At 44.0% G+C, this 72,089-nt stretch overlaps 1 protein-coding gene across 1 annotated transcript; it reads right to left on the reverse strand.

The window, feature by feature from the left end:
* Positions 1 to 3,970: 3,970 nt before the first annotated feature.
* LOC143041653 (uncharacterized) lies at positions 3,971 to 54,278 on the reverse strand. The gene is made up of 4 exons (XM_076213680.1): positions 53,654 to 54,278; positions 6,166 to 6,329; positions 5,410 to 5,741; positions 3,971 to 4,735 (listed from the first exon to the last, which is right to left on the reverse strand). The coding sequence occupies exons 1-4, from the start codon at positions 54,207 to 54,209 to the stop codon at positions 4,174 to 4,176; spliced, it is 1,614 nt and encodes a 537-aa protein (XP_076069795.1). The 5' UTR covers positions 54,210 to 54,278; the 3' UTR covers positions 3,971 to 4,173.
* Between the last annotated feature and the right edge of the window lie 17,811 nt (positions 54,279 to 72,089).

The following is a 72,089-nucleotide window of genomic DNA, read 5'->3' on the forward strand; positions in this document are numbered from 1 at the left end:
AGGGTGTGAAGGATAGAGTAGAGCTAGGTGTGGAGGAGGAATGGGGAGGGTTCAAGGAGGGAGTCACAAAGTGTGCAAGGATGGTGTGTGGAACAAGAAAGACAGGAGGAAATAGAAGGAAGGGTAGTGAATGGTGGGATGAGGAAACAAAGAAGGTTGTAGAAGAGAAGCGAGCTTTCAGATTGGTTACAAAATAGGACGAGGGAGTCATACGAGAGGTACAAAGAAAAGAAAAAGTAAAGCAAAAGGTAAAGGAGGCAAAGAGGAGAGCAGATGTGAAGTGGGGTAAAAGTATGACAACATTTTGAAAGTAATAAAAAGATGTTTTGGAAAGAAATTAAGAGAGGAAGAGGAGGCGAATCAAATAGAGAAGAAAAGGTAAAAGGTGCAGATGGAGAGATGATAATGGAAGAGAAGGCAGTAAGGGGAAGATGGGCAGAATATTTTAGGGAGTTGCTACATGTGAAGGAGGATAGGGAGGGAAAGATAGTTGCAGTGGGAAATGCTAAGAAAATGACCGTGATGAGTGAGGAAAATGGAGGAGATATAAGGATGAAGTGAAGGCAGTTGTTAAGATGATGAAAGCAGGTAAGGCACCTGGTCTGGATGGATGCCATGCAGAATGTCTAAAAAAAAATGAGGTATAGTGATGGTGGACTGGCTGGCGAGGTTATTTAATGTTTGCTGAAGAGAGGGTAGAGTGCCAGAGGACTGGAGGAGTGCATGTATAGTTCCACTAAACAAGGGAAAAGGGGACAAGTGTGAATGTAGTAGTTTTAGAGGGATTAGCTTAAGTGTAGTTGGGAAGGCTTATGGAAGGATTTTGATCGAGAGGATTAGGAGAGGAACAGAGGGAGTAATTGGTGAGAAACAGTGTGGATTTAGGACGGGTAGAGGTTGTGTAGATCAGATCTTTGTGGTAAGACATATGCGAGAAAGCTATAGGAAAGGATGTTTTTTGGGCTTTTATGGATCTGGAAAAGGCTTACGATAGGGTAGACAGGAAGGCACTGTGGGAGGTTATGCAGATATAGGGGATAGGAGGAAAGCTTCTAGGAGCTGTCAAGAGTTTTTATGAGAGTAGTAGAGCTTGTGTCAGGATTAGAAATGGAAAGAGTGAGTGGTTCGAGGTAAAGGTGGGACTTTGTCAAGGATGCGTTATGTCGCCCTGGCTGTTCAACTTGTACATGGATGGGGTAGTGCGAGAGGTAAATGCAAGGGTAGTGGGTCAGGGATTGGAGATGGTTAAAGAAAATGGAGAAAAGTGGGAGGTGAGCAAGCTGTTGTTTGCTGATGACACTGCGCTTGTGGCAGGATCGGAGGAGGGATTGAGGAAGTTGGTGACAGTTTGGGAGAGTATGTGATAGAAGAAACCTAAAGGTAAATGTGGGTAAAAGTAAGGTGATGAGATGTACAGGGGGTGAAAGTGGCAGTAGACTGGAAGTGAGCATTAAGGGAGAGCAACAGGAGGAAGTGGATAGTTTTAGATACTTGGGTGCAAATGTGGCAGGAAAAGGTGGAGTGAAGGTGGAGGTAGAATGTAGATTGAGAGAAGTAAGTAAATGCCTTGGTGGATTAAAGAGTATAATGAGGAATAGACATTTGGGAATGGATGCTAAGAGGAGACTGTATGAAGGAGTGATTGTGCCAACAGCACTGTATGGGGCAGAAACATGGAACATAAGAGAGGAAGAGAGGAGTTTGAATGTGTGAGATGAGGTATCTGAGAAGTATGATGGGGTTACTAGGCTAGATAGAGTGAGAAATGAGGTGAGGAGAAGAACGGGGGTAGAAAGGGAGTTGGGAGATAGGGTTGATGAAAGAGTATTAGGATGGTTTGGACACATGGAAAGAATGAGTGAAGAAAGACTAGTAAAAGAGGTATGGAAGGCAGATGTGGAGGAAGTGAATATGAGGGGATGTCCTAGGATGAGATGGATGGATGGGGTGAAGGGGGCTTTGGGGAAGAGGGGAATGTCTGTTGAGGAAGGATGGGAGAGGACAGAAGACAGGGGTGAATGGAGAATGGTTGTATATGGATGATGATATGATGCATGAGGTGGAATTGGCGGGGGGATGGGGGGTGAGGTAGTATGTGTGAGCAAAAGTTGATGCAGCCTGAAGGGATTTCTCCCCGTCTTCTCCTTTCATGTATGGGGGGACGGAGAGGGGGGGTTGCTGATTTAATGAAGCAGCCTTGCTGTGGATGTGCTGTGTCTGGCGACACTGCTTCTGATTCAGGGCAGTGGACAAGGTGCAGGGATGACCAGTTATCCAGGAGGTGCTAAGATAAGAGGGAGGGTGGAGGGGTGTGGAGTGTATTCAGGTATGGAATGGGTGGGAATGATTTTATGCCTTTTCCTTTTTGGCTACCTCCCTTGTAAGGAGGAAAATGTCTTGGTATATGTATGTACTCTTTGATTGATTAAAATTCTATAATTAGGACTACAGCTAAGCATTTTTTGTCTATAATTAAGGTAATGGTTAAGTGTTGTTTCTTGCTACTGGCATGACTTTTATTGTACAATGTGTGTATGTTCAGGTTGATAATCATGCATTTTTTTTTCTTTTGCTAATGATTTCATTTAAAATTCAGATAATCCAAAAATTAGTTAGAGAATTGAACTCCTTGCCCTAAAAAACAGACTTATCGTTTGACTTTCAATGATGTTTGGGGCTTGAAATATGACAATCTAAAATTGGCTGCCATTTTGGACGCCATCTTGAATCTCAAAACCCTTGAAAGGGGTTCTTGGGGGCTTTTAGTATGTTATTAGGAAAGGTCTTCCGAGTCCTTCCTGAAAATTTCAGCTTGTTACTAATTTGTTCCAGGTGAAATGCTAATACTCCTGGACTATTAACCAAGGGTTTCGGTGTTTACAGATTTGTAGGGCAACAACACTTCCATTTGTGCATCATTTTCAATTTCAATGAGAAAAAGAGGAGAATGAGTATAAGAAGCTGAGAGAGGAGTGGAGGGAGTAAAGGATAGATTAGAACTAGGAGTGGAGGAGGAATGGGGATGGTTCAAGGAGAGAGTCATAAGGTGTGCAAAGAGGGTGTGTGGAGCAAGGAGGGCGGGAGGAAATAGAAGGAAGGATGAAATAAAGGTGTAGAAGAGAAGAAGCTGGCATTCATAGATTGGCTACAAATTAGGATGAGGGAATCAGAGGTACAAAGTAAAGAAGGGAAGTTAAGCATAAGATAAAGGAAGCAAAGAGGAGATAAGATGTGAAATGGGCTGAGAGTATGACAAAATTTTGAAAGTAATAAAAAGATGTTTTGGAAGGAAATTAAAAGAGAAAGAGGAGGTGAATCAAGTAGAGAAGAAAAGGTAAAAGATACAGATGGAGAGATGATAATGGAAGAGAAGGCAGTGAGAGGAAGGTGGGCAGAGTATTTTAGGGAGTTGCTAGATGTAAAAGAGGATAGGAAGGGAAAGGTAGTTGCAGTGGGAAGCACTAAGAAAATGAGTGATGAGTGAGGAAAATGGAGGAGAAATTGGGAAGGATGAAGTGAAAGCAGCTGTTAAGATGCTGTGTTACAGGTTTATGGAATAGGGGAGAATTTTTGATGGTCAAAATTTTTTAACTAGCTGTAGAGCTGTTTAGATATGGGTTTGAGGTTTGAGGTGGGACTGTGTCAAAGTTGTATAATATCACCATGGTTGTGGACCATGATGGGATGGAGTAGTTTGGGAGGCAAACATGACCGATGGATTTAGGTATGGGGAGATTAGCCAGTTGTTTACGCATGTCAGTAGCTGTTTACAACTAAGGTGGTGCAGTTTGGTTATTGGCAGCATACATGATCACCAAATGCTCAATTGCACCAAAACTACTTAAGAAGCAGTTACATAGTACTTTCCACAATGTTCATTACAAAATGTTTTATTAAATCATGTATGGAACAATAAAAGGCTAACAAATTTAATTAAAATAGGTTGCAGATATTGATGAAAACTTGTACATTTAAGCTGGTAATTTAATTTACAATTCTACAAAATCAAAGGTTTGTTAGTATTAAATGTTTGTTTTATTTTTTTCAATCTTTGTATATCAAATTATTCAAGGGAATTTGACTTTCATAGGTCAAGCAAAATCTTAGCAACTTCACCTTAGACCCTTGGAATTATCTGATTACACAATTATTACCTCTGCTTATTAGAACTATCTACATTTTTGTGCTCTCAACTTCCTTTCTATGCAAAGAGCATGAACTGGAATTTGAGTTTACTTTGGTCAACAAGGATTTATTACAAGTGGTAATTGGTGATGTAGTTTTCAGTAGTACTGATGAGGGTTGAGGAAAAGTGAACTCTTGACAACTATTTATACCCAAGGACACACTGGTAGGAGAGTGAATTTCCAAAAACGATTCACAGTTATCAACCTGGCTTGATGCAGACTGTATTTGGATTTCTACACAGAAAAATTGACTAGATTCATGGTGTGGCACCTTGCTGGTTGAGGAATTACCATGTGAAGACTTTTGGATACACTTTTTCTCAGGAGAGGGCAGTGCTTCATTTCTTATGGAGGTAACAGATAAGCAGTCAATAGACAATGGAGAACTGTTGTCTGCTAATATATCTTGGATGGTTTCCTCAGATGTTTGTGGTGAAGGCAGAGTGGGCGATGGCATACGGAGATATCGTGCAACTTGTCCAGTTGTCTCCAAAAGGACAATCCTGTAGCGAGTCACTCTCCAGTTTCTCCATGATTGGACATAATATCTGAGGGGAAGAAGTCTTTAGATTAACTTTTAATGAAACTTTTTCCATGGTACACCAATACAATACACAATCATGTTTCTTCCCATGATGATCTAAGGGAGGGCTCTGGGGCCACTGCCAACTATGATGTATTCAGTTTGGCCCAAGCAGTTTGGTACGAGACAAAAATTATCTTTCATCCACAAGGAGCTAAGATGGTTGGGACAACAAATGGGTTTTTTGATAGATGTGGGGGTGTGGGCTGGGTATATACTGACTCAGCCACCCCCAATATGGGGTGGAAATATTTTTATACATTGTTATTCAAGGCCTATCAACCTTTATACTGAACCAGTTTCATTTGTGGGTGTGATCACTGCAGAGCTAAATTAATCTGGATGAACATGTTACACAAGACAGTTGCAAGTTAGCAAACATGTTCTCAAAGAAAAATATATAAATAAACAAAATTGAACAACCATATCTAGAACAACTCTTCATGTAAGATTTCTACATTACACCAATAAACCAGAAACCTGTCTATTCATGATTATTAACTTTATTTTATTTTTACCTTTTAAATATTATATATTACCATATATACAAGAAATCTGGTCCATTTTATAGATATTAAATAATTTTACATTTCATCTGGTGACAAAGTAATTTTTACCAATGCAAATTCACATCCTTACCTAACTGACAATGATGCCCATAGTAAATAAATGCCTAGCAAGAGGCCTGCAATAACTATGAGCCCATATGCCTCCCACTTCCACATGTAGTCACTTTCTCCAGCAGGCCTGATGCTCCATACAAAATGATGAACATGTTTATCCACAGTTGTAACTGTACTTTTATTTGTCTTAATAAAGATTTTTTGTTCTCTTTCAGATGCCTTGTCTAAAAATTCAGTAGCTCCAGTAATACAAAGGTATGTAGAAATGCAAATCATTGGGGCTAAGATAAGCATGCAGCAAGTGTCACTGAAGAAGGGACGCCTGATATGCCTTTCTTCAGATAGGAACTGAAAATGCAAACTAACATTACCAACTTCGAAATACTTTGCTCTAAAAAAAATTCACCTTGCAAAACTAACATTTTCTTCCATTTTAAGCGAGTTACCAATTCTTGAATCTAGTACACATCTAGAAAACTTTTTACTCCCAACATAACATACTTGTACTAGGTTTTATTAGTCCCAAGGACAAATTTTATTGATCCAAGGGAAGGTCTCCCAACTCCTTGAGCTTTAAGAATGCCTTTTAATTTGGAACAAGTTAGTTGCTTGTCAGCTACAAGAAAGCTTAAAGAATGCTGTACCGAAAGAGTTGTAGCATTTATTTCACCAAGACTAAACTACATTTTTCCAATAAAGACATTTGGGTATCATGATATTTATCACTTGCCATTATGTAAAATCCAGCACCAAAAGGTTATCCTTTTCTTACCTCACAGAAGGATTTGGGAATCCTTTGCACTGGCAATGGATAATGACACAAATCACAGCAGTCTGTGCTTGTGGATGACAACCATCTCTCCAAACAAGATTTGTGGACAAATGACATGGAACCAGAACACTGGCAAGGAGATGTCAGTTCTTCATGGATGTCATCTATTCAAAGAAAGTCTTGCAAAAGTGTGAATGTAGTACATGGGTAGCAAAATAGCTCTTGTGGTGGGGAGGGGGGGAGGGGACAGCCACAAATGATGGTGGGGGAAGGGTGAGGAAGGGGCCACATAATAGCACAAGAGTTGATGCTGTAAAGGAAAACTATGCTCTACTCTCACCCCCTCCCATGATAGAAAAAAAAAAAAAAAAAATGCATCCATTGGCGTGTGGTGAACTGCTGTAGATGTAGATACTTATCGCAATGGCACACTTCCACATTCACAAGTGTGAGTGGTCTCAGACCTACCCAGAGATCGGCAAATAATGAGCTCTGAGCTCACTGCTGTAGGGTGGTGTCTGGCTGTCTCGACAGAGACTGCAGCAGATCCGAGGTGAATACAAGTCGAATTACATGCATTAGTTTGCAATAGAGCCCCTCAAAATTTAATTACATGAACATCTATGTATTAGTCCTTAAAGTCGATCCAGTGCCCCGGACTTTACCGTGCAATGACCCGGGTACGACAATTTCGTTATAAACTAGAAGTGCACACCTACGCAATAGAGCTATAGAAAATTAAACCGTTTTGTAAATTATAAATCAACGTAATACAAATTTTTCTTGACAGAAATCAATGGCAGAAAAGGTTGCTAAAAGCTATACACTAACGAACAGAGCCGCGACGACTGCTCGAGACACCATCTTTGTTTTGATAGGTGAGGTCGAAGATATTAAAGTACGGTAAATTCGTCGGTAAAATTTAAGTTGTGCACACTTACGCGATATAACAATAGAAAATTAATTATCAATTTTGTAAATTATAATAGATCAACGTCATGCAATTTTATTGGTGGAAATACATAAAAAAGTTGCTAAAATGTATTTTCTAACGAAGCCGTGGCGGTTGAATGATACGCCATGTTTGTTTTGATAGGTGCCGAGGTCGAAGAAATGAAATCATGATAAATTAGTCTATTCTAACCTAACCTAATCCAACCACCTAACCTAACTAACCTTACCAATGTTTAGTAATTCGTCGTCACGGATGCAGACGGCCTAATTATTATTGTACCTCGGGCAATTAACCGACGACGGAAGAACCCCGTGTTCTCTCATCAAGTCCAAGGAAGCCCTATTGTCTTTGTAACAGCGCTTATTAACATCACCCGGAGTTGGAGAACACCCGGTCCACAACGTGAAAGCCGTCGTCTGATGGTTATTGTTATTGGACTGCCATGGCCTCCGTACCGTACCATAGCGGCTTCGTTCGTTACTAAATTTATACTTCCACCAGGAAAATCGCACATTACGTTCATGTGTTATAATTTACAAAATCAATATCTAATTTTCTAATGCTATATCGCGTAGGTTTACACAACTAGATTAATACAAATTCATCTAATCCAGTGGTTCTCAAACTTTTCCATCTAACGGAACCCTTTCACGTTAGCTGGTACTCTGAGAAACCCCCCCAACGACCCCCCTCACCAAATGTAGATGGACCCACTCCATATGGATATAAATTTCCCCCCCCCCCAAAAAAAAAAAAAAAACGGTCGGACACACATTAACACACACACACACACACACACACAATTAACACACACACACACACAATTAACACACACACAACACACACACACACACAATTAACACACACACATTAACACACACACACACACACACACACACGACTCCGTGGTGAGGTTGATAGAGTACTGGACTGCCAGTATGGTGGTATCGACAGTACCTGGTTCGAATCCTGCCAAGGGCCGAAATTATTTCGGTATCGCTGCGCTTCGGTTCGTTACTCTGACTCGTGGGCGGGGAGTTGTGTGTGTGTGTGTGTGTGTGTGTGTGTGTGTGTGTGTGTGTGTGTGTGTGTGTGTAATGTCATAACATTACCCATAGATCGGTCATACGAGCTCTGAGCTCTCTTCCGGGAGGGAAATAGCTGTCGATCACGAATCCAACACGTGATCCAAAGACCAAGGTGAATCACACATACATTAACAAACGCACGCACGCGCGCGCACACACACACACACACACACAAACGCATACACACATTAACAAACGCGCGCGCACGCGCACACACATTAACAAACACGCGCGCGCACACATTAACAAACTGAAACACACATTAACGTTAACACACATTAACAAACTGAAACAAACATTAACGCACACACACACATTAACAAACGAAAACGCGCGAGCGCGCGCGCGCACACACACAATTAGCACACAATAACACATTAACAAACGCGCGCGCGCACCCACCCACACATTAACAAACGCGCGCACACCCAAACACACTAACAAATGCGCAAACCCACACACACACATTAACAATCGCGCGCGCGCGCGCACACAATTCACAAACGGACACAAATACATTTACAAACGGACACACATTAACAAACGCACACCCACATTAACAAACGCGCGCGCGCACACCCACACACATTAAATGCACACGCACACACAAACATTAACAATCGCGCGCGCACACACACAACCAATAACAAATGCACCCACACCCACATTACCAAACGCGCGCGCGCGCACACACGCACACACACATTAACAAACGCGCGCACACACGCGCGCGCACACACACATTAACAAACGCGCAAACCCCCCCTCACATTAACAATAGCGCGCGCGCGCACACACACACACTAACACAATTAACAAACAACTAACAAACGGACACGCATATATTTACAAACGGACACACATTAACAAACGCACAAACACCCACATTAACAAACGCGCGCGCGCACACCCACACACCCATTAAAGGCACACGCACACACACATTAACAATCGCGCGCACACACAACCAATAACAAATGCACCCACACCCACATTAACAAACGCGCGCGCGCGCACACGCGCGCACATTAACAAACGCGCGCACACACACGCTCGCGCACACACACATTAACAAACGCGCAAACCCCCACACACATTAACAATCGCGCGCGCGCGCACACACACACCCATTAAACGCACACGCACACAAACATTAACAATCGCGCGCGCGCGCGCGCGCGCACACCAATAACAAATACACCCACATTAACAAACGCGCGCGCGCACACACACGCGCACACACATTAAACGCGCTCACACACACAATTAACAAACGCACACACATTAACAAACGCGCAAACACAGTAACAAACGCGCGCACACACACAACAAACGCGCGCACATTAACAAACGCGCACACACATTAACAAACGCGCACACACACATTAACAAACGCGCACACACACATTAACAAACGCGCACACACACATCAACAAACGCGCACACACACATTAACAAACGCGCACACACACATTAACAAACGCGCACACACACATTAACAAACGCGCACACACACATTAACAAACGCGCACACACACATTAACAAACGCGCACACACAACAAACGCGCACACACACATCAACAAACGCGCACACACATTAACAAACGCGCACACACATTAACAAACACACACACACACATTATCAAACGCACACACAAGTATCAAACGCGCACACACACACATCAAACGCGCACACACGCACACATTATCAAACGAACACACATACACATTATCAAACGCACACACATACACATTAACAAACGCACACACACACACATTAACAAACGCACACACACATTAACAAACGCACACACACAATTAACAAACGCACACACACATTAACAAACGCACACACACACATTAACAAACGCACACACACACATTAACAAACGCACACACACACACATTAACAAACGCACACACACACACACATTAACAAACGCACACACACACACACATTAACAAACGCACACACACACAAAAACAAACGCACACACACACACACACACATTATCAAACGCACACACACACACATTATCAAACGCACACACACACATTATCAAACGCACACACATTATCAAACGCACACACACACACATTAACAAACGCACACACACACACATTAACAAACGCACACACACACACATTAACAAACGCACACACACACACATTAACAAACGCACACACACACACATTAACAAACGCACACACACACACATTAACAAACGCACACATTAACAAACGCACACTAACAAACGCACACACATTAACAAACGCACACACACATTAACAAACGCACACACACATTAACAAACGCACACACACATTAACAAACGCACACACACATTAACAAACGCACACACACATTAACAAACGCACACACACATTAACAAACGCACACACATTAACAAACGCACACACACACACATTAACAAACGCACACACACATTAACAAACGCACGCACACACATTAACAAACACGCGCGCACACATTAACAAACGCAAGCACACACATTAACAAACGCACACACACACATTAACAAACGCACACACATTAACAAACGCACGCACACACATTAACAAACGCACGCACACATTAACAAACGCACGCACACACATTAACAAACGCACGCACACACATTAACAAACGCACGCACACATTAACAAACGCACACACATTAACAAACGCACACATTAACAAACACGCACATTAACAAACGCACGCGCACACATTAACAAACGCACACGCACACATTAACAAACGCACGCACACACATTAACAAACGCACGCACACACATTAACAAACGCACGCACACACATTAACAAACGCACACATTAACAAACGCACACACATTAACAAACGCACACATTAACAAACGCACACACATTAACAAACGCACACACATTAACAACACACATTAACAAACGCACACACATTAACAAACGCACGCACACACATTAACAAACGCACGCACACACATTAACAAACGCACGCACACACATTAACAAACGCACACACACATTAACAAACGCACACACATTAACAAACGCACACACACATTAACAAACACACAGACACACATTAACAAACGCACACACATTATCAAACGCACGCACACACACATTAACAAACGCACGCACACACACATTAACAATCGCACGCACACATACATTAACACACGCACACACACATACATTAACAAACGCGCACACACATTAACAAAGGCACACACACACACATTAACAAACGCACACACACACACATTAACGCGCACACATTAACAAACGCACACACATTAACGCACGCACATTAACAAACGCGCGCACACATTAACAAACGCACACATTAACAAACGCGCACACATTAACAAACGCGCACACATTAACAAACGCGCACACACATTAACAAACGCACACACACACATTAACAAACGCACACATTAAACGCACACACACACATTAACAAACGCACAAACATTAACAAACGCACACACACACACATTAACAAACGGACACACATACATTAACAAACGGACACACATACATTAACAAACGGACACACATACATTAACAAACGCACACAATTATCAAACGCACGCACACACACATTATCATACGCACGCACACACACATTATCAAACGCACGCACACACATTAACAAACGCACACACATTAAACGCACACACATTAAACGCACACACACACATTAACAAACGCAAACACACACATTAACAAACGCACACACACATTAACAAACGCACACACATTAACACGCACACACATTAACGCACACACATTAACGCGCACACATCACACACACACACATTAAACGCACACACATTAACGCACACACATTAAACGCACACACATTAAACGCACACACATTAAACGCACACACACACACACTCATTAACAAACGCACACACACACATTAACAAAAACACACATTAACAAAAACACATTATCAAACGCACACACACAATTAACAAACGCACGCACACATTAACAAACGCACGCACACATTAACAAACGCACGCACACATTAACAAACGCACGCACACATTAACAAACGCACGCACACATTAACAAACGCACGCACACACATCAAACGCACACACACGCACACATTAACAAACGCACGCACACACATTAACAAACGCACGCACACACATTAACAAACGCACGCACACACATTAACAAACGCACGCACACATTAACAAACGCACGCACACATTAACAAACGTACGCACACATTAACAAACGTACGCACACATTAACAAACGTACGCACACATTAACAAACGTACGCACACACACATTAACAAACGCACACACATTATCAAACGCACACACACACATTATCAAACGCACACACATTATCAAACGCACACACACACATTATCAAACGCACACACACACATTAACAAACGCACGCACACATTAACAAACGCACACACACATTAACAAACGCACACACACATTAACAAACGCACACACACATTAACAAACGCACACACACAATTAACAAACACACACACACAATTAACAAACAGACACATTAACAAACGCACACACACACATTAACAAACGCACACACACACATTAACAAACGCACACACACACATTAACAAACGCACACACACACACACATTAACAAACGCACACACACACACACACATTATCAAACGCACACACACACACACACACATTATCAAACGCACACACACACACATTATCAAACGCACACACACATTATCAAACGCACACACACACATTATCAAACGCACACACATACACATTATCAAACGCACACACATACACATTATCAAACGCACACACATACACACATTATCAAACGCACACACACACACACACATTAACAAACGCACGCACACACATTAACAAACGCACGCACACGCACATTAACAAACGCACACATTAACAAACGCACACATTAACAAACGCACACACATTAACAAACGCACACACATTAACAAACGCACACACATTAACAAACGCACACACACATTAACAAACGCACACACACATTAACAAACGCACACACACATTAACAAACGCACACACACATTAACAAACGCGCACACACATTAACAAACGCGCACACACATTAACAAACGCACACACACATTAACAAACGCACACACACATTAACAAACGCACACACACATTAACAAACGCACGCACACACATTAACAAACACGCGCGCACACATTAACAAACGCAAGCACACACATTAACAAACGCACACACACACATTAACAAACGCACACACATTAACAAACGCACGCACACACACATTAACAAACGCACGCACACATTAACAAACGCACGCACACATTAATAAACGCACGCACACACATTAACAAACTCACACACATTAACAAACGCACACATTAACAAACACGCACATTAACAAACGCACGCACATTAACAAACGCACGCGCACACATTAACAAACGCACGCACACACATTAACAAACGCACGCACACACATTAACAAACGCACACACATTAACAAACGCACACACATTAACAAACGCACACACATTAACAAACGCACACATTAACAAACGCACACACATTAACAAACGCACGCACACACATTAACAAACGCACGCACACACATTAACAAACGCACGCACACACATTAACAAACGCACACACACATTAACAAACGCACACACACATTAACAAACGCACACACATTAACAAACGCACACACACATTAACAAACACACATTAACAAACGCACACACATTATCAAACGCACGCACACACACATTATCAAACGCACACACACACACACACACACATTAACAAACGCACACACACACCCACACATTATCAAACGCACACTCACAACATTAACTCGCACACACATTAACAAACGCACACACACACACATTAACGCGCACACATTAACAAACGCACACACATTAACGCACACACATTAACAAACGCACGCACACACATTAACAAACGCACGCACACACATTAACAAACGCACACACACATTAACAAACGCACACACACATTAACAAACGCACACACTATTTAACGCACGCACACACATTAACAAACGCACGCACACACATTAACAAACGCACGCACACACATTAACAAACGCACGCACACACATTAACAAACGCACGCACACACATTAACAAACGCACACACAATTATCATACGCACGCACACACACATTATCATACGCACGCACACACATTATCAAACGCACGCACACACATTATCAAACGCACGCACACACATTAACAAACGCACACACATTAAACGCACACACACACATTAACAAACGCACACACATTAACAAACGCACACACATTAACAAACGCACACACACATTAACACGCACACACATTAACGCACACACACATTAACGCACACACACACACATTAAACGCACACACACACACATTAAACGCACACACACACACACTCATTAACAAACGCACACACACACACATTAACAAAAACACACATTAACAAAAACACACATTATCAAACGCACACACACAATTAACAAACGCACGCACACATTAACAAACGCATGCACACATTAACAAACGCACGCACATTAACAAACGCACGCACATTAACAAACGCACGCACGCACATTAACAAACGCACGCACACACATTAACAAACGCACGCACGCACACACATTAACAAACGCACGCACGCACACACATTAACAAACGCACGCACACACATTAACAAACGCACGCACACACATTAACAAACGCACGCACACACATTAACAAACGCACGCACACATTAACAAACGCACGCACACATTAACAAACGCACGCACACATTAACAAACGCACGCACACACATTAACAAACGCACGCACACATTAACAAACGCACGCACACACATTAACAAACGCACACACACATTAACAAACGCACACACATTAACAAACGCACACACACATTAACAAACGCACACACACATTAACAAACGCACACACACATTAACAAACGCACACACACATTAACAAACGCACGCACACATTAACAAACGCAAACACATTAACAAACGCAAACACATTAACAACGCACACACACATTAACAACGCGCACACACATTAACAAAAGCACACATTAACAAAAGCACACATTAACAAAAGCACACATTAACAAACGCACACACACATTAACAAACGCACACACACATTAACAAACGCGCACACATTAACAAACGCGCACAAACATTAACAAACGCACACATATTAACAAACGCACACATATTAACAAACGCACACATTAACAAACGCACACATTAACAACACACATTAACAACACACATTAACAACGCACATTAACAAACGCACACACATTAACAAACGCACACACATTAACAAACGCGCACACATTAAACGCACACACACATTAAACGCGCACACACACACACACATTAACAAACGCACACACATTAACAAATGTACACACACACACATTAACAAACGCACACACACATTAACAAATGTACACACACACACATTAACAAACGCACACACACATTAACACACAGACACACATTAACACACAGACACACATTAACGCACACACATTAACAAAAACACACATTAACAAAAACACACATTAACAAAAACACACATTAACAAAAACACACATTAACAAAAACACACATTAACAAAAACACACATTAACAAAAACACACATTAACAAAAACACACATCAAAAACACACATCAAAAACACACATTAACAAACGCAAGCACACACATTAACAAACGCAAGCACACACATTAACAAACGCAAGCACACACATTAACAAACGCACGCACACACACATTAACAAACGCACGCACACACACATTAACAAACGCACGCACACACACTAACAAACGCACGCGCACACATTAACAAACGCACGCGCACACATTAACAAACGCACACACACATTAACAAACGCACACACATTAACAAACGCGCACACACACATTAACAAACGCACGCACACACATTAACAAACGCACGCACACACATTAACAAACGCACGCACACACACATTAACAAACGCACGCACACACATTAACAAACGCACACACACATTAACAAACGCACGCACACACATTAACAAACGCACGCACACACACATTAACAAACGCACGCACACACACATTAACAAACGCACGCACACACATTAACAAACGCACACACACACATTAACAAACGCACACACACATTAACAAACGCACACACACATTAACAAACGCACACACACATTAACAAACGCACACATTAACAAACGCACACACATTAACAAACGCACGCACACACATTAACAAACGCACGCACACATTAACAAACGCACGCACACACATTAACAAACGCACGCACACACATTAACAAACGCACACACACATTAACAAACGCACGCACACACATTAACAAACGCACACACACATTAACAAACGCACACACATTAACAAACGCACACACATTAACAAACGCACGCACACACATTAACAAACGCACGCACACACATTAACAAACGCACGCACACACATTAACAAACGCACACACATTAACAAACGCACACACACATTAACAAACGCACACACACATTAACAAACGCACACACACATTAACAAACGCACACACACACATTAACAAACGCACACACATTAACAAACGCACACACATTAACAAACGCACACACACATTAACAAACGCACACACACATTAACAAACGCACACACACATTAACAAACGCACACACATTAACAAACGCACACACACATTAACAAACGCACACACACATTAACAAACGCACACACACATTAACAAACGCACACACACATTAACAAACGCACACACACATTAACAAACGCACACACACATTAACAAACGCACACACACATTAACAAACGCACACACACACATTAACAAACGCACACACACACATTAACAAACGCACGCACACACACATTAACAAACGCACGCACACACATTAACAAACGCACGCACACACATTAACAAACGCACGCACACACATTAACAAACGCACGCACACACATTAACAAACGCACGCACACACATTAACAAACGCACGCACACACATTAACAAACGCACACACACATTAACAAACGCACGCACACACATTAACAAACGCACGCACACATTAACAAACGCACGCACACACATTAACAAACGCACACACACATTAACAAACGCACACATTAACAAATGCACGCACGCACACACATTAACAAACGCACGCACACACATTAACAAACGCACGCACACACATTAACAAACGCACGCACACACATTAACAAACGCACGCACACACATTAACAAACGCACGCACACACATTAACAAACGCACGCACACACATTAACAAACGCACGCACACACATTAACAAACGCACGCACACATTAACAAACGCACGCACACACATTAACAAACGCACGCACACACATTAACAAACGCACGCACACACATTAACAAACGCACGCACACACATTAACAAACGCACACACACATTAACAAACGCACGCACACACATTAACAAACGCACGCACACACATTAACAAACGCACGCACACACATTAACAAACGCACGCACACACATTAACAAACGCACGCACACACACATTAACAAACGCACGCACACACACATTAACAAACGCACGCACACACACATTAACAAACGCACGCACACACACATTAACAAACGCACGCACACACATTAACAAACGCACGCACACACATTAACAAACGCACACACACATTAACAAACGCACGCACACACATTAACAAACGCACGCACACACACATTAACAAACGCACGCACACACATTAACAAACGCACGCACACACATTAACAAACGCACGCACACACATTAACAAACGCACGCACACACATTAACAAACGCACGCACACACATTAACAAACGCACGCACACACATTAACAAACGCACGCACACACATTAACAAACGCACACACACATTAACAAACGCACACACATTAACAAACGCACACACATTAACAAACGCACACACACATTAACAAACGCACACACACATTAACAAATGCACGCACACACACATTAACAAACGCACACACATTAACAAACGCACACAATTAACAAACGCACACATTAACAAACGCACACATTAACAAACGCACACACACATTAAACGCACACACATTAACAAACGCACGCACACACATTAACAAACGCACACACACATTAACAAACGCACGCACACATTAACAAACGCACGCACACTCATTAGCAAACGCACACATTAACAAACGCACACATTAACAAACGCGCGCACACACATTAACAAACGCACGCACACACACATACACAAACACACACACACACATTAACAAACGCACGCACACACATTAACAAACGCACGCACACATTAACAAACGCACGCACACATTAACAAACGCACGCACACATTAACAAACGCACGCACACATTAACAAACGCACGCACACATTAACAAACGCACGCACACACATTAACAAACGCACGCACACATTAACAAACGCACGCACACATTAACAAACGCACGCACACACATTAACAAACGCACGCACACATTAACAAACGCACACACATTAACAAACGCACGCACACATTAACAAACGCACGCACACACATTAACAAACGCACGCACACACATTAACAAACGCACGCACACACATTAACAAACGCACGCACACACATTAACAAACGCACGCACACACACATTAACAAACGCACGCACACACATTAACAAACGCACGCACACACACATTAACAAACGCACGCACACACATTAACAAACGCACGCACACACATTAACAAACGCACACACATTAACAAACGCACACATTAACAAACGCACGCACACACATTAACAAACGCACGCACACATTAACAAACGCACGCACACACATTAACAAACGCACGCACACACATTAACAAACGCACGCACACACATTAACAAACGCACACACACACACATTATCAAACGCACACACACATTAACAAACGCACGCACACACATTAACAAACGCACGCACACACATTAACAAACGCGCACACACATTAACAAACGCACGCACACACATTAACAAACGCACGCACACACATTAACAAACGCACGCACACATTAACAAACGCACACACACATTAACAAACGCACACACACATTAACAAACGCACACACATTAACAAACGCACACACACACATTAACAAACGCACGCACACACATTAACAAACGCACGCACACACATTAACAAACGCACGCACACACATTAACAAACGCACGCACACACATTAACAAACGCACACTCATTAGCAAACGCACACATTAACAAACGCACACATTAACAAACGCGCGCACACATTCACAAACGCACACATTCACAAACGCACACACATTCACAAACGCGCACACACGTTCACAAACGCACACACACGTTCACAAACGCACACACACGTTCACAAACGCACACACACATTAACAAACGCACACACACATTAACAAACGCACACACACTAACAAACGCACACACATTAACAAACGCACACACATTAACAAACGCACACACATTAACAAACGCACACATTAACAAACGCACACATTAACAAACACATTAACAAAAGCACACATTAACAAACGCACACATTAACAAACGCACACACATTAACAAACGCACACACATTAACAAACGCACACACATTAACAAACGCACACATTAACAAACGCACACATTAACAAACACATTAACAAACACATTAAACGCACACACACACATTAAACGCACACACACATTAACAAACGCACACACACATTAACAAATGTACACACACAAACACATTAACAAACGCACACACATTAACAAACGCACACACATTAACAAACGCACACACATTAACAAACGCACACACACATTAAACGCACACACATTAACAAACGCACGCACACACATTAACAAACGCACACACACATTAACAAACGCACACACATTAACAAACGCATACACACATTAACAAACGCACGCACACACATTAACAAACGCACACTCATTAGCAAACGCACACATTAACAAACGCACACACATTAACAAACGCGCACACACATTAACAAACGCGCACACACATTAACAAACGCACACACATTAACAAACGCACACACACATTAACAAACGCACACACACATTAACAAACGCACACACACAATTATCAAACGCACACACACAATTATCAAACGCACACACACATAAACGCACGCACACACATTAACAAACGCGCACACACATTAACAAACGCACACACATTAACAAACGCGCACACATTAACAAACGCGCACACACATTAACAAACGCACACACACATTAACAAACGCACACACATTAACAAACGCACACACATTAACAAACGCGCACACATTAACAAACGCGCACACACATTAACAAACGCACACATTAACAAACGCACACACATTAACAAACGCACACATTAACAAACGCACACATTAACAAACGCACACATTAACAAACGCACACATTAAAAACGCGCGCACACATTAAACGCACACACATTAAACGCACACACACATTAAACGCACACACACATTAAACGCGCACACACATTAAACGCACACACACACACATTAACAAACGCACACACATTAACAAATGTACACATTAACAAATGTACACACACACACATTAACAAACGCACACACATTAACAAACGCACACACATTAACAAACGCACACATTAACAAACGCACACATTAACAAACGCACACATTAAACGCACACATTAACAAACGCACACATTAAAAACGCGCGCACACATTAAACGCACACACATTAAACGCACACACATTAAACGCACACACACATTAAACGCACACACACATTAAACGCACACACACACACATTAACAAACGCACACACATTAACAAATGTACACATTAACAAATGTACACACACACATTAACAAACGCACACACATTAACAAACGCACACAGACACATTAACGCACACACACACACATTAACACACACACGCACACACATTAACAAACGCACGCACACATTAACAAACGCACGCACACGCATTAACAAACGCACGCACACGCATTAACAAACGCACGCGCACACATTAACAAACGCACGCGCACACATTAACAAACGCACGCGCACACATTAACAAACGCACGCGCACACATTAACAAACGCACGCGCACACATTAACAAACGCACGCACACACATTAACAAACGCACGCACACACATTAACAAACGCACGCACACACATTAACAAACGCACGCACACACATTAACAAACGCACGCACACACACATTAACAAACGCACACACATTAACAAACGCACACACATTAACAAACGCACACACATTAACAAACGCACACACATTAACAAACGCACACACATTAACAAACGCACGCACACACACATTAACAAACGCACACACACACATTAACAAACGCACACACACATTAACAAACGCACACACACATTAACAAACGCACACACACACTAACAAACGCGCACACACACACACACACCAACAAACGCACACACACACACCAACAAACGCACACACATTAACAAACGCACACGCGCACACACACATTAACAAACGCACACGCGCACACACACATTAACAAACGCACACGCACACACACGTTAACGTACACACACATTAACGCACACACATTAACGCGCACACACACACACATTAACAAACGCACACGCACACACACGTTAACGTACACACACATTAACGCACACATTAACGCGCACACACACACACATTAACAAACGCGCGCGCACACACACATTAACAAACGCACGAACACGCACATTAACAAACGCACGCACACACATTAACAAACGCACGAACACGCACATTAACAAACGCACGCACACACATTAACAAACGCACGCACACACACATTAACAAACGCACGCACATTAACAAACGCGCACACACACTAACAAACGCGCACACACACATTAACAAACGCGCACACACACATTAACAAACGCACGCACACACATTAACAAACGCACGCACACACATTAACAAACGCACGCACACACATTAACAAACGCACGCACACACACATTAACAAACGCACGCACACACATTAACAAACGCACGCACACACATTAACAAACGCACGCACACACATTAACAAACGCACGCACACATTAACAAACGCACGCACACACATTAACAAACGCACGCACACACACATTAACAAACGCACGCACACACATTAACAAACGCACGCACACACATTAACAAACGCACGCACACACATTAACAAACGCACGCACACACACATTAACAAACGCACGCACACACATTAACAAACGCACGCACACACATTAACAAACGCACGCACACACATTAACAAACGCACGCACACATTAACAAACACGCGCACACATTAACAAACGCACGCGCACACATTAACAAACGCACGCGCACACATTAACAAACGCACGCGCACACATTAACAAACGCACGCGCACACATTAACAAACGCACGCGCACACATTAACAAACGCACGCGCACACATTAACAAACGCACGCGCACACATTAACAAACGCACGCGCACACATTAACAAACGCACGCACATAATTAACAAACGCACACATTAACAAACGCACACATTAACAAACGCACACACACATTAACAAACGCACACACATTAACAAACGCACACACAATTCAACGCACACACACACATTAACAAACGCACACACACACACACATTAACAAACGCACACACACATTAACAAACGCACACACACATTAACAAACGCACACACACATTAACAAACGCACACACACAATTATCAAACGCACACACACAATTATCAAACGCACACACATAAACGCACGCACACACATTAACAAACGCACGCACGGACACACACATACATTAACGTGCACACACACACACACACATTAAAAAACGCACACACAATTAACAAAAGCACACACACACACATTAACAAACGCACACACACACATTAACAAACGCACACACACACATTAACAAACGAACGCACACAAATTAACAAACGCACACACACACACATTAACAAACGCACACACACACACATTAACAAACGCACACACACACATTAACAAACGCACACACACACATTAACAAACGCACACACATTAACAAACGCACACACACATTAACAAACGCACACACACATTAACAAACGCACACAGACACATTAACAAACGCACAAAGACACATTAACGCACACACACACACACATTAACACACAGACACACACACAGACACACATTAACAAACACACACACACACATTAACAAACGCACACACACACATTAACAAACGCACACACACACACGCACACACACACACCAACAAACGCACACACACATTAACAAAAGCACACACACACACATTAACAAACGCACACGCGCAAACACATTAACAAACGCACACGTACATACACATTAACAAACGCACACGCACACACACGCATTAACAAACGCACACACAATAACAAACGCACACACACAATTAACAAACGCACGCACACACATTAACAAACGTACGCACACATTAACAAACGTACGCACACACACATTATCAAACGCACACACACGCACACATTATTAAACGCACACACACACCCACACATTATCAAACGCACTCACATTATCAAACGCACACACACATTAACAAACGCACGCACACACATTAACAAACGCACGCACACATTAACAAACGCACGCACACACACACACATTAACAAACGCGCACACACATTAACAAACGCACGCACACACACACATTAACAAACATACACACACACACATTAACAAACGCACACACACACACATTAACAAACGCACACACACACACACACATTAACAAACGCACACACACACACACATTAACAAACGCACACACACATTAACAAACGCACACACACATTAACAAACGCACACACACATATTAACAAACGCACACACACATATTAACAAACGCACATACACACATTAACAAACGCGCACACACACACCAACAAACGCACACACACATTAACAAAAGCACACACACACACATTAACAAACGCACACGCGCATACACATTAACAAACGCACACGCACACACACATTAACAAACGCACACACACAATTAACAAACGCGCGCGCACACACACACACACACATTAACAAACGCGCACACAATTAACAAACGCACACATTAACAAACGCACATACACACACATTAACAAACGCACACACACACACACATTAACAAACGCACACACACACACATTAACAAAAGCACACACACACACATTAACAAAAGCACACACACACAGATTAACAAACGCGCACACACACATTAACGCACACACATTAACAAATGCACACACATTAACAAAAGCACACACGCACATTATCAAACGCACACACACACATTAACAAACGCACGTACACACACATTAACAAAGGCACGCACACACATTAACAAACGCACGCACACACATTAACAAACGCACGCACACACATTAACAAACGCACGCACACACATTAACAAACGCACGCACACACACTAACAAAAACACGCACACACACATTAACAAACGCACGCACACACATTAACAAACGCGCACACACATTAACATACGCGCACACACATTAACAAACGCGCACACACATTAACAAACGCGCACACATTAACAAACGCGCACACACATTAACAAACGCACACACACACATTAACAAACGCACACACACACATTATCAAACGCACACACACACACACATTAACAAACGCACGCACACACATTAACAAACGCACGCACACACATTAACAAACGCACGCACACACATTAACAAACGCACGCACACACATTAACAAACGCACGCACACACATTAACAAACGCACGCACACACATTAACAAACGCACGCACACACATTAACAAACGCACGCACACACATTAACAAACGCACGCACACACATTAACAAACGCACGCACACACATTAACAAACGCACGCACACACATTAACAAACGCACGCACACACATTAACAAACGCACGCACACACATTAACAAACGCACGCACACACATTAACAAACGCACGCACACACATTAACAAACGCACGCACACACATTAACAAACGCACGCACACACATTAACAAACGCACGCACACACATTAACAAACGCACGCACACACATTAACAAACGCACGCACACACATTAACAAACGCACGCACACACATTAACAAACGCACGCACACACATTAACAAACGCACGCACACACATTAACAAACGCACGCACACACATTAACAAACGCACGCACACACATTAACAAACGCACGCACACACATTAACAAACGCACGCACACACATTAACAAACGCACGCACACACATTAACAAACGCACGCACACACATTAACAAACGCACGCACACACATTAACAAACGCACGCGCACACATTAACAAACGCACGCGCACACATTAACAAACGCACGCACATAATTAACAAACGCACACATTAACAAACGCACACACACATTAACAAACGCACACACATTAACAAACGCACACACAATTCAACGCACACACACACATTAACAAACGCACACACACACACACATTAACAAACGCACACACACACACACACACATTAACAAACGCACACACACATTAACAAACGCACACACACAATTAACAAACGCACACACAATTAACAAACGCACACACACACATTAACAAACGCATGCTCAAATTATCAAACGTACGCATACACATTAACAAACGCACGCACGGACACACACATACATTAACGTGCACACACACACACACACATTAACAAACGCACACACAATTAACAAAAGCACACACACACACATTAACAAACGCACACACACATTAACAAACGAACGCACACAAATTAACAAACGCACACACACACACATTAACAAACGCACACACACACACATTAACAAACGCACACACACACATTAACAAACGCACACACACATTAACAAACGCGCACACACATTAACAAACGCACACACATTAACAAACGCACACACACATTAACAAACGCACACACACATTAACAAACGCACACAGACACACACACACACACACACATTAACACACAGACACACATTAACGCACACACACACATTAACAAACGCACACACACACACATTAACAAACGCACACACACACATTAACAAACGCACATACACACATTAACAAACGCGCACACACACACCAACAAACGCACACACACACACCAACAAACGCACACACACATTAACAAAAGCACACACACACACATTAACAAACGCACACGCGCATACACATTAACAAACGCACACGCACACACACGCATTAACAAACGCACACACATTAACAAACGCACACACACAATTAACAAACGCGCGCGCGCGCACACACATTAACAAACGCGCACACACAATTAACAAACGCACACACATTAACAAACGCACATACACACACATTAACAAACGCACACACACACACACACACATTAACAAACGCACACACACACATTAACAAACGCACACACACATTAACAAACGCACACACATTAACAAACGCACACACACACACACACATTAACAAACGCGCACACACATTAACAAACGCACGCACACACACACACACATTAACAAACGCACACACACACATTAACAAACGCACACACACACACATTAACAAACGCACACACACACACACATTAACAAACGCACACACACACACATTAACAAACGCACACACACACACATTAACAAACGCACACACATATTAACAAACGCACACACACATATTAACAAACGCACATACACACATTAACAAACGCGCACACACACACCAACAAACGCACACACACATTAACAAAAGCACACACACACACATTAACAAACGCACACGCGCATACACATTAACAAACGCACACGCACACACACGCATTAACAAACGCACACACATTAACAAACGCACACACACAATTAACAAACGCGCGCGCACACACACACACACACATTAACAAACGCGCACACAATTAACAAACGCACACATTAACAAACGCACATACACACACATTAACAAACTCACACACACACACATTAACAAACGCACACACACACACATTAACAAACGCACACACACACATTAACAAACGCACACACACACACATTAACAAAAGCACACACACACAGATTAACAAACGCGCACACACACATTAACGCACACACATTAACAAATGCACACACATTAACAAAAGCACACACGCACATTATCAAACGCACACACACACATTAACAAAGGCACGCACACACATTAACAAACGCACGCACACACATTAACAAACGCACGCACACATTAACAAACGCACGCACACACACTAACAAAAACACGCACACACACATTAACAAACGCACGCACACACATTAACAAACGCGCACACACATTAACATACGCGCACACACATTAACAAACGCGCACACACATTAACAAACGCGCACACACATTAACAAACGCGCACCCACATTAACAAACGCGCACACACACATTAACAAACGCACACACACACATTAACAAACACATTATCAAACGCACGCACACATTAACAAACGCACGCACACACATTAACAAACGCACGCACACACATTAACAAACGCACGCACACACATTAACAAACGCACGCACACACATTAACAAACGCACGCACACACATTAACAAACGCACGCACACACATTAACAAACGCACGCACACACATTAACAAACGCACGCACACACATTAACAAACGCACGCACACACATTAACAAACGCACGCACACACATTAACAAACGCACGCACACACATTAACAAACGCACGCACACACATTAACAAACGCACGCACACACATTAACAAACGCACGCACACACATTAACAAACGCACGCACACACATTAACAAACGCACGCACACACATTAACAAACGCACGCACACACATTAACAAACGCACGCACACACATTAACAAACGCACGCACACACATTAACAAACGCACGCACACACATTAACAAACGCACGCACACACATTAACAAACGCACGCACACACATTAACAAACGCACGCACACACATTAACAAACGCACGCGGACACACATTAACAAACGCACGCGGACACACATTAACAAACGCACGCGGACACACATTAACAAACGCACGCGGACACACATTAACAAACGCACGCGGACACACATTAACAAACGCACGCGGACACACATTAACAAACGCGCGCGGACACACATTAACAAACGCGCGCGGACACACATTAACAAACGCGCGCGGACACGCATTAACAAACGCGCGGACACGCATTAACAAACGCGCGGACACACATTAACAAACGCGCGGACACACATTAACAAACGCGCGGACACACATTAACAAACGCGCGGACACTCAGTAACAAGCGCGCGGACACGCATTAACAAACGCGCGGACACGCATTCACACAAGCGCGGACACACATTAACAACAGAGCTGACAAACATTAACAACCGCGCTTACACATTAACAAACGCGCGGACACACATTAACAAACGCGCGGACACACATTAACAAACGCGCGGACACACATTAACAAACGCGCGGACACACATTAACAAACGCGCGGACACACATTAACAAACGCGCGGACACACATTAACAAACGCGCGGACACACATTAACAAACGCGCGGACACACATTAACAAACGCGCGGACACACATTAACAAACGCGCGGACACACATTAACAAACGCGCGGACACACATTAACAAACGCGCGGACACACATTAACAAACGCGCGGACACACATTAACAAACGCGCGGACACACATTAACAAACGCGCGGACACACATTAACAAACGCGCGGACACACATTAACAAACGCGCGGACACACATTAACAAACGCGCGGACACACATTAACAAACGCGCGGACACACATTAACAAACGCGCGGACACACATTAACAAACGCGCGGACACACATTAACAAACGCGCGGACACACATTAACAAACGCGCGGACACACATTAACAAACGCGCGGACACACATTAACAAACGCGCGGACACACATTAACAAACGCACACAATTAAACGCGCGCGCGCACACACATTAACGCACGCACACACACAAACGCACACACATTAACAAACTCACATACACATTAACAAACGCACACAAACGCGCGCACACACACATTAACAATTGCGCGCACACAATAAACGCACACATTAACAAACGCACACACACATTAACAAACGCACACACACATTAACAAACGCACACACACATTAACAAACGCACACACACATTAACAAACGCACACACACATTAACAAACGCACACACACATTAACAAACGCACACACACATTAACAAACGCACACACCCACATTAACGCACACACACACACATTAACAAACACATTATCAAACGCACGCACACACATTAACAAACGCACGCACACACATTAACAAACGCACGCACACACATTAACAAACGCGCGGACACATTAACAAACGCGCGGACACATTAACAAACGCGCGGACACATTAACAAACGCGCGGACACATTAACAAACGCGCGGACACACATTAACAAACGCACACAATTAAACGCGCGCGCGCACACACATTAACGCACGCACACACACAAACAAACGCACACGCACACACATTAACAAACTCACACATTAACAAACGCACACATAAACGCGCGCGCGCACACGCGCGCACACATTAACAAACGCGCGCACACAATAAACGCACACACATTAACACACGCGCTCGCACGCGTGCACACATGCTCGCGCGCGCACACGCACTTTAACACGCGCGCACACTAACACGCGCGCGCACACTTTAACACGGGCACAAACACACTTTAACACGGGCACAAACACACTTTAACACGGGCACAAACACACTTTAACACGGGCACAAACACACTTTAACACGGGCACAAACACACTTTAACACGGGCACAAACACACTTTAACACGGGCACAAACACACTTTAACACGGGCACAAACACACTTTAACACGGGCACAAACACTTTAACACGGGCACAAACACACTAACACGCGCGCACACACACTAACACACGCACGCACACACACACACTAACACGCGCGCACACACTAATACGCGCACACATTAACACACGCGCACACATTAACACGCACACACGCGCGCGCACACACGCACTTTAACGCGTGCACACATTTCAATACGCGCACACACTTCAACACGCGCATACACACTTCAACACGCGCACACACACTTCAACACGCGCACACACACTTCAACACGCGCACACACACTTCAACACGCGCACACACACTTCAACACGCGCACACACACTTCAACACGCGCACACACACTTCAACACGCGCACACACACTTCAACACGCGCACACACACTTCAACACGCGCACACACACTTCAACACGCGCACACACACTTCAACACGCGCACACACACTTCAACACGCGCACACACACTTCAACACGCGCACACACACTTCAACACGCGCGCGCACACTAACACGCGCGCGCACACTAACGCGCGCGCACACACTAACGCGCGCGCACACACTAACACGCGCGCACACACTAACGCGCGCACACACTAACACGCGCGCACACACATACACACAGTTGGAACAAGTTAGTTGAGAAAGTGGTGTGTGCAAAAACAATACATGAATTTAAAAATAGTTTAGATAAAATGAGATATGAAGACGGGACACCACGAGCATAGCTCCCTTTCCGTAAAATACAAGGTAAATGCGCGCACACACACACACACACACATTAACACGCGTACACACCCATGCATTAACAATCGCACACACATTAACAGACACACACAAACAAAATAGGTGAAACATACAACCTACGAAGGTTAATGAAAATGGCATTTGAATACTTGGATGAAGAAATGATAAAAATATTAATCACATTGATTAGACCATAACTGGAATATGCAGCGACACTGTGGACACCCAGTACTATAAAGAATATAAGGAAACTAGAGAGAATACAGAGCAACAACAGAGTTGGCACCAGCTCTTTCCAAACATACGAACTAAGAGCAAAGAGAAAGAGGTGATCTACTGACTACACAAAATCATGAAAGGAATGGAAACCCTTGACAAAAGATTTACTAAAAATGACGATGGAAAAACAAGAGGTCATGAAAAGAAACTCAAAAAGGACAACTATAGAAGAGATAGGAAAAAGAATAGCTTCCCTCACAGAGTGCTGGATATATGGAATAACTTAGATGAAAAAACAGTGTGTGCAAATACTATTCACGATTTAAAGAATAAACTTGATGCTTAAAGATACAAAGACGGGTTACCACGAGCATAGCTCCCTTCCCGTATAATACAATTAGGTAAAAACACACACACACACACATTAACACACGCACACACATTAATACACGGACATTAACACACGCACACATTAATACACGGACATTAACACACGCACACACACATTAACACACACACACACGTACACACATTAACACATGCACACAGATTAACACACGCACACACATTAACACATGCACACACATTAACACATGCACACACATTAACACATGCACACAGACACGCGCGCACACACATACACGCGCACGCACACATACAATCTGTGTTCAGACAAGGAATATTATGCACCACAAACTTAATATGCTTTTACTCAAGACTAATAGACATAGTGCAAGAAAGAAATGGATGGGCTGATTGTGCCTTCCTAGACTTGCAAAAAGCTTTTGACAAAGTACCACACAGAAAATTACTAAAAAAAAAATACTAAAATGGATGGAGGACTTCCTGACTGGTAGAAAGATGAGAGTAGTGCTCGGAGAAAAATATTCAGATTGGAAAGAGGTGATCAGTGGAATACCGCAAGAATCTGTATTGGCACCAATAATGTTTGTTATTTATGTAGTAGTAGTATCGTATGGCTTTCTTACACCTCCAACTTTGTATTTGCTAGCCAGTCTATGAATGCTTGATTTGCTTCATAGATAGTCTGGTAACCCCCTGGCACTGCTGTGATTGGGCAGTGCAGTACGAGATGGTCTGTATCTTGGGGCGAATTATGACAAGATGGGCACATTGGGGAGTCTTTGTAGCCCCAGCGATGCAGGTTAACGGCTGTTTTGCCTTGTTGTGATATCAGCCTGTTGGCTTGTGTCCATTCTCTTCTGGTTAGGTTGGAAAATCCAGGTAGTATTTCGGTTGGGTCTGTTACTAAGTTTCCCCCAGTGGGTAGTTTCCTTGTCCATTCTTCTTGCCAGGCTTCTTTTAGGTTGAAATTTTCGTTTTTTGTTTTAAAGAAAGGTTTTCTTGATTTTAGCCTCGTTATTAGTGGGGCCTTCTCCATTATTTGTTTGAGGGGTATATCTGCTGGAAGGTTGTCTATGCGTTGGTGGTGTTTTTGTATGGCATCCTCACATCGTATATTTGGTGGTGCTATGCCACTCATCGTTGTTATTTATGTGAATGATATGGATGAGGATGTGAAATGTTACATGAGCTTCTTTGCAGATGACGCCAAACTGTAGAGGAAAGTAGAAACTGATAAGGACTGAAACACTGCAGGAAGACCTGAATAAGGTATGGAACTGGAGTCAGAAATGGGAAGTGGACTTTAATACTAAGAAGTATAGCATAATGGAGTTTAGAAAAAGCAAAAACAGAATATCAGGAAAATATACAATCGGAACCAAGGAGGTAAAGAAGGAAGGATCCGAAAAAGATTTGGGGGTAATTATCACAAACGACTTGTCCTATGACAAACAGACTAACAAAATTGTCGGGGAGGCATACAACTTGCTAAGATCAATAAAAGTGACATTTGCATACTTGGACGAAGACAAAAAAAAAAAAAAAAAAAAAAAAAAAAAATATTGGTTACATTGATAAGGCCTAGACTAGAATATGCGGCGACATTGTGGTCACCAAGTACCAACAAGAATATAAAGAAAATAGAAAATCCAAAGAGCAACAAAAATGGCACCTGCACTTGCAAACCTATCATATGAGGAGAGATTGGCTAAACTGGAGTTACCGACGCTGAAGCAAAGAGAGAGAAGTGACCTACTGACCATCTACAGAGTCATGAAAGGCACAGATACACTCGATAAAAGGGACTTACTAAACTGGAAAAAAAAAAAACGGCTACAGAAGAGAACTGAAGAAAAGCAGTTTTCCACAGTAGTGGACACTTGGAACAAACTGGACAATGAAATAGTATGCGCAAAATCCATTTACGAGTTTAAATGCATACTAGACACAGCGTGATACAAAGGCGGGGCACCACGAGCATAGCTCCCCTTCCCGCAATATACAACTAGGTAAATACACACGCACGCACACGCACACACACTAACACGCGCGCACACACACTAACACAAACACACGCATTAACAGACACCCACACACACATATATAAACAAAATAGTAGGTGAAACATACAACCTACTATGGTCAATGAAAGTGGCATTTGAATACTTGGATGAAGAAATGACAAAAAAAAAACAAGTCACATTGATTAGACCATAACTGGAATATGCAGCGACACTGGAAACTAGAAAGAATACAGAGTGCAACAACAAAGTTGGCACCAGCTCTTTCCAAATTAACATACGAACTAAGATGATCGAAAATAGAACTACCAACATTAGAGCAAAGAAGAGAAAGAGGTGACTATATACAAAATCATGAAAGGAATGGAAACCCTTGACAGAAAAGATTGACTAAAAATGACAAATGGAAAAACAAGAGGTCATGAAAAGAAAATCAAAGGACAACTATAGAAGAGATAGGAAAAAGAATAGCTTCCCTCACAGAGTGTGGATATATGGAATAACTTGGATGAAAAAAACAGTGTGCAAATACTATTCACGATTTAAAGAATAAACTTGATGCTGAAAGATACAAAGACGGGTTACCACGAGCATAGCTCCCTTCCCGCATAATACAATTAGGTAAATACACACACACACACATTAACACACGCACACACATCAACACACCCAAGCACACACATCAACACACCCAAGCACACACTAACACACCCAAGCACACACTAACACACCCAAGCACACACTAACACACGCGCACTCTCTCATTAACACGCGCACTCTCATTAATACACGCGCACACTCACATTAATACCCGCACACACATTAACACGCGCACACACATTAACACGCGCACACACATTAACACGCGCACACACATTAACACGCGCACACACAAACACGCGCGCGCACACACAAACACGCGCGCGCACACACAAACACGCGCGCGCACAAACCCATTAACACACGCACACACCCATTAACACACGCACACACCCATTAACACACGCACACACCCATTAACACACGCACACACCCATTAACACACGCACACACCCATTAACACACGCTCACACACCCATTAACACACGCACACACCCATTAACACACGCACACACCCATTAACACACGCACACACCCATTAACACACGCACACACCCATTAACACACGCACACACCCATTAACACACGCACACACCCATTAACACACGCACACACCCATTAACACACGCACACACCCATTAACACACGCACACACCCATTAACACACGCACACACCCATTAACACACGCACACACCCATTAACACACGCACACCCCCATTAACACACGCACACCCCCATTAACACACGCACACCCCCATTAACACACGCACACCCCCATTAACACACGCACACCCCCATTAACACACGCGCAAACACATTAACACACGCGCAAACACATTAACACACGCGCAAACACATTAACACACGCGCACACCCATTAACACCCGCGCACACCCATTAACACCCGCGCACACCCATTAACACCCGCGCACACCCATTAACACGCACGCACACACCCATTAACACGCACGCACACACCCATTAACACGCACGCACACACCCATTAACACGCACGCACACACCCATTAACACGCACGCACACACCCATTAACACGCACGCACACACCCATTAACACGCACGCACACACCCATTAACACGCACGCACACACCCATTAACACGCACGCACACACCCATTAACACGCACGCACACACCCATTAACACGCACGCACACACCCATTAACACGCACGCACACACCCATTAACACGCACGCACACACCCATTAACACGCACGCACACACCCATTAACACGCACGCACACACCCATTAACACGCACGCACACACCCATTAACACGCACGCACACACCCATTAACACGCACGCACACACCCATTAACACGCACGCACACCCATTAACACGCACGCACACACCCATTAACACGCACGCACACACCCATTAACACGCACGCACACACCCATTAACACGCACGCACACACCCATTAACACGCACGCACACACCCATTAACACGCACGCACACACCCATTAACACGCACGCACACACCCATTAACACGCACGCACACACCCATTAACACGCACGCACACACCCATTAACACGCACGCACACACCCATTAACACGCACGCACACACCCATTAACACGCACGCACACACCCATTAACACGCACGCACACACCCATTAACACGCACGCACACACCCATTAACACGCACGCACACACCCATTAACACGCACGCACACACCCATTAACACGCACGCACACACCCATTAACACGCACGCACACACCCATTAACACGCACGCACGCTCACACCCATTAACACGCACGCACACACCCATTAACACGCACGCACACACCCATTAACACGCACGCACACACCCATTAACACGCACGCACACACCCATTAACACGCACGCACACACCCATTAACACGCACGCACACACCCATTAACACGCACGCACACACCCATTAACACGCACGCACACACCCATTAACACGCACGCACACACCCATTAACACGCACGCACACACCCATTAACACGCACGCACACACCCATTAACACGCACGCACACACCCATTAACACGCACGCACACACCCATTAACACGCACGCACACACCCATTAACACGCACGCACACACCCATTAACACGCACGCACACACCCATTAACACGCACGCACACACCCATTAACACGCACGCACACACCCATTAACACGCACGCACACACCCATTAACACGCACGCACACACCCATTAACACGCACGCACACACCCATTAACACGCACGCACACACCCATTAACACGCACGCACACCCATTAACACGCACGCACACCCATTAACACGCACGCACACACCCATTAACACGCACGCACACACCCATTAACACGCACGCACACACCCATTAACACGCACGCACACACCCATTAACACGCACGCACACACCCATTAACACGCACGCACACACCCATTAACACGCACGCGCACGCCCATTAACACGCACGCGCACGCCCATTAACACGCACGCGCACACCCATTAACACGCACGCGCACACCCATTAACACGCACGCGCACACCCATTAACACGCACGCGCACACCCATTAACACGCACGCGCACACCCATTAACACACGCGCACACCCATTAACACACGCGCACACCCATTAACACACGCGCACACACCCATTAACACACGCGCACACCCATTAACACACGCGCACACACCCATTAACACACGCGCACACACCCATTAACACGCGCGCACACACCCATTAACACGCGCGCACACACCCATTAACACGCGCGCACACACCCATTAACACGCGCGCACACCCATTAACACGCGCGCACACCCATTAACACGCGCGCACACCCATTAACACCCGCGCACACCCATTAACACGCGCGCACACCCATTAACACGCGCGCACACCCATTAACACACGCGCGCACACCCATTAACACACGCGCGCACACCCATTAACACACGCGCGCACACCCATTAACACACGCGCGCACACCCATTAACACACGCGCGCACCCATTAACACGCGCACACACCCATTAACACACGCAAACACATTAACACACACACACACACACACACTAACACATTAATACACACGCACACATTAACACACGCTAACAAACGCACATACACAATACACACGCACATTAACACGCGCACACCCATTAACACACGCGCACACCCATTAACACGCGCACACACCCATTAACACGCGCACACACCCATTAACACGCGCACACACCCATTAACACACGCGCACACCCATTAACACACGCGCACACCCATTAACACGCGCACACACCCATTAACACGCGCACACACCCATTAACACGCGCACACACCCATTAACACGCGCACACACCCATTAACACGCGCACACACCCATTAACACGCGCACACACCCATTAACACGCGCACACACCCATTAACACACGTGCACACCCATTAACACACGTGCACACCCATTAACACACGCGCACACCCATTAACACACGCGCACACACCCATTAACACACGCGCGCACACCCATTAACACACGCGCACACACCCATTAACACACGCAAACACATTAACACACACACCAACACATTAATACATACACATTAATACACACGCACATACACGTTCATACACACGCACACCCATTAACACACGCTAACACACACACACGCTAAAAAACGCACATACACAATAGACACGCACATTAACACGCACACCCATTAACACACGCGCACACCCATTAACACACGCGCACACCCATTAACACACGCGCACACCCATTAACACGCGCACACCCATTAACACACGCGCATATTAATACATACACATTAATACACACGCACATACACGTTCATACACACGCGCACACATTAACACGCGCTAACAAACGCACATACACAATACACACGCACACACATTAACACACGCACACACACATTAACACACAATACACATTAACACGTACATCAACTCACAACGCGCGCGCGCACACACGCACGCACTTTGACACGCGCACTTTAATACGCGCGCACACACTTTAATACGCGCGCACACACTAACACGCGCGCACACACTTTAACACGCGCGCACACACTTTAACACGCGCGCGCACACTTTAACACGCGCACACACACTTTAACACGCGCACACACACTTTAACACGCGCACACACACTTTAACACGCGCACACACACTTTAACACGCGCACACACACTTTAACACGCGCACACACACTTTAACACGCGCACACACACTTTAACACGCGCACACACACTTTAACACGCGCACACACACTTTAACACGCGCACACACACTTTAACACGCGCACACACACTTTAACACGCGCACACACACTTTAACACGCGCACACACACTTTAACACGCGCACACACACTTTAACACGCGCACACACACTTTAACACGCGCACACACACTTTAACACGCGCACACACACTTTAACACGCGCACACACACTTTAACACGCGCACACACACTTTAACACGCGCACACACACTTTAACACGCGCACACACACTTTAACACGCGCACACACACTTTAACACGCGCACACACACTTTAACACGCGCACACACACTTTAACACGCGCACACACACTTTAACACGCGCACACACACTTACACACGCGCACACACACTTTAACACGCGCACACACACTTTAACACGCGCACACACACTTTAACACGCGCACACACACTTTAACACGCGCACACACACTTTAACACGCGCACACACACTTTAACACGCGCACACACACTTTAACACGCGCACACACACTTTAACACGCGCACACACACTTTAACACGCGCACACACACTTTAACACGCGCACACACACTTTAACACGCGCACACACACTTTAACACGCGCACACACACTTTAACACGCGCACACACACTTTAACACGCGCACACACACTTTAACACGCGCACACACACTTTAACACGTGCTCACACACTTTAACACGCGCACACACATTTTAACGCGTACACACTTCAACACGCGCGCATACAAGTTTAACACGCGCGCATACACATTAGCACGCGCACACACACGTTAACACACGCACGCACACACGATCACGCGCGCACACGCACATTAACACAAACACACACAGACATATAAACAAAATAGGTGAAACATAGAACCTACTAAGGTCAATGAAAATGGCATTTGAGTACTTGGATAAAGAAACGATAAAAAATAAACACACGCACATTAACAAACGCACACACACATTAACGAACGCGCACACACACACATTAACACACAAACACATTAACACAGATTAACATACACATTAACACACACTTTAACACGCGCACACACACTTTAACACGCGACACTTTATCACGCACACACACACACACACATTAACACATACACACACTTTACCACGCGCGCGCGCACACACTTTACCACGCGCGCGCGCCAACACACATTACCACGCGCGCGCGCGCACACACACATTTACCACGCGCGCGTACACACATTTACCACGCGCGCGCGCGCACACATTTTAACACGCCCACACACTTTAACACGCGTACAGAACACACATTAACACGCGTACAGAACACACATTAACACGCGTACAGAACACACATTAACACGCGTACAGAACACACATTAACACGCGTACAGAACACACATTAACACGCGCACACAAACTTTAACACGCGCACACACACTTTAACACGCGCACACACACTTTAACACGCGCGCACACACTTTAACACGCGCGCACACACTTTAACACGCGCGCACACACTTTAACACGCGCGCGCACACTTTAACACGCGCGCGCACACTTTAACACGCGCGCGCACACTTTAACACGCGCGCGCACACTTTAACACGCGCGCGCACACTTTAACACGCGCGCGCACACTTTAACACGCGCGCGCACACTTTAACACGCGCGCGCACACTTTAACACGCGCGCGCACACTTTAACACGCGCGCGCACACTTTAACACGCGCGCACACACTTTAACACGCGCGCACACACTTTAACACGCGCGCACACACTTTAACACGCGCACACACACTTTAACACGCGCACACACACTTTAACACGCGCACACACACTTTAACACGCGCACACACACTTTAACACGCGCACACACACTTTAACACGCGCACACACACACTTTAACACGCGCACACACACTTTAACACGCGCACACACACTTTAACACGCGCACACACACTTTAACACGCGCACACACACTTTAACACGCGCACACACACTTTAACACGCGCACACACACTTTAACACGCGCACACACACTTTAACACGCGCACACACACTTTAACACGCGCACACACACTTTAACACGCGCACACACACTTTAACACGCGCACACACACTTTAACACGCGCACACACACTTTAACACGCGCACACACACTTTAACACGCGCACACACACTTTAACACGCGCACACACACTTTAACACGCGCACACACACTTTAACACGCGCACACACACTTTAACACGCGCACACACACTTTAACACGCGCACACACACTTTAACACGCGCACACACACTTTAACACGCGCACACACACTTTAACACGCGCACACACACTTTAACACGCGCACACACACTTTAACACGCGCGCGCACACTTTAACACGCGGACACACTTTAACACGCGGACACACTTTAACACGCGGACACACTTTAACACGTGCTCACACACTTTAACACGCGCACACACATTTTAACGCGTACACACTTCAACACGCGCGCATACACATTAGGACGCGCACACACACACGTTAACACACGCACGCACACACGATCACGCACATTAACACAAACACACACAGACATATAAACAAAATAGGTGAAACATAGAACCTACTAAGGTCAATGAAAATGGCATTTGAGTACTTGGATAAAGAAACGATAAAAATAAACACGCACATTAACAAACGCGCACACACACACATTAACACACAAACACATTAACACAGATTAACATACACATTAACACACACTTTAACACGCGCACACACACTTTAACACGCGACACTTTATCACGCACACATACACACACACATTAACTTACATTAATACACACATTAACACGCACACACATTAACACACACATTAACACACACATTAACACTTTACCACGCGCGCGCGCACACACTTTACCACGCGCGCGCGCCAACACACATTACCACGCGCGCGCGCACACACATTTACCACGCGCGCGTACACACATTTACCACACGCGCGCGCGCGCACACAACTTTAACACGCGCACACACATTTTAACACGCCCACACACTTTAACACGCGTACAGAACACTTTAACACGCGTACAGAACACATTAACACGCGCACACACACTAACACGCGCACACACACTAACACGCGCACACACACTTTAACACGCGCACACACACTTTAACACGCGCACACACACTTTAACACGCGCACACACACTTTAACACGCGCACACACACTTTAACACGCGCACACACACTTTAACACGCGCACACACACTTTAACACGCGCACACACACTTTAACACGCGCACACACACTTTAACACGCGCACACACACTTTAACACGCGCACACACACTTTAACACGCGCACACACACTTTAACACGCGCACACACACTTTAACACGCGCACACACACTTTAACACGCGCACACACACTTTAACACGCGCACACACACTTTAACACGCGCACACACACTTTAACACGCGACACTTTAACACGCGGACACACTTTAACACGCGCACACACACTTTAACACGCGCACACACACTTTAACACGCGCACACACACTTTAACACGCGCACACACTTTAACACGCGCACACACTTTAACACGCGCACACACTAACACGCGCACACACTAACACGCGCACACACACTAACACGTGCTCACACACTTTAACACGCGCACACACATTTTAACGCGTACACACTTCAACACGCGCGCATACAAATTTAACACGCGCGCATACACATTAGCACGCGCACACACACACGTTAACACAAACACACACAGACATATATACAAAATAGGTGAAACATAGAACCTACTAAAGTCAATGAAAATGGCATTTGAGTACTTGGATAAAGAAACGATAAAAAATAAACACACGCACATTAACAAACGCACACACACATTAACGAACGCGCACACACACACATTAACACACAAACACAGATTAACATACACATTAACACACACACACTTTAACACGCGCACACACACTTTAACACGCGACACTTTATCACGCACACATTAACATACATTAATACACACATTAACACACACACATTTACCACGCGCGCGCGCACACACTTTACCACGCGCGCGCGCCAACACACATTTACCACGCGCGCGTACACACATTTACCACACGCGCGCGCGCGCACACAACTTTAACACGCGCACACACATTTTAACACGCCCACACACTTTAACACGCGTACAGAACACACTTTAACACGCGCACAGAACACTTTAACACGCGTACAGAACACACTTTAACACGCGTACAGAACACACTTTAACACGCGTACAGAACACACTTTAACACGCGTACAGAACACACTTTAACACGCGCACACACACTTTAACACGCGCACACACACTTTAACACGCGCACACACACTTTAACGCGCACACACTTTAACACGCGCACACACACTTTAACACGCGGACACACTTTAACACGTGCTCACACACTTTAACACGCGCACACACATTTTAACGCGTACACACTTCAACACGCGCGCATACAAGTTTAACACGCGCGCATACACATAAGGACGCGCACACACACACGTTAACACACGCACGCACACACGATCACGCGCGCACACGCACATTAACACAAACACACACAGACATATAAACAAAATAGGTGAAACATAGAACCTACTAAGGTCAATGAAAATGGCATTTGAGTACTTGGATAAAGAAACGATAAAAATAAACACGCACATTAACAAACGCGCACACACATTAACGAACGCGCACACACACACATTAACACACAAACACATTAACACAGATTAACATACACATTAACACACACACTTTAACACGCGCACACACACTTTAACACGCGACACTTAATCACGCACACATACACACACATTAACTTACATTAATACACACATTAACACGCACACATTAACACACATTAACACACACATTAACACTTTACCACGCGCGCGCGCACACACTTTACCACGCGCGCGCGCCAACACACATTACCACGCGCGCGCGCACACACATTTACCACGCGCGCGCGCACACACATTTACCACGCGCGCGTACACACATTTACCACACGCGCGCGCGCGCACACAACTTTAACACGCGCACACACATTTTAACACGCCCACACACTTTAACACGCGTACAGAACACACATTAACACGCGCACACACATTAACACGCGCACACACACTTTAACACGCGCACACACTTTAACACGCGCACACACTTTAACACGCGGACACACTTTAACACGCGCACACACACTTTAACACGCGCACACACACTTTAACACGCGGACACACTTTAACACGTGCTCACACACTTTAACACGTGCTCACACACTTTAACACGCGCACACACATTTTAACGCGTACACACTTCAACACGCGCGCATACAAGTTTAACACGCGCGCACACACATTAGCACGCGCACACACACACGTTAACACACGCACGCACACGCACATTAACACAAACACACACAGACATATAAACAAAATAGGTGAAACATAGAACCTACTAAAGTCAATGAAAATGGCATTTGAGTACTTGGATAAAGAAACGATAAAAAATAAACACACGCACATTAACAAACGCACACACACATTAACGAACGCGCACACACACACATTAACACACAAACACAGATTAACATACACATTAACACACACACTTTAACACGCGCACACACACTTTAACACGCGACACTATCACGCACACATACACACACATTAACATACATTAATACACACATTAACACGCACACACATTAACACACACATTAACACACACACACATTAACACACACATTTACCACGCGCGCGCGCACACACTTTACCACGCGCGCGCGCCAACACACATTTACCACACGCGCGCGCGCGCACACAACTTTAACACGCGCACACTTTTTAACACGCCCACACACTTTAACACGCGCACACATTTTAACACGCCCAAACACTTTAACACGCGTACAGAACACACTTTAACACGCGTACAGAACACACTTTAACACGCGCACACACACTTTAACACGCGCACACACACTTTAACACGCGCACACACACTTTAACACGCGCACACACACTTTAACACGCGCACACACACTTTAACACGCGCACACACACTTTAACACGCGCACACACACTTTAACACGCGCACACACACTTTAACACGCGCACACACACTTTAACACGCGCACACACATTTTAACACGCGCACACACATTTTAACACGCCCACACATTTTAACACGCCCACACATTTTAACACGCCCACACACTTTAACACGCCCACACACTTTAACACGCCCACACACTTTAACACGCCCACACACCACACACTAACACGCCCACACACACTTTAACACGCGCACACACACTTTAACACGCGCACACACACTTTAACACGCGCACACACACTTTAACACGCGCACACACACTTTAACACGCGCACACACACTTTAACACGCGCACACACACTTTAACACGCGCACACACACTTTAACACGCGCACACACACTTTAACACGCGCACACACACTTTAACACGCGCACACACACTTTAACACGCGCACACACACTTTAACACGCGCACACACACTTTAACACGCGCACACACACTTTAACACGCGCACACACACTTTAACACGCGCACACACACTTTAACACGCGCACACACACTTTAACACGCGCACACACACTTTAACACGCGCACACACACTTTAACACGCGCACACACACTTTAACACGCGCACACACACTTTAACACGCGCACACACACTTTAACACGCGCACACACACTTTAACACGCGCACACACACTTTAACACGCGCACACACACTTTAACACGCGCACACACACTTTAACACGCGCACACACACTTTAACACGCGCACACACACTTTAACACGCGCACACACACTTTAACACGCGCACACACACTTTAACACGCGCACACACTTTAACACGCGCACACACACTAACACGCGCACACACACTAACACGCGCACACACACTTTAATACGCGGACACACTTTAACACGTGCTCACACACTTTAACACGCGCACACACACTTTAACACGTGCTCACACACTTTAACACGTGCTCACACACTTTAACACGCGCACACACATCTTAACGCGTACACACTTTAACACGCGCGCACACACATTAGCACGCGCACACACACACGTTAACACACGCACGCACACGCACATTAACACAAACACACACACACATATAAACAAAATAGGTGAAACATAGAACCTACTAAGGTCAATGAAAATGGCATTTGAGTACTTGGATAAAGAAACGATAAAAAATAAACACACACATTAACAAACGCACACACACATTAACAAACGCGCACACACACACATTAACACAGATTAACATACACATTAACACACATAATTTAACACGCGCACACACACTTTAACACGCGACACTTTATCACGCACACATACACACACATTAACATACATTAATACACACATTAACACGCACACACATTAACACACACACATTAACACACACACACACACACTTTACCACGCGCGCGCGCACACACTTTACCACGCGCGCGCGCCAACACACATTACCACGCACGCGCGCATACACACATTTACCACGCGCGCGTACACACACATTTACCACACGCGCGCGCGCGCACACAACTTTAACACGCGCACACACATTTTAACACGCCCACACACTTTAACACGCGTACAGAACACACTTTAACACGCGTACACACACTTTAACACGCGTACAGAACACACTTTAACACGCGTACACACACTTTAACACGCGTACACACACTTTAACACGCGTACACACACTTTAACACGCGCACACACACTTTAACACGCGCACACACACTTTAACACTCTCACACACACTTTAACACGCTCACACACACTTTAACACGCGCACACACACTTTAACACGCGCACACACACTTTAACACGCGCACACACACTTTAACACACGCCCACACACTTTAACACGCCCACACACTTTAACACGCCCACACACTTTAACACGCCCATACACTTTAACACGCCCACACACCACACACTAACACGCCCACACACACTAACACGCGCACACACACTAACACGCGCACACACACTAACACGCGCACACACACTAACACGCGCACACACACTAACACGCGCACACACACTAACACGCGCACACACACTAACACGCGCACACACACTAACACGCGCACACACACTAACACGCGCACACACACTAACACGCGCACACACACTAACACGCGCACACACACTAACACGCGCACACACACTAACACGCGCACACACACTAACACGCGCACACACACTAACACGCGCACACACACTAACACGCGCACACACACTAACACGCGCACACACACTAACACGCGCACACACACTTTAACACGCGCACACACACTTTAACACGCGCACACACACTTTAACACGCGCACACACACTTTAACACGCGCACACACACTATAACACGCGCACACACTATAACACGCGCACACACACTATAACACGCGCACACACACTATAACACGCGCACACACTGTAACACGCGCACACACTTTAACACGCGCACACACTTTAACACGCGCACACACTTTAACACGCGCACACACTTTAACACGCGCACACACTTTAACACGCGCACACACTTTAACACGCGCACACACTTTAACACGCGCACACACTTTAACACGCGCACACACTTTAACACGCGCACACACTTTAACACGCGCACACACTTTAACACGCGCACACACACTTTAACACGCGCACACACACTTTAACACGTGCTCACACACTTTAACACGCGCACACACATTTTAACGCGTACACACTTCAACACGCGCGCATACAAGTTTAACACGCGCGCATACACATTAGCACGCGCACACACACACGTTAACACACGCACACACACGATCACGCGCGCACACGCACATTAACACAAACACACACACATATAAACAAAATAGGTGAAACATAGAACCTACTAAAGTCAATGAAAATGGCATTTGAGTACTTGGATAAAGAAACGATAAAAATAAACACACGCACATTAACAAACGCACACACACATTAACGAACGCGCACACACACACATTAACACACAAACACAGATTAACATACACATTAACACACACACACACTTTAACACGCGCACACACACTTTAACACGCGACACTTTATCACGCACACACACACATTAACATACATTAATACACACATTAACACGCACACACATTAACACACACACATTAACACGCACATTAACACATTAACACACACACATTAACACACACATTAACACACACATTTACCACGCGCGCGCGCACACACTTTACCACGCGCGCGCGCCCACACATTACCACGCGCGCGCGCACACACACATTTACCACGCGCGCGTACACACATTTACCACACGCGCGCGCGCGCACACAACTTTAACACGCGCACACACATTTTAACACGCGCACACACACTTTAACACGCGTACAGAACACACTTTAACACGCGTACACACATTAACACGCGCACACACAATAACACGCGCACACACACTAACACGCGCACACACACTAACACGCGCACACACACTAACACGCGCACACACACTAACACGCGCACACACACTAACACGCGCACACACACTAACACGCGCACACACACTTTAACACGCGCACACACACTTTAACACGCGCACACACACTTTAACACGCGCACACACACTTTAACACGCGCACACACACTTTAACACGCGCACACACACTTTAACACGCGCACACACACTTTAACACGCGCACACACACTTTAACACGCGCACACACACTTTAACACGCGCACACACACTTTAACACGCGCACACACACACTTTAACACGCGCACACACACTTTAACACGCGCACACACACTTTAACACGCGCACACACACTTTAACACGCGCACACACACTTTAACACGCGCACACACACTTTAACACGCGCACACACACTTTAACACGCGCACACACACTTTAACACGCGCACACACACTTTAACACGCGCACACACACTTTAACACGCGCACACACACTTTAACACGCGCACACACACTTTAACACGCGCACACACACTTTAACACGCGCACACACACTTTAACACGCGCACACACACTTTAACACGCGCACACACACTTTAACACGCGCACACACACTTTAACACGCGCACACACACTTTAACACGCGCACACACACTTTAACACGCGCACACACACACACTTTAACACGCGCACACACACTTTAACACGCGCACACACACTTTAACACGCGCACACACACTTTAACACGCGCACACACACTTTAACACGCGCACACACACTTTAACACGCGCACACACACTTTAACACGCGCACACACACTTTAACACGCGCACACACACTTTAACACGCGCACACACACTTTAACACGCGCACACACACTTTAACACGCGCACACACACTTTAACACGCGCACACACACTTTAACACGCGCACACACACTTTAACACGCGCACACACACTTTAACACGCGCACACACACTTTAACACGCGCACACACACTTTAACACGCGCACACACACTTTAACACGCGCACACACACTTTAACACGCGCACACACACTTTAACACGCGCACACACACTTTAACACGCGCACACACACTTTAACACGCGCACACACACTTTAACACGCGCTCACACACTTTAACACGCGCACACACACTTTAACACGCGCACACACATCTTAACGCGTACACACTTCAACACGCGCGCATACAAGTTTAACACGCGCGCATACACATTAGCACGCGCACACACACGTTAACACACGCACGCACACACGATCATGCGCGCACACGCACATTAACACAAACACACACAGACATATAAACAAAATAGGTGAAACATAGAACCTACTAAGGTCAATGAAAATGGCATTGAGTACTTGGATAAAGAAACGATAAAAAATAAACACACGCACATTAACAAGCGCACACACATTAACGAACGCGCACACACACATTAACACACAAACACATTAACACAGATTAACCTACACACTTTAACACGCGCGCACACACTTTAACACGCGACACTATCACGCACACATACACACACATTAACACACACACACATTAACACACACACACATTAACACACACACACATTAACACACACACACATTAACACACACACACATTAACACACACACACATTAACACACACACACATTAACACACACACACATTAACACACACACACACATTAACACACACACTTTACCACGCGCGCGCGCACACACACATTACCACGCGCGCGCGCACACACACATATACCACGCGCGCGCGCACACACACATTTACCACGCGCGCGCGCGCACAACTTTAACACGCGCACACACATTTTAACACGCCCACACACTTTAACACGCATACAGAACACATTAACACGCGCACACGCACACATTAACACGCACACATACATTAACACACGCACACACATTAACACACGCACACACATTAACACACGCACACACATTAACACACGCACACACATTAACACACGCACACACATTAACACACGCACACACATTAACACACGCACACACATTAACACACGCACACACATTAACACACGCACACACATTAACACACGCACAAACATTAACACACGCACACACATTAACACACGCACACACATTAACACACGCACACACATTAACACGCACACACATTAACACACGCACACACATTAACACACGCACACATACATTAACACACGCACACATACATTAACACGCTTACACACATTAACACAAACACATTAAAACATTAACACAAGCGCACACACAAACATTAACACACGCGCGCGCACACATTAACGCGCGCGCACACACAATTAACACGCGCGCACACAACACGCGGGCACACATTAACACGCGCGCGCGCACACACAACTTTAACACGCCCACACACACTTTAACACGCGTACAGAACACACATTAACACGCGCACACATCAACAGAATCACACACATTAACAGACCCACACACATTACCAAACGCGCACACACACTAACACGCACGCGCACACACTAACACACGCACACATTAACACGCACACACATTAACACACGCGCACACATTAACACACGCGCACACATTAACACACGCACACACACATTAACACACGCACACACACATTAACACACGCACACACACATTAACACACGCACACACACATTAACACACGCACACACACATTAACACACGCACACACACATTAACACACGCACACACACATTAACACACGCACACACACATTAACACACGCACACACACATTAACACACGCACACACATTAACACACGCACACATACATTAACACAAACACATTAACACAAGCGCACACACAAACATTAACACGCGCGCGCGCGCACACACATTAACACGCGGACACACATTAACACGCGCACACTCATTAACACGCGCGCACTCACACATACATTGGCGCGGTTGGTAGAGTCCCCGACTGTCACTACGCGGTCCGGGTTCGAATCCCGCCCAGGGCCGAAACAATTTCAGTATCGCTGCGCTTCGAGTCGTTACTCCAACTCTCGTGGGCTGGTAGTTGGGTGTGTGCGCGCGCGTAAGGTCACACACACACGCACTACTAAATAAAAGGGTAAATCTTTAGTTTCGACCATGGGAGGAATATAGCAATAGAAAATTAAATATAAATGTTCTAAATTAAAATGTATCAACGTAATATGCAATTTTGTGTGCGGAAATGAAAAACAAAACAGGTGCTAAACAGATTTCTTAAGTAACGAAGTCGTGTACAATGAATGGTACGCCATGTTTGTTATGGTAGATGCCGACGTCGAAGAAATGAAAGGATGATAAATTCGTCTAAGGTAAACTAAACTAAACTAGCCTAACTTGTGTTTAATAAATCATTACCTGCAAATTAAATGTCTTCCGGCTCGTCCTCGTTGTCGTCGTCGTGAGACGTTGACGGGCTTTTCAACCACTCAGCTTGCGGAGTATACAAATTAATATCATTTTGGTAAAATTTTACTTTCGACCATTGTTGGAATATAGCAATACAAAATTAAATGGTAATTTTGCAAATTAAAATGTATGAACGTAATATGCAATTTTGTGTGCGGAAATGAAAATAAAAAAAGTTGCTAAAACAGATTTCTTAGTAACGAAGTCGTGTACTACGAATGGTACGCCATGTTTGTTATGGTAGATTCCGACGTCGGAGAAATGAAAGGACGATAAATTTGTCTAAACTAAAGTAAACTAACCTAACCTAACCGGTAAAATTTTACTTTCGACCATTGGAGGAATATAGCCATACAAAAGCTGCGAGTGGTTGAAAAGCCCGCCAACGTCTCTCACGACGACGACGACGACGAGGACCAGCCGGATGATATCTAATTTGCAGGTAATGATTTATTAAACACAGGTTAGGTTAGTTTAGTTTAGACAAATTTATCGTCCTTTCATTTCTCCGACGTCGGCATCTACCATAACAAACATGGCGTATCATTCGTCGTACACGACTTCGTTACTTAAGAAATCTGTTTTAGCAATTTTTATTTTCATTTCCGCACACAAAATTGCATATTTCGTTAATACATTTTAATTTACAAAATTACTATTTAATTTTGTATTGCTATATTTCTACAATGGTCGAAAGTAAAATTTTACCCTAATTTTCTATTGCTATATTCCTCCAATGGTCAAAATTAAAGATTTACCGGTTAGGTTAGGTTAGTTTAGTTTACCTTAGACGAATTCATCATCCTTTCATTTCTTCGATGTCGGCATCTACCTATGCTACCGACTTCGTTCATTAGCATATTTAGCTTGTAGCAAGGTATTTTTTTTTTCATTTCCGCACACAAAATTGCATATTATGTTGATGCATTTTAATTTAAAAAATTAATATTTAATTTTCTATTGCTATATTCCTCCCATGGTCGAAACTAAAGATTTACCTACAAGTGCAAAAATTAAGCACGCACACTACTAAAAGTGCAAATATTAATACAGTACTCAGCATCACAATTATTACCTTTTTTTTTTAACAGGCTAAAAAGATTTAAGACTAACCGTCACCAACACACACACTCGTACGTATCTCCCTCTCCTGAAATGCACGATTTCATCACTTTCATATTTCATTTCATTCATTCCTGTTCAAATAATTATAATTTTTTTTTTTTTTTTTTTGCCATGGAACCCTTGAAAGGTCTTCATGGAACCCTGGGGTATCGCGGAACAGTTTGAGAACCACTGGTCTAACCTAACCTGCGTTTAGTAATGCGGTACCTGTAATTCTAGAGGTCAACAGGGTCGTCGTCGTTAGGGATGTTGACGGCCGGTTTTGGCATCCGATCGGACTCAGGAGTGTAAAGGAGTTTCATAGCTTGAAAAAATACATAAAGCTCATCACCGTAGCACCATTCTAAAATTTTGTAGTGTGGCGACATTACTTGGAGTGGGAGAACACCCGGTACACAACTTCAGCGCCACCAAACTGACACTGATTGGACAGCCGACAACATGGCGTCTCGAACCTATCTTCGGAGCTCAGTTTGGTAGTATTTGCTTTTAGCAACATTTCTATGGGTTTCCGCCCAGAAAAACGTGTATTAAATTGATGTACATGTACATAATCAGTATCTAATTTTCTATTGCTATATTGTGTAGGTGTCCACTTCTAAAAAAAAAAAAGCCTCTTCTGTAACGGGGTACCAGTATGCTCATGCCGTTCAGATTACCGCCAGGCTGCTTTTGTGACCCATTGTCATCGAAAGGATTAGGGCAAAGCAACTAAAGTCCTTTTATGCTTTTATACAGTACATCATATCAGACACCAAATCCCATCCCAACGAAGACACGAATGACCTACATTATAACTACAAACCCGGAGAGCGGGAAAGCGTTGAACTTACCAGAGTAACATATCCTGCAGAGAGTACTCGCGCTCGAGATATTCGCGGCCGCAGTCGGCAGCAGAGACCGTTCGAATTTTCCTACCAGCGATGGGCTTTTCGAACTGGAAGGAGCCATGGAGATGGTGCTTCCCATGTCGCCCTGGCAGCGTGTCGACGGTTCTGACGACGAAAATGACCGCACTTTCCGGGGCAGAGTTGTGGCGGCGAAGGCTTGGGTCGGAGAACCACTGATGCGGCTGTAATCGAAATTCCGAGAGGTTTCAGAGCAGAGGCGGTCCCGAAAAGGAAACGGCAGGAAGTTCGGCATTAGGGAAAATCGCCGATGGGTAGCGACACTGATACTGCCCACCCGTGCACCGCGGGAAGGACTCTCGCTCCCAGTTAGCTTGTCTAACTCAACGCCGTCCTGGTCGACAGACATGTTAGAAGTAGCACCGTGGTAATCGCGTATCCAAGTTTTCGCTCCACGGTTTTCCTTCAGCATCCAACATGGACAACGCGACCCGGTCTGGTTTCCCTGGATTGGGTGAAGTGCCGATGCGAGAATGTCCATCCAAGTTACTTTTATGACACTCCTGCCGCAAGTATATCCAACAAGCGGCACGACCACGCACAAAACAAGTTGTCCCATTCGTAGTCTGAACTGAAACAGATTCGAAACAAACCAGAACGAAACCACAAACAAAGCCTCACAAATTAAAAAGCTTGTTCGAAATTGGCTCCCCCAACCCTTTTAACAAAGGCCTATCATTTGCTGCGTTAATTTTTTCGTCAACAAACCAAAGGAAAGAGGTAAGTACAGGTTACGAAGAAGAAATAGCACGGGGTAAGACCGAGATGATAAACATGTATGAAGAATTTGTAACATATAAAATATGCTAATACGTCTGCTTTTTTTTTCCCTAGCGGGCGAATACCAGTCGACTTTATAGAGTTCGTAAAAAAAAAACATGTTGCTGTGTTGTTGTTTTTTCCAGTTAGTGAGACCGGTTCAGCCAGTAAATATCTGAATAACCCATGTTGTGGATCTAATTGCGTATTTGATTTGAGCAGTGCATGCACATGTTATAGACTAAATGATACGCACATTAGATTCAAGCATCCCTGCACAAAGTAAAACGAATACTATATGGTAAGTTAGCAGGGGGGGGGGGTGAGCCAGAAAACCTCTCCACTGTGCAGGTAGATGATGACGTCAACGGAAATATCAAGACCAGGGTTCCGCGGGTCGAGAGCTGTCAGTCACTCACACACCAGTGTTTGGAGCGGAGCTCCATCTTCTGATTAAAGGGGTAGCTAAGGCAGACAAATAACTTATAAAAATGCCAACAATTTGTATAGTGCAGAAGTGCAGTGCCGTAAGACTGAAAGGTGATAAAAATATACATTTCCTTTCACTACCCAAAGATAAAGAACTTAGAAATGGATTGAATTATGTGGCACACACAATACTCGGTCATCTGGATATGTATGCAGCCGCCATTTTGAAAGTAACTATTTATTAGCAACATTTCCAGAAATTTTCATTCAATTGCAAATAAACAGACTAAAGAATCCTGCTATAACATAACTGAGCTTGGTGGAGATAAAAGTCTACATATAAAATCCACGCTTGAGATATGGAAACCCACGCAAATCCAAAATGTAATATAATAAAAACCATATGATGCTTTTATGTGTCATTACTACTGGGTTTATATTCAGCTAGTTGATGTGTATCAACAATATAATATCTTTCTCATCTACCTGATCAACATATAAATTGACATGTCATCCCATCTAATAACTCGTCATATTAATATAATCCACCTAATGTGAAAGCATGGAATTTTTTTTTATAAATTTTCTGGCGGTCACATCTCAGATACTGATAATTTGAGGATAAGAAAGTGGTACTGAGTAATTTCAGTATTATGTGAACATCATAGTGTAATTTTAAAGTTTATCATACATACAGATGGTTTTATTTAAAGTTTACATTTTCCTCCACCTCTCACTCTTTCCCCCTCTGGATTTCCTATGACGTCACGGTGGAGGATGCGAAGAGGGGGGGGGGTTGCTCAACGTACCTTATAGTATTCGTTTTACCTTGTCCCTGCAGACCTGGAAACACGTACTTCCGTGGGGAAATCTTTGTTTGCATTCACAGCATAGGTTTCAATAAATATAAGCCGAGGAAGAAGCGAAAACAAGACAAATTATAAAACAAGAGATTTTCTTCCTTTGGGAGTTAGCTAAGTCAGAGGCACATACTATTCCAACCCATTTCACTCCCCATATATATATATATATATATATATATATATATATATATATATACATATTTCACTCCCCACATATATATATATATATATATATATATATATATATATATATATATATACATATTTCACTCCCCACATATATATATATATATTTCACTCCCCACATATATATATATATATATTTCACTCCCCATATATATATATATATATATATATATATATATAGAGAGAGAGAGAGAGAGAGAGCGGGAGTCCCGGAACCATTTTTGGAAGAAACCACACACTGGAATAGTCGTTTGAAGACGAACCCCAGACTAGGTTCGAAATGTAGGAATAAACTTCAGACGAGTCCAGTGTGTGCTTCTTTATATATATATATGTATATATATATACATTCGAACCTCGAAAGCCCAGACTAATTGGGGGGAAGGGTGGTCCGGTCATGTCAAACGTCCGGTCATCGAAAATATCGCCCTAACCGTAGATTTTCATAGCGGTATACGTATAGGTAATATATGATACGGCATAGAAACACATATGAATAATACTCTAACATTGTAATAATAACAATACTGTAATAATGCTATAATACTAATAATTCTGTAATAATAACTGCAATACAGGCATTTAAATGTACTGTATATACAGTGTACTGTACTGTATTTTTTATTACGTACACTGTAAATATCGGAAGGTATGCACGCGGGACAGTGGTGGCGGCCAGGGTTGCCGCGTTTTCTACACTGCCATGTAGAATGGGAGTGTTGCCATACCGGGGCATACATTTTTCTCGGGCGTGTGCAGACTTTCATAGCAAGATATAATTGTCAAACTTTGACAAAATGGTGGTTCTAGTTTTTTATTCTTGAATTTATATAAGGCCCCCATGCCCTAACATATTCAGTAAGATATAATTGTTTTTTATATTATTATCGCTAAAAGAAAGCTGAAACTTTAGCGTAGAATTTTTTTCTACACGGTAAAAACGTATCTTTTGGGGTATAATATTTTATAAGTAACACAATTACCAATGAAAGTCATATTTTGATGTACCATTTGATAACTAGTTCTATGATTTTTAAACAAAATTTTGAGTTTTTAAACGTTTTTAACAGCCCGCTGATATGTGGAAAAAATTTCATGCCCTTATGCAGTTGCCACATGCCGCTATTTTACTACGTTTTGGTACAAAATTCTACGAAACGGCAGCCCTGGTGGCGGCTTGACTGGGCCGGGTTTGAGTACACGTGTACAGTCCGCCCTTTGTTCATTTCGACCGGTCATACGAGGGTCCGGGCATTCGGGGTCCGGGCTTTCGAGGTTCGACTGTATATATATGTGTATGCATATGTATATATATATATATATGTGTGTGTGTGTGTGTATATACAGTATATGTATGTATATATATATACATATATATATATACATGTGTATATATACGTATATATATATATACATATATATATATATATATATATATATATATATACCCGTCTGGGGTATTGTTTGCATGTTGTGGCAAAGTAGCATGCAGTTCATACTTTAGGGTCTATATGGGGCGCCCCTACGGACCAGAGTCACACATAATTTTGTCTGTGATAGTGGAAGTCTGTTCATAGAGAAACGATTATATTTTTATTATACTGCGACTGTCTGTCCGTGATACTGTCCCTCCACCTCTTGTTACTGTCCTGTACCATTTCTCTGAATATTTATATCCTTTTTTTTCGCCTACTCTGTGGTGGGGCGATCCCCCCCCCCAAAAAAAAATATATATATACAGTATATATATATATATATATATATATATATATATAGAATCCTGCTACCTGTAGCCCAAAGGGGACATTCCTAAAAAAAGTAACGGCATAACGGTCTAGAAGTTTTCCAACCAGTACCCTAAGGTTTGGGTCTTTTAAATGTCCGTGGACGTTGTACAGATGAGAGTAAAAGGGCAGAGATAGGCAGTATGTTTGTGAGAAGAAAGATAGATGTGCTGGCTTTTGAGTGAAACTGAGTTGAAAGAGAGGGTAGTGTCGGTTTTGGAGTGTAGTTGGTAGGTTCTCAGGAGTGAAGAGAGGACGAGGGAGAGAAGGTGTGGCTATGCTAGTAAGTGAAGAGATAGGTAAGCATGTAGTGGGGTGGGAGGTTTCTTGAAGGTTAATTTACATGAAGGTGAAGCTGGGAAGGGAGATGTGGGTTTTTGTAAGTGCGTATGGACCTGGTATTGAGAAGAGCATAGAGGAAAGATATTTTTGGATGGATTTAAATGAGTGCATAGGGGGATTAGGGAGAAATATCAATGTAGTGGTATTGGGAGACCTTAATGCTAGGGTAGGAAATGAACCAATAGGCGGAGTGATTGGGAAGTATGGAGTTCCAGGAAATAATCGTAGTAGAGAGTTGATGGTGATGTGTCTAGAGAGTTGATGATAGCAAATACAGTGTTTAGGAAGAAAGTCAAGCATAAGTACACACGGGAGAGGGTGGTAGATGGACTATATAGTGGTAACCAGGAGTATAGTAGGAAGAGTTAAGGATGTACATGTTCTAAGGGGAGAGAGTGGGGGAATATCAGATAATTTTTGAGAGTGGAGAATAGGTGGAGAAGAAAGAAAAGGGGAGATGGGAGGGAGGTACTTAGAGTGAACTCTTTAAATGAGAAAGAAAAGGAGGAGTATAAGAAGAAGCTGAGAGAGGAGTGGGAGGGAGTGAAGGGTAGAATAGAACTAGGAGTGGAGGGGAAATGGGGATGGTTCAAGGAGGGAGTCACAAGGTGTGCAGAGATGGTGTAGGAAACAAGGAGGACGGGAAATGGAAGGAAGGGTAGTGAGTGGTGGGATGAGGAAGCAAAGAAGGGTGTAGAAGAGAAGAAGCAGGATTTCATAAATTGGCTACAAATTAGGATGAGGGAATCATATGAGGGGTACAAAGTATAGAGAAGAGAAGTAAAGCATAAGATAAAGGAGGAAAAGAGGAGAGCATATGTGAAATGGCGTAAGAGTATGACAGAAATTTTTGAAAGTAATAAAAAAAATTGGAAAAAAATTAAGAAAGGAAGAGGAGGCAAATCAAGTAGAGAAAAGGTAAAAGGTGCAGATGGAGAGGTGATAATGGAAGATAAGGTCGTGAGAGGAAGGTGGGCAGAGTATTTTAGGGAGTTGCTAAATGTGAAGGAGGATAGGGAAGGAAAGGCAGTTGCAGTGGGAAGCGTTAAGAAAATGAGAGTGATGAGTGAGGAAAATAGAGGAGAAATAAGTAAAGATGAAGTGAAGGCAGCTGTTAAGATGATTAGAGCAGGTAAGGCACCTGGGTTGGATGGATGTCATGCAGAATGTCTAAAAAAAGGAGGTACAGTGATGGTGGATTGGCTGGTGAGGTTAGTTTAAGTTTCTTTAAGAGAAGGTAGAGTGCCGGAGGACTGGAGGAGTGCATGTATAGTTCCACTTTACAGGGGAAAGTGGGACAAGTGTGAGTGCAGTACTTTCAGAGGGATCACCTTGTTAAGTGTAGTTGGGAAGGCTTATGGGAGGGTCTTTATTGAGAGGATCAGGAGAGGAACAGAGGGAGTAATTGGTGAGGAACAGTGTGTTAGGACAGGTAGGGGTTGTGTAAATAAGAGTTTTGTGGTAAGACAGATATGTGAGAAAGCTATAGGAAAAGGTTAGGATGTATTTTGGGTTTTTATGGATATGGAAAAGGCTTATGACAGGGTAGATAGGAAGGCTCTGTGGAAGGTATTGCAGATATATGGGATAGGAGGAAAGCTGTTAAGATCAGTCCAAATTTTTTACAAGAGTAGTAGAGCGTGTGTTAGGATTAGAAATGGAGAGTGAGTGGTTTGAGGTAAAGGTGGGACTTCCTCAGGGATGTGTTATGTCACCCTGGCTGTTCAATTTATACACGGATGGGGTGGTGCGAGAGGTGAATGCAAGGGTAGTGGGTCAGGGATTGGAAATGATTAAAGAAAATGGAGAAAAGTGGGAGATAAGCCAGTTGTTGTTTGCTGACGACACTGCGCTTGTAGCAGGATCAGAGGAGGGATTGAGGAAGTTAGTGACAGAGTTTGGGAAGGTGTGCGAAAGAAGAAAGTTGAAGATAAATGTGGGTAAATGTAAGGTGATGAAATGTCCGAGTACAAAGGGAGAAAGTGGCAGTAGACTAGAAGTGAGTATTAAGGGAGAGAGACTGGAGGAAGTGGATAGTTTTAGATACTTGGGTGCGAATGTGGCAGGAAAGGGAGGAGTGGGGGGTGGAGGTAGAATGTAGATTGAGAGAAGCGAGTAAATGCCTTGGTGGATTAATAAGTGTAATGAGAAATAGACATCTGGGAATGGATACTAAGAGGAGGTTATATGAAGGAGTGATTGTGCCGACAGCACTGTCCGGGGCAGAAAGATGGAACATAAGAGAGGAAGAGAGAAGGAGTTTGAATGTGTTTGAGATGAAATGTCTGAGAAGTATGATAGGGGTTATTAGGCTAGATAGAGTGAGAAATGAGGAAGTGAGGAGGAGAACAGGGGTGAAAAGGTAGTTGGGAGATAGGGTTGATGAAAGAGTGTTGGGATGGTTTGGACACATGGGAATAATGAGTGAAGAAAGATTAGTAAAAGAGGTGTGGAAGGCAGAGGTGGAAGGAGTGAATATGAGGGGGCTTCCTAGGATGAGATGGATAGATGGGGGTAAAAGGGGCATTACAAAAGAGAGGAATGTCTGTTGAGGAAGAACGGGAGAGGACAGAAGATAGGGGTAAATGGAGAAGGGTTGTGTATAGATGATGCTGTGATGCATGAGGGGGAGTGGGTGGGGGATGGGGGTGAGGGAGTATGAGAAATAAATTCAAGCAGCCCGAAGGGATTTCTTCCCATCTTCTTTTCTGCATGAGGGGACAGAGAAGGGGAGTCGCCGAATTAATGAAGCGGCCTTGCTGTGGATGTGGTGTGTCTTGTGACACTGCCTCTGACCCAGGGCAGTAGACAGGATGAAGGGATGACCCGTCATCCAGGAGGTGCCAAGATAAGAGAGAGGGAAGAGGGTAGAAGGGAGTGGAGTATGCAGTGGATGGAATGGGTGGGAATGGTTTCTATGCCTTTGTTTTCTGGCTACCTCTCTTGTAAGGGGTAAGAAAGCCTTTGCTATATGTGTGTATATATATATATATATTATATATATATATATATATATATATATACATATATTTGCTTATGGCTGTCCTTCGAATGCGAAGACGACTCAAGCTTCACTCGATGAGGATGGCGGTGAATTTATGGCTGTTGTCGGCTGTGGCAACGGAGATGACCATGTAGCCCAATGCGTGATGCACACACTCTACCACATAGATGACATTCTATTCCAGGGTTGTTTGGTTGTTGAACTGTTGGATTGTTACGTCGTTGTCTTCTCGCCTCTCTCTCATTAAAGATAGACTCCTCTAGGTGTGACAGACCTTCTTTACATGTTGACCTCCAAGCTGGACGGTCACTGGCTTTGCTTTCAAGTGCTTGAGGGTCAATTTGACATCTTTTTAGAGTTGTCTTTATTTTATCTTTATAACGTTTCATTGGTGCCCCTTGTTTACGATGTCCTTGGGGGAGTTGGCCATATAAGATTTGTCGGGGTAGTCTGTCATCACTCATGCGAATGATGTGCCCTGTCCATCGCAATTGCCTTTTTGCTAGCATTGTTTCAATTGTGGTTGTGCCGGCACGTTGAAGGATTTCAGTGTGGGGAATCTTGTCTTTCCATGATAGTTTAAGGGTCTTTTGCAGGCTGCTTATATGAAATGCTTCTAATTGTTTTATATGCTTTCTGTAAGTAGTCCATGTTTCGGCACTGTAAAGTAGGGTTGATATACATACAGCAGTATAAACTGCTATCTTTGTGTCTAGCCTGAGGTTATCATTAAAAAAGACCCTTGAGCGCAGTTTTCCAAAGGCTGCAGAGGCTTGGCTTATTCTGTTGCATATCTCTTCGTCTATACTATGTTTTTCGGAGACGATGCTTCCTAAATATTTATTGTTTGTTGACTGTTGAATTTCATCACCATTGACGTAGAATGTGAGATGGGGTTCTGGATTCTTTCTTTGAATTAGTATTTGTCTTACTAACGTTCATTTTCAGACCCATCGCTTCGTAGAGTAGAGGCCAGCTACGACATTGAGGGATCTTTGTAGAGCTTGAGGTGTGTGTGCGACCAGTGCACAGTCGTCTGCATACTGAAGTTCCAAAATATGTTTGGTCACAGTTTTTGTGTGGGCTTGAAGTCTTGCACGTTGACTGAGTATGGTGATAGCAGATATGAAAATATTAAAAATTACTGGGGCAATAACGCACCCTTGTTTAACACCCACTTCAAAGTTGAAAGGGGGTGATCTTTCTCCTGAGGCAAGCACTGTAGCCGACATATTATCATGTAGTTTCTTTAGTATTGAGAGAAAATTTGGAGGGGTACCAAACTTTTCTAAAACAGTCCATAGCAACTCCCTATTGACGGTGTCAAAGGCTTTCTGGAGATCGATGAAAGCTATGTATAGATCTTTATTTTGCTCGTTGCATTTCTCCTGAAGTTGCCTTGCGCAGAATATCATGTCGCATGTGCTGCGATCTTTGCGAAACCCGCATTGTGTTTCTGGTAATGTGCTCTCGGATATATGCTGGCATAATCTGATCATCATAATTCTTGTCAAAATCTTGGAGGCTACTACCAAAAGAGAGATTCCTCTGCTGTTTTCACAATGTGCTCGATCGCCTTTCTTTTTGTATATTGTTATGATGTCTGATTTCAGAAATTCAGCTGGAACTATTTCTGAGTTCCAAATGAGCAGTATGAGCTCATGTATCTTTAGATGTAGGAAATAACCGCCTTCTTTGTACAATTCTGAGGGCAGGTCGTCCGGGTCGGGTGCTTTATTATTCTTTAAGGATTTAATGGCATCTGTAATTTCTTTAAAGGTGGGTGGTACATCCATCTCATTTGCTAGAGGTGCCAGAGGGATTTCATCCAAGATATTTGGTGTTATAGGGTTTTTGTGATTTAATAGGGTTTGGAAGTGCTGCCCCCATCGGTTAAGAATGGTGGATTTATCTTTTAGAAGGTTACCTTCTTGTGATCTGACAGGGACTAGATTCCGTTTTTGGGGCCCGTAGATTGCCTTCAAACCGTTGTAAAACCCATGCTGGTCATTACTGTCAGCAAGGTATTGCAGGTCCTTCGCCTGGTTGATCCACCATTTATTTTCCATATCATAAAGCTTGAGTTGTGTTTCTTTTCTTAGGTTTTGAAACGTTTGTTTCAGTTCTGTGGAGTTTGGGTTTGAGAGCCAAGCATCATGGGCTTTGTTTTTCTGAGATAGAATTTTTTGTATATCCTCTGCATTTTCATCAAACCAATCTTTGTGGTGGCGTGTTCTGAAGCCAAGAGTTTCTTCTGCACATTGTTTCAGTGTGGAGTGAATGTTAGTCCAGAGATCGTCAGGTGACGCAGTTGGGGGGCTGTTGTCTTGCGTTAAGTTTACATATATTGAATTTCTGAAAGCATCTAGTTTTCTTGAGTCTTTCAGACAGCTGATGTTTAACTTTTTTGAAGGACGTGTGCGCTGAACGGGGGGACGAATTCTGATATATATATATATATATATATATATATATATATATATACATACCCCGTCTGGGGTATTGGCTGCTTGTTATTGTGGCAAAGTGGCATGCAGTTGATACTTTAGGGTCTCTATGGGGCACCCCTACGGACCAGAGCCACACATCATTTTGTTTATGATAGAGGAAAACTCTTCATAGAGAAATGATGACACTTTTATACTACGACTGTCCCTCCGTTATGCTGTCCCCCAACCCCTTGCTGCTGTCCTGTACCATTTCTCTGAGTATTCATATTCTGCTGTGGGGGAATTCCCTGTGGTGGGGGAAAAGAATACTGCCACCAAGTATTTCCACTTGGATCGTAAGAGGCGAGAAGAAAGGGACGGGGAGTGGGACTAGGCATCCTTCTCCTTGTAGCCCAACAGGGGACATTCCTAAACAAAAAAGTAAAGGCATAAGAGGGTCTGGGAGTTTTCCGACCAGCACCCTAAGGTTTGGGTCTTTTAATGTGCGTGGATGTGGAACAGATGAGAGTAAAAGGGAAGAGATAGGTAGTATGTTTGTGAGAAAAAGATGGATATGTTGGATTTGAGTGAAACTAAGTTGAAAGGGAAGGGTGAGTGTAAGTTTGGGAGTGTAAGTGGGAGGTTATCAGGAGTGAAGAGAGGGCGAGGGAGGGAAGGGGTGGCTATTCTAGTAAGTGAAGAGATAGGTAAACGTGTAGTGGAGTGGAAGGAGGTTTCCTCAAGGATAATGTGGATGAAGGTGAAATTGGGAAAAGAGATGTGTATCTTTGTAATGAGAAGAGTGTAGAAGAAAGGGAGGCCTTTTGGATAGATTTAAATGAGTGCATAGAGGATTTAGGGAGAAATGTCAATGTAATAGTACTGGGAGACCTTAATGCTAGGGTAGGAAATGGTCCAATTGATGGAGTGGTTGGGAAATGTGTTCCAGGAAAGAATTGTAGTGGAGAGTTGATGGTGGAAATGTGCCTAGAGAGTGAGTTGATGATAGCAAATACAGTGTTTCGGAAGAAAGTCAAGCATAAGTACACATGGAAGAGGGTGGTGGATGGAAGGGTGGTAGATAGAGCGTTGATGGATTATGTAGTGGTAAATAGGATTATGATAGGAAGAGTTAAGGATGTACATGTGCTAAAGGGAGAGGGTGGGGGGAATATCAGATCATTTTTTGGTGGGAGGTAAGTTGAGAGTGGAGGATAGATGGAGAAAGAGGAAAGGGACAAAAGGTAGGGAGGTGCTTAGAGTGAACTCTTTAAATAAAAAGGAAAAGGATAAGGAGTACAAGAAGAAGCTGAAGGAGGAGTGGGAGGGAGTGAAGGATAGAGTAGAGCTAGGTGTGGAGGAGGAATGGGGAGGGTTCAAGGAGGGAGTCACAAAGTGTGCAAGGATGGTGTGTGGACCAAGAAGGACAGGAGGAAGTAGAAGGAAGGGTAGTGAATGGTGGGATGAGGAAAAGAAGGTTGTAGAAGAGAAGTAAGCTTTCACAGATTGGTTACAAAATAGGATGAGGGAGTCATATGAGAGGTACAAAGAAAAGAAAAGAGAAGTAAAGCAAAAGGTAAAGGAGGCAAAGAGGAGAGCAGATGTGAAATGGGGTAAAAGTATGACAGAACATTTTGAAAGTAATAAAAAGATGTTTTGGAAAGAAATTAAGAGAGGAAGAGGAGGCGAATCAAGTAGAGAAGAAAAGGTAAAAGGTGCAGATGGAGAGATGATAATGGAAGAGAAGGCAGTAAGGGGAAGATGGGCAGAATATTTTAGGGAGTTGCTAAATGTGAAGGAGGATAGGGAGGGAAAGATAGTTGCAGTGGGAAATGCTAAGAAAATGACCGTGATGAGTGAGGAAAATGGAGGAGAAATAAGGAAGGATGAAGTAAAGGAAGTTGTTAAGATGATGAAAGCAGGTAAGGCACCTGGTCTGGATAGATGCCATGCAGAATGTCTAAAAAAAAAAAGGAGGTACAGTGATGGTGGACTGGCTGGTGAGGTTATTTAATGTTTGCTGGAGAGAGGGTAGAGTGCCGGAGGACTGGAGGAGTGCCTGTATAGTTCCACTTTACAAGGGGAAAGGGGACAAGTGTGAATGTAGTAGTTTCAGAGGGATTAGCTTGTTAATTGTAGTTGGGAAGGCTTATGGGAGGATCTTGATTGAGAGGATTAGGAGAGGAACAGAGGGAGTAATTGGTGAGGAACAGTGTGGATTTAGGATGGGTAGAGGTTGTGTAGATCAGATTTTTGTGGTAAGACAAATATGTGAGAAAGCTATAGGAAAGGGGAAGGATGTTTTTTGGGCTTTTATGGATCTGGAAAAGGCTTACGATAGGGTAGACAGGAAGGCACTGTGGGAGGTTATGCAGATATATGGGATAGGAGGAAAGCTTCTAGGAGCTGTCAAGAGTTTTTATGAGAGTAGTAGAGCTTGTGTCAGGATTAGAAATGGAGAGAGTGAGTGGTTCGAGGTAAAGGTGGGACTTCGTCAAGGATGCGTTATGTCGCCCTGACTGTTCAACTTATACATGGATGGGGTAGTGCGAGAGGTAAATGCAAGGGTAGTGGGTCAGGGATTGGAGATGGTTAAAGAAAATGGAGAAAAGTGGGAGGTGAGCCAGCTGTTGCTGGCTGACGACACTGCGCTTGTGGCAGGATCGGAGGAGGGATTGAGGAAGTTGGTGACAGAGTTTGGGAGAGTATGTGATAGAAGAAACCTAAAGATAAATGTGGGTAAAAGTAAGGTGATGAGATGTACAAGGGGTGAAAGTGGCAGTAGACTGGAAGTGAGCATTAAGGGAGAGTGACTGGAGGAAGTGGATAGTTTTAGATACTTGGTTGCAAATGTGGCAGGAAAAGGTGGAGTGAAGGTGGAGTTAGAATGTAGATTGAGAGAAGCGAGTAAATGCCTTGGTGGATTGAAGAGTGTAATGAGGAATAGACATTTGGGAATGGATGCTAAGAGGAGACTGTATGAAGGAGTGATTGTGCCAACAGCACTGTATGGGGCAGAAACATGGAACATAAGAGAGGAAGAGAGAAGGAGTTTGAATGTGTTTGAGATGAGGTGTCTGAGAAGTATGATGAGGGTTATTAGGCTAGATAGAGTGAGAAATGAGGCGAGGAGAAGAACGGGGGTGGAAATGGAGTTGGGAGATAGGGTTGATGAAAGAGTATTAGGATGGTTTGGACACATGGAAAGAATGAGTGAAGAAAGACTAGTAAAAGAGGTATGGAAGGCAGATGTGGAGGGAGTGAACATGAGGGGACGTCCTAGGATGAGGTGGATGGATGGGGTGAAGGGGGCTTTGGGGAAGAGGGGAATGTCTGTTGAGGAAGGATGGGAGAGGACAGAAGACAGGGGTGAATGGAGAATGGTTGTATATGGGTGATGTTGTGAAGCATGAGGTGGAATGGGCGGGGGGATGGGGGGTGAGGTAGTATGTGTGAGCAAAATTTGACGCAGCCTGAAGGGATTTCTCCCCGTCTTCTCCTTTTATGCATGGGGGGACGGAGATGGGGGGGTTGCCGATTTAATGAAGCGGCCTTGGTGTGGATGTGCTGTGTCTTGCGACACTGCTTTTGACCCAGGGCAGTGGACATCAAAAGGTGCTAAGATAAGAGGGAGGGTGGAGGGGTGTGGAGTGTATTCAGGGATGGAATGGATGGGAATGATTTTATGCCTTTTCCTTTTCGGCTACCTCCCTTGTAAGGGGGAAAAAGCCTTGGTATATGTATGTATGTCTATATATATAATGTATACACACACATATGCATATATATATATATATATTCTCTCTGCTCTGAAATTAAATTTAGCTGTGCAACTTACCATTCTATGGTCGCTACCTATGTTGACTTTATTTATGACCGTAACATTGCTAACGCTCTTGCTCTCATCTCCTAGTATGAAGTCTACTTCGTTCTTTGTTGTTCCATTTGGACTTCTCCAGGTCCATTTGCGACCTACACGCTTTTGGAAGAAATTGTTCATTATCCTCGTATTGTAGTTCTCTGCAAAATTGACTAACATCTCGCCTCTGTCATTTTCTTCACCTACTCCAAACTTCCCAATGCACGACTGATCTCCCATCTTCTTCCCCACTTTAGCATTAAAGTCACCTATTACCAACGTGTACTTACTTTTTTTTAACCATTACCTGACTTAAATCATCGTAGAAGGACTCAATTTTATCGTCTGAACTCTGTGAAGTTGGTGCATAACCTGAACTATAGAGTGTACCTTTTACACAACCTAATCACAATCCAAGCTACCCTGTCTGATAAACTACTGACCTTGACTACGTTACCGACAACCTCTCGGTTTATCAAGGTAGTGACCATCTTGTAATTGTATCGGCTTTTCCACTCTTCGGACTTCGCTCAGTCCTACGATGTCCCACTTGATGTTGTCTAGTCCTTCCATTAAACTCTCCAGCCTGTAGTCTTTTGAGAGAGTTCTTACGTTGTAGGTATAGATCTTCATTCACTTCATGTTGTTTAATGTCCAAGACTTTGATCTGCTTGGACGGTGCTTACTCACATTCGGTGGCGCACTGCCCGTAAGCACACGAGGCAATGCGGTTGAACCCTTAGGAGACGATGATCCAACAGGAACGCCCGGTTTTGTTTTGGTTGTGCTGTTCATGGTTGCTATGAGGGGCGGGGGGGTTGCAATAATCTCACCTCCTTGCCAACTGGTTTCTGGTGAGATATTTCTCTGGTGTCACCTTATTCGTTATATTCGGTGAAGCCCTAAAGAAAATCAGCCTTGCAAAGGTTAAGGATAATAATAAGAAATTTCAAATAGAAATTAAAAATAGATTCGAAGCGCTAAGATCCAACGAGGACACCGTTGAAGATATGAATTTAAGTTTAGTGAATATCATTAGGGAAACAGCAGAGAAAGTAGGAAGTACAATTTTTTTTTTAAAGAAAACAAAATACTCTAAAGCTACAAATGACCTAATTAAAAAGTGGACTATGCAGATTAAAAGCAGGAAAGACGAAATAGAAAGAGTAGAACTAAACAAGCTTAACAAAAGGCAGAGATTAGAGAAAAGAAAGAAAAACATGGATGAAATAGAGGAAACTATTCGGAAATGTAAAAGTATTAAAGCGACCGAGGGCAGACGTACTTTAGGAAGACAGCAAATGATAAGTTTGAAAGATAGAAATGGAGAAATCATTAACTGCAGAGACAGAATGATAAAAAGAGTGGAAGATTTTTATCAAGAGCATTCTCTACTGAGGGGGGTTTCCCATCATTCGCCTTCCATCTATAAGTTCTGAATGAGGAGTTTGCCTGTAAGAGTAATAGGGAATAGAAAACTAGCTGGATCATATAATGAGGAGAATAGACTGAGGACCTTTCTTTTAGTCCGGAATTGTTGAGGTTGTTCAAAGGCTTCTTTAAACTGATTGGACAGAGCTATCTTGAGAGCCTCTTGTTCTGTATTCCAACGGAAGCCGAGTATGTCATCAACTCCGGTAGGCTCAAAGTTGTCGATCTTGGCATTGAAGGTCCATTGTCCTAAGGGCATGTTGGCTTGATTTAAAAGCTGCTCTACCTGAGATTTCTCTGTTAAAATCTCGCTGATATGATTGTACATAAGTTGCAAGTTATCCACATAAAATGCGGACTTGAGTTTAGCTGCTAGATGGTCTGACGCTTCTAGATGATGCTCAATGGTCTGGTTGAGGAGATAAGGACTGTAAGTGGCGCCAAACAACACCACTTTGAAGCGATAGGGTTGTACTTGCTGCAAGTGAAAAAGAGAAAGCGGAAGCGGCAGAAGTTCCGATCTGACTCATCTACTCCTATCCTAAGGAAGGTCTTGCTGATGTTAGCTAGGACGTCATAAGTGCCTTCTCGGAAACACAGTATCATTGACTGGATCTTCTACGCCAGGTTGGGGCCAGTGTACAAGGCGTCGTTGAGGGACAGTGCATTCTTGTGAGCTCTGGAGGATGAATTAAAAAATATTCTGATGGGGGTTGTAGGCGAGATCTTGAAGGTGAGGCAAATGGTGTGCCTTTCCATCCACATCTGGACCAGGGAGTACGGGTTTGATGAATCCAAGTTGAAGGTACTCGTCCAAAATTTTGCGGTAATCTTGATAGATGGACGAAGGTTCTTCCTGAGTGAGCGTAGTTGAGCTACGGAGAGCCCATATTTGATTGCAGGTGTGTGAACTAGCACTGTATCTGTGGAAGCTGGAAATGGCACTAAGACGGCTGGAGTTTGAATAGGAGCCAGGTATACTGAAGGAGGGGTGGTGGTGAATTCTAGTGTGGGAGCTACGTTGGGCGTGCCACTGGGGCTGTTGTTGTAGAAATTGATAGACGTTGATGGAGTAGAGGGTGAGATAATGGCTTGTATTGCTTTGGTACTAGCCGGTGCTGGTTGTGGTGGTGGGTAGTACGGGGCTTGGTACGGAGTCGGGTAGGCCCCAGAATGCTGGAAAAAAAAAAAAAAAAAAAAAAAAAAAAAAAAGGATTATAAAACGGATAGCATCCTGGAGCTAGCTGGTAACCAGTAGAAGGGTATGATAAGGCCGGGTTGCAGGGAGGAGTCGGAGGAGCATGGCTGGGAGTCAGAGTATGGTTAGGGGCTGTCGGGCTTTGATGAGGGGGTTGTATATAGATTGAAGGAACTTGATTCCAGGGGTAGAACGGTGGTGGATTCCGTGAAGCGGGTGCGAAGATGCCATTGCTGGTTATGTTGATGGCTTGAGAGCACAGTGGAGCCTTATGACGGGCGCCACATTTTAAACAACCTGCTTGGAAGTCACAATGGTTGGTTTGATGCTTGTTGGAGTAGCAGACGGTACACTTGCCTAGTGCCTGAAGTCTGCGGGTGTGAGCGGGGATATCAGGGTAGACGGTGCAATGCTATGGCCGATGTAAGCCACTGCAAAGCAAACAATTGAATTTAGGAAGTACATCATTGTAGGAGGCAGGAGCTGGAGTTGGCACTGCTGGTGCTGACGGAAGAGGATCATGTGCTTTTCTTCTTGTGGCATGTCTGAGGGTTTGACCTAGGCCACTGGAGGTGTTGGAGTACGTGTTGTTGTCTGCTGCGGCGGTCGAGTTGTTGAGCAGGAACCGGTGCAGGGCTACTGAGGGAGCTGATTGATAATTCACGGTAGTACGCAGGCGGCTGCTCGTGGTAGCTTCTGCATAGATTTTAAGGGCCGCGAGAAGCTCAGGCATACTTAATTTAGTGGTACCTTTCTGTAGGTATATGGATGTGAGAACATGATGTGGCAGCTTTGGTACTACGAAGTCATCGGAGATGGCTTCTCCTACCACGTTCTTGTAGTGTTCGCTTGAATTGTCCCAGGCAGTGAGAAATATTGACAAGTCATCAAAATCGTTGGCTGGAGTGGGTATGGCATGGAGGCGTTCCTTCAGAACCTTGCCTACAGTCAACGACTTGTCATAGGTGCTGCGAAGTCTGCTGAGGGTATTCTTATATGCAGAATCGTTATATACAGGGTAGCCGATCAAATCCTTGGCTTTATCTATATGAGAGCGTATAAGACCAGTGAATTTGCCCCATCAGAACACCCGGGGTTGTCATGGATCATTATCTAAAAAATATTCCACCAGCTGGTGTACATTCCTAAATCTCCATGGAAGCTACTAGTTTCTTTTGTACGAGTAGCTGGTGGTGATGCCTTGGATATTTTGCTGCGGTGTTGCTGGGACAGCTGTGTTTGGGCTGGTTGTGGTTACTCGAGCGTCTGCTCGAGATCTCAGACGATTTAAGTTCGCATTGCGTGTTTTGATCCGAGCTGTAAGTGGTGAGAGTTGATCATCATGAATGTGGTGCCCAGGCAGGTTCTTATAACAGGCTCGATAACAGGCTTGGCCTTCGTCGTAGATTTCACGGGCCATGTTAGCTGAAGAGGCCTCTATATCGCAATTTCATAAGTCAGTGTATTCACTGATGGCGTCTAGAAGATTCTGGGTAAGGATTACGAGGTCTTGCAATGTTGCATTAGCAATAGTGTTTTAGGTGGAGGCAGAATAAGACATGGTGGCTGCTGATAAAATACTTGGTACGACAAAAACTTTCTCACTACGAAAAGCATCAAATAAAAACAGTAGGAAATAGTAAGAGCAGCAAACACGTACCAAATAGACGTAAGATTATAGCATGCAGGAAACGTAAGCAGCATGTCAATGTGAATGGCTTAAGTAAGTTTAACTAATTAGATTTCAGGAAAGGCACAAAGAAGTGCATATAGTGCTGTCACTGACCCAATGCGATATCAATAGATCGCTTGGGGTTAGTACATAGCAGTAATGAGTAGTGAATGGCGACTCGAAATGACTAAATTCGAATGGAGGAAGTATTTTCTGAGAAGCATATAAATGGAATTTAAAGTAAATTTCAAGTAAAATGCAGCGAATGGTGGTAGTATTAGCAATCAGTTATAGCTACTGGTAAATTGACAAAGAAAACGTGACATAATGTAAATTAAAGAAAATGAAAATTTGGGGAAAACTAAAGAAAATTATGCTGACGTACTGGTCAGTCAGGAGTGAAAG

The sequence above is a fragment of the Oratosquilla oratoria genome, chromosome 1 (genome assembly GCF_046742065.1).
Source record: "Oratosquilla oratoria isolate Oo_2021 chromosome 1, ASM4674206v1, whole genome shotgun sequence".
Taxonomy (NCBI): Eukaryota; Metazoa; Arthropoda; class Malacostraca; order Stomatopoda; family Squillidae; genus Oratosquilla; species Oratosquilla oratoria.

What these genes read in the sequence shown, in the direction of transcription:
- LOC143041653 (XM_076213680.1), bottom strand. Translation starts at nt 54,209, where the DNA reads ATGGACATTCTCGCATCGGCACTTCACCCAATCCAGGGAAACCAGACC. An exon ending in CTGCAGGATATGTTACTCTG is followed by an intron (nt 6,330 to 53,653) that starts GTAAGTTCAACG and finishes TTCTTTGAATAG; the next exon opens with ATGACATCCATGAAGAACTG. An exon ending in TGGGCATCATTGTCAGTTAG is followed by an intron (nt 4,736 to 5,409) that starts GTAAGGATGTGA and finishes TCTTCCCCTCAG; the next exon opens with ATATTATGTCCAATCATGGA.